This window comes from Colius striatus, chromosome 3, assembly GCF_028858725.1.
Source record: "Colius striatus isolate bColStr4 chromosome 3, bColStr4.1.hap1, whole genome shotgun sequence".
Taxonomy (NCBI): Eukaryota; Metazoa; Chordata; class Aves; order Coliiformes; family Coliidae; genus Colius; species Colius striatus.
Window position 1 is genome coordinate 67,142,921 of NC_084761.1, and position 66,401 is coordinate 67,209,321.

Consider the following 66,401-nt stretch of genomic DNA (forward strand, 5'->3'; position numbering starts at 1 on the left):
CAGAAAGGGCAAAAAGATCATCAAAGAGGTACCCATTGTCATGAGTCCCATAAAAAAATATTTCAAGACATTGTATAAAGTTCTGAATTAATTTTCAAACATCTGTTCAGTAAGGTCTGTATTGTGGAGAGTTTTAGGATAGAAAAATCACTGCTTTCTCCCCAGGACACATCTTCAGAATATACATTAATTACTGGAATATCCTTTGTCCTAAGCTTATACTAAGACCCTTGAATTACGTCCCTGATTTGTATCTATAACTCCCTGTATTTATTTTTATGGTATTATGTAAATTAATAGCATTTGATATGCATTTCCACACATTTTTAGTACTTATTGTATTTAAACGTTATTGTATTTTACTTGTCTTAGCATTTTGCTTACAAAATAAACCTTGCAATCTCATATAAACTATTGGAAGATTCAGACAGCATCAGTCTCACCTTTCTGCTTTTATGTTCTTGGTATCAGACATAAAGAGTACTTTCCCTGGCTAACTCCTTTGGCAAGAGGCAAATACAAGTCTATAGTATTTTTTAAATATTAATTCTATATTACAACTTCAACTGTGTCAACAATTAGCAGTACTTACTCTGCTTTTGACACTGTCTCCCACAACATCCTCATCAGAAAGCTCAAGCAGTGTGGCTTGGACGAGTGGACAGTGAGGTGGATCAAGAGCTGGCTGAATGACAGAGCCCAGAGGGTGGGGATCAATGGCACAGAGTCGAGTTGGAGGCCTGTGGCCAGCGGAGTTCCACAGGGATCGGTTCTGGGGCCAGTCTTGTTCAACATCTTCATCAACAACCTGAATGAGGTGACAGAGTGTACCCTCAGCAAGTTCACTGATGACACCAAACTGGGAGGACTGGTTGATTCCCCAGAAGGCTGTGCTGCCATTCAGCAGGATCTCGACCGGCTTGAGAAGTGGACAAAGAGGAACCTCATGAGGTTCAACAAGGACAAGTGCAGAGTCCTGCACCTGGGAAAGAACAACCCCACACACCAATACAGGCTGGGGACTGGCTTGCTAGAAAGCAGCTCTGCAGAGAGACCTGGGAGTGCTGATTGATAATAAACTAAATATGAGTCAGCAATGTGCCCTCGTGGCCAAGAAGGCCAATGGCATCCTGGGATGCATCAAGAAGAGTGTGGCCAGCAGGTCAAGGGAGGTTCTTCGTCCCTTCTACTCTGCCCTGGTGAGGCCTCCTCTGAAGTTCTGTGTCCATTTCTGGGCTCCCCAGCTCAAGAGGGACAGAGAACTTCTGGAGAGAGTTCAGCGCAGGGCCACCAAGATGATCAGGGGACTGGAACATCTTTCATACAAGGAAAGGCTGCAGGAACTGGGGCTGTTTAGTCTAGAACAGAGGACACTGAGGGGGGATCTTATTAATATTTACAAGTATATAAATGGTGGGTGTCAGGAAGTTGGGACATCCCTTTTTCTGTTGTATCTAGCAACAGGACAAGGGGTAATGGGATGAAGCTGGAACACAAAAACTTCCATTTGAATATAAGAAAAAACTGTTTTACTGTGAGGGTGACAGAGCAGTGGAACAGGCTGCCCAGGGTGGGTGTGGAGTCTCCTTCCTTGGATGTCTTCAAGACCCGCCTGGATACGTTCCTATGCGACCTGATCTAGGTTGACCTGCTTCTGCATTGGGCTTGGACTAGATGATCTCTAAAGGTCCCTTCCAACTGCTACCATTCTATGATTCTATGATTCTGATTCTTTTGTTGATAATGCCAAGTTTCCAGAAGCTCATGAACAATCGTCATCTAGACAATCATTTAAGTATCATTTATGATGAACAGGATATGGGTCAGTGAATTAGCAAGTATTCTTTCACTAAGACATCACTCCACATTTACAACATGGCTTGTCAGGCCAAGTTCAAAATGAATGTATGTGGAATCTCCAATTGCCTCTTGTTCAAAAAGCAAGTTCTTTCATGTTATTTCCACTATTGGCACTACATTCTCCACTTTATGCCTCTAATGTTTGTAATTTTCACAAAATATAGGGAACAAGACTATATAGTATGCATTTATTAACAGGTAGTTTCTGTAGAGAGAGGTATATTTTTCAATACATACATAGGTCTTAGCTGACTGTAATGGTTGAAAACCTTAAAAATAGCTCCTACAAAAGGACAGACTTTTTGTATGTTACTTGCTTTATAATACAAAAGCAGTTCATTAGTACCTAAATAATTACATCTCTGCAGGAGATTAATAACATTCTCTTTCTGCTGTTGGCATGATAATCTTTCCCAGGACTTCAAAGCTCCTCCTATCATTCTGTGGAGGACAAAGCTCATTGTAGGTGAAGGGAACTGAGTGTTTCTACATCATTCTACCATTTCCTTTGTTTGGAAATTTAAAAGACATTGTTGCAGAAAGCTACCTAATAAATCTATCTATTTGTTATATCACGTTCTATATATTTGTAAAACCTGTTTTTCATTATGTAGAGGCCAAAAAGCCAAAAGTACAGATTTGTACATGCCCATCACCACAGAAGAACAGGAAAAAGAAGCACAATGAAGTAATCTCTCCCATGGAAAAGAACATTGTCATCTGTATTAGAAGCACTTCAAATCCATCTCAAATATCAGTTTAGAGTACAGATATCGTAACACTTAACCCAGAGAAACTAATGTTTTCTCTGCAACTTCCTATGTATATCTTATTATTATCTTCTGTATTCTGTATGTAAATATTTGCCACTGCCATTAACATTGTAAAGTTATTTCATCATAACTGAGAAGGCAGATACGTATTCTCTCATTTCAAATTGTTTTCTCTTACGGACTGTATTGATCACAAGAGCTTTAAAGATTTTGAGCTCCAAGAGCTTTAGGGATTTTCAGCTCCAAGATAACACGTAACTTCTTATTGCAACTGCAGTTAGACTGTAAGACAGTGAAGAAATGCTAGGGGAGCCAAGTTACCTCTGTTTGAGAAAAGCTTTTTTCTGTCTCCCACACAACGCAAGACCAGGCATCAATACTTACTCATGGGAGGACGAGGAAGAAGCAAGAGCAACTGCAATCAGGTATCGTGCAGACCACAGATGCTGGGCAAGCTACAAAAGAAAGCCACTGATACAGTGGAAGTAGGCAGCCAGACCTTTGATATCCTCACCATCTAGTATTCAGCCAAGATACCCAACCATGCTGAGCAACATGCTACCTGGAACCAAACTCAGACTGATCCAGTGCAAAGGTGAAAAGATGGTGCAGTGACACTATGCTACTTCACAGTGACATTATGCTACTCATGCTCCCATCTAGTTGAGCTGTTATTTTCTTCACCAAACATCAGTTTGCCATCTCTGCCTCCGCTTATGGATCTACACTGCTGTAGTGTTGATATGGGAGCATTCAAAGTGAAATTAGATACTGAGCTCCTGAACATCCTTCTTGTTTTCCAGTAGTACTAGATGAGCTGCCTACAATACAAATCTAATGTCAAAAGCAGCTACTATTTTCTGGTTTATGTTGCTTTGGTGCTTGTTAGGGAAGAGAGCAAGAAGGTGCTTATAGTTGCTTATATTTTAACTACCTTAAAATACTTGCTAGGAAAATAAGATTAATCACAATTGTCAAAAGTACAATGACAAGAATCTTGCACATATAAGGACACATATCAATACAGAGAACAGAAATTAACATAAATATGCAACTTTCTTCACTATCTATATTTCAGTCTTAAAATCTATTTTGGCATTTGTATTTTAGCCATACAGACGATTTCTGTGATGGTTTAGCCCTGGCTGGGTGCCAGGTGCCCACCAAGTTGATCTATCACTCCCCCTCCTACACTGGACAGGGCAGACAGAAGTATAACAAGAGGTTCATGAGGGAAGATAAGGACAGGGAGATCACTCAGCAATTAGCATCACGGGCAAAACAGACTCAACTTGGGTAGAAATGGCTTGATTTACTAATGAAGAATCACAACAGAGAAGGGGAAAATGAGAAAGAAAACCAAATTTTAAAACACCTCCCTTCACCCCTCCCTCTTCCCAGGACACTCCTTTCTTTCCCCCCAGCAGTGCAGGGGATGGGGGTCGCAGTCAGTTCATTACAGATGGACTTTGCTGCTGCTTCTTCTCAAGGGGAGGCCTCCTCACACTTCCCACTGCTATACTGTGGGGTCTCTCCCCAAGGGAGACAGTCCCTCACAAACTTCTCCAATATGGGTCCTTCTCATGGGCTACAGTTCTTCATGAACTGTTCCAGCATGGGTCCTTCCAACAGGGGCAGCTCCTCAGATGCTGCCCCAACATGGGTCATCTGCTGGGAGAACAGTCCTTCAGGTACTGATTACTCCAATGTGGGTCTCCTACAGGATCACAATTCCTGTGAGCTAAAATGACCTGGCACTGGCTCCTCTCTTCCCACAGATTCCCAGGTCCTGCCCGGAACTTGTTCCAGGTGAGCTTCACAGAGTCACGGCATACTTTGGGCATCCACCTGCTCCAGCGTGGGGTCCTTCACCGGCTGCGAGTGGGTCTCTGCTCCCCGGTGGCCTCCATGGGCTGCAGGGGGACAGCTGCCTCAACATGATCCTCACCACAAGTCACAGGGGAATCTCTTTTCCAGTGCCTGGGAACCTCCTCCTCTTCCACTGACCTTGGTGTTTGCAGAGATGTTGCTTTCACATTTTCACTCCCTTCTACTGCTGCTGCTGTTTAGCAATCGCACAGCAACTTCTTCCCCTTCTCAAATACGTTATTCACAGAGGCGTTACCTCAGTCACTAATTGGCCAGGGTCAGCTACAGGGTCTATCTTAGAAATGACTGGCATTAGTCCTATCAGATACAGGGGAAGCTTCTGGCAACTCTTTGTTTAAAGCAGCCACTCCTGTAGCTCCCCCACTACCAAAAAACCTGGCCCAGGCAAAACCACTACAATTTCATAAATAAATTTGTCCTCGATGTCCAACAAATTAGCATAATTTTAGAGAAAGCTATAATCCATCTGTCCAGGCATAGGATGCAGGATAATCTCAGCATATTAGCTACTGAAATTTTTACCAAAAATTTAACTAACCCCATTTCTATTAGCTCTCATCCAAATCAATGTCTTAATCTTCAACAGAAATGAAAATATTCCATTCTACTTCTACTCTCAGACATACCTGTGGTGTGAGACAAACAGAAGAGAAAAGCAGAGGGTAAGGAAAAATGCTGCAAAACTGAAATGTGGGGAGAAGAAGAGGGAAGAAGGGAGAGGGAAGGGAGTAAATAAAACCCTTTCCCCTCTGAAATTATCTTTTGCTAAAGGAAAACAACCCTTGTTTTGTCAACAAGGGCTGTCAGATAACAGCTTTGGACGTGTTTAAAGTATCATAGATGAGAAATCTAGATGTTTGTATTGTTCTGAGGGAAAAAAAAGCAATAGAGAGAAGTGTTTAAGTGTCCCTGACATATAAAACTAAACTCTGCAGTTTAAAGACGGATTGCTTTGATTTCTAGTGGCATTACCCTGCCACTTTTAAAGATCAGAGGGACTTGTGAAGCTGTGCAATTGTTGGCATATTCACCACATGAAAACTGACTACAAAGCAAAAAAAAAAAGAAAAGAAAAAATATTTTTTGGTTCAATGTAACAAAAATTCTGCCTCTGTCCCTGTTTAGATGGACTGAAGACTCAGAATGGGGAACAGAACAATAAAAAGCTGAGCTATCTCATAATTCACATCTGATTTTTTTTTTCCTACGTGCTGCTGCTGCATGTAGTGGGAAACAGGTGAAAAGAATAATAAAACACGGGACATAATACAAATCAGTCAAGGAGGAGCTAAGAAACCAAACATAAAAACTTCTTTGAAAACTAAGAATACTACAGGGAAATAGAATTTCTTGGATTTTCTTTCTTCTGCAATATCTCATTACCCTCTATTGAAAATAGATCCCGTGTTATATTTTTATTTACTACATCACTGCACTTTTATCATCAGATTTGCTTATATATAACATATGTTGGTCACTGTGCAGCTTCTTACTATCCTTCTGGTTTGTGCTAGCTACAGAGCAAACTAAAATGAATTTATTATTTATTTATTATCTATTACTGCTTTACAGGAAAAAAAAAGTATCTCAAAAACAATTACATAAGTCAGTTTCTCTACATCACAGGTAAATAGGAGGCTCCTTTGGAAATTAACAGCTTTCTCAACATTTGGATGAAGCTTTAAGTCATGGTTAAAGTTACAAAGCCACTGTGACATTTCATAGAATCATTGAATAGTAGGGGTTAAAAGGGACCTTTAGAGATCATCCAGTCCAATCCCCTGATAAAGTAGATCCACATAGATCAGGTCACACAGGAATGTTTCCAGGCGCATTTTGGAGATCTCCAGAGAAAGAGACTCCACAACTTCCCTGGGCAGCCTGTGCCAGAGCTCCCTCACCCTCACAGTAAAATAGTTTTTCCTTAAGTTTAAATGGAACTTTTTCTGTTCTAGCTTCTTTCCATTACCCCTTGTCCTGTTGCTAGATTCAACAGAAAAAAGGGATGTCCCAGCCTCCTGACACCCACCATTTAGATACTTGTAAATACTAATAAGATCCCCCCCTCAGTCTCCTCCAGACTAAAGAGCCCCAATTCCCACAGCCTTTCCTCATAAGAAAGATGCTCCAGCCTCCTGATCATATTGGTGGCCCTGTGCTGAACTCTCTCCAGAATTTCTCTGTCCCTCTTGAGCTGAGTAGCCCAGAACTCAACACAGTACTCCAGATGAGGCCTTACCACAGCAGAGGAGAGGGAGAGGAGAACCTCCCTCGACCTGCCGGCCACACTCTTCTTGATGCATCCCAGGACGCCATTGGCCTCTTGGCCACAAGGGCACATCGCTGGCTCATGGTTAGTTTATTATCAACCAGGACTCCCAGTAAGGATCTTTCCCTCACATTGGCTCTGTAGATAAACAGGCAATCTTCATTCACAGTGCTTTCAGTTTTCAAGTCTTGGGTATTGATGTAGAGTCACAAAGTCTAATATCAATAGTGATGGTAGATTTGACAGAAAAAAGAAAGTCTAAATATTCATGGACATGGAAAAAAAAGGAACTCTTCAAGAATAATACATTTTGAGGATTTTGTATATAGCATTCCTAAAATTTGCAAGAATTCATTAATTTTCAACACACTCCTAATTCAGGGGAAATGTAAAAGAATGTCATATAGCTAGCATAAGCAGGAATGAACTCTTAAAGGAGTTGTACAAATTAAGAAAACAAGCTTCTCTGCCATGCACAGGCTATTTCACACATATCACCACCCTGCTAAAATAGAACATGCACAGCTGAGAAAGCAAGAGGCTACCCATACTTGAAAATGAAATAGTGCCTCAAAAGTACAGAAAACACCTCAACAGAGTCATATGTTTACAATTAGTTTCTATACATGTCAAGATTGACACATGCTATGCTACAAGTACGTATATTCCTAGAACAGTATATTTTTTACTGTGTTTTATTGGAAAAATATCTATGACTGTATTAAGTGTAACTTTATGTACACTGGAAGAGGTGGTTGATGACTGGAGCCTGTCAGTGTTTGAGACACATTTAGACAACGTCCTTAACAACATGCTTAAGGTTTTGGTCAGCTCTGAACTGGTCAGGCAGTTGCATTATATGATCGTTATAGGTCCTTTCCAACTAAAGTCTTATACCCAATTTTCCACTCAAATCCAGCAGGATGATGCAGTACAGTGCTGAGCCCTTTCCTTGGAGTGACAAAAGTCTATGCTGCTTCTTCAAATGGCTTGATTATGTACTTCAAATGGCTTGATTATGTACTCCTGGGAGATTTTAACATCAATTAACTCAAATTGTTCTACAAAAGTAAACAATGGACAAAATCCTGTTTAGAATATTTGTTACTGAGTGAGCAGCAAGAGTATATTTTCCAGGACCTTTTGTGCCTCATTCATACCAAAAGATTACTTGAAATAGGCCTCAGTAGCAGAATGGTATCTTGGTGATCAAGATGCACCAGCTCATGCATTTAACACTGAAAAGCTTTTTATCAATTCCTGTCTGTTAGCCCAGAGCTGATCATCAAACAAAGCAAGCAGGATTTGGCCCACAGTGTGCTCCATTTTGAAAGCACACAGATGGGATTGCCAGCACAAGCAAATATTGGCAACGTTTAACTCTGACAGGGATGCTCTGTTACATATGCTATGGGACTATCCAAATCCCTGGCAGAAAATAAAGTGCCAGTGTTTAAGTAACCAAAGATTTAGAAATTCCACATTTGTTTATTTTAGCAGCTCTAACTGTATTCCCAAGGATAGCTACAGCACTAGAAGAAGGATTCATTGCTAAAAACAAAATCTTTATCAAACAGAAACCAAGAAGAGACAATTTCACAGATTTGCTGCAAGAATTAGCTCTGAACTGAAATATTTAGTCTTTAAAGGAAATATCCTTCCATCCAGAGTTCTGGATCATTTTTATTAAAGACTGAACCTTCCTCAGTTTATCACCTAAGTACTGCTGGTACTGGCTGTAAATCAAGAACTCAGAAGAGAGGCTGAATCTATATCATGTTTACTGTGGCTTGCTTGTCTCCATTTGTTTAAATCACCTCCTGCAACAGATTTGCTGAAATTGGTCCAGGAATGCTGAAGTGTAGCAAATTTATGTATATTTGACAAAGTGGGCTGCAACTGGATGAGTTATGAACAAAAACCCAAACAAATAAAACCTCTTCCTTTATCTTTCACAAGCTCACATAAACACCTGCCCTTTTTTCTGCACCTTATAATGCTCTAGAACAGAAGAAAGTTAAGATTGAACCAGAAGAAAAATGAAAGCCACCAACACTAAAAAAGACATTAGAATCTAAAGTAAATCATAAAATTCTAAAGCAATATCCGCTCAATTTCATTTACAATGCTTCTTAGTGTAACTCATTCATCCTCTGTCTTTATACTGTCTAACTGCAGAGTAAGCATTTAGAAACCTTTTTTTGTCCTTGTTGCTAAAGCACTTCATATAGTGTTGGCTTTCAACTATTAATAACAATAACCTGTAACTAATGTTTACCTAAATGCAAATCCTCAAAAGACTGACTTGGAAATGGATGGTCTATTTATTTAACTTCTGATGAGTGCAAACATTCGATCTATAAAATTGATTTATTTCTAAACACTCATTCTTCCCCATTTAATTTTCTGACAGAAGTTACCCATAGGTTAATAGAAAAGTAAAGCAGTAAAGAACAGTCAGCTGCAGAATACTGAGCTGCAGGATTTTTACTGTAAATGCAATTTCAAAGACAAATCTTTAGCACAAGCTCCCTTTCCATGCTTTTCTAACATTTTCTATTCCTGTCTTGAATTGCTTTCAGCAATATTCCAACATAATGAATTTTTTTCTTGATTTATGCTCAAGATTTAATGCCCACTGAATAAAAAAAATTTCAATAAATCCAAATAATGCACCTTGTCTAGTCCAGAACTCCTGCTCAGGAATCATCATGTGATAGTATGTATAGCTTTAAGGCACATCTGTATTTCCAGCTCATCTTGCATGGGACCAAAGCAACAGATCTTCACAAACCATACCTTGTTTTTATACTTCTTAGCTTCAGTAGTTTTGTTTTCCAAATTGTATAATTTCTAGCTACCTTTCTTTCCAACTTCAATCTCCTAGTTAACCTATTCATAGCAATAATCCCTACTTTTAACTGCTTCTGTGTCGACATGTTTCACTATAGGGTGTGTAGCATTCTATTCCTCACTAACTACTCTCAGTTATCATGTGCATACTCTCATTAATTTATATTCCTACCTCCAAAAATGAAGGAACTTCTGAAATTACAAGTTTTCTTGAAGCTTTCCCTCTTCCCACTGTAATAGAGAGACAAACTCCCATCACTTTTCTGTTAAGTTCCACAAGTGTCTCCTAACACAAGATGAGATGTAACTTTTCCAAAAGTTTGAAGTCTCTGCAAGTTATACTAGAAGAAGTACATTTTTTATTCTATCAAGTGAAAACAACTATTTAGTTACTAGAGACACAGTGTCAAATGGCTTTCCTGTTCTCTCAGGGTTTTGAGGATGGCAGCTTTATCATCGCTCCTGAATATGAAGGGAACTTTTTTAAATGCAAAAATTTATTCAATTGGAAACCACAAACAATTGTTTCAGGCTAAATGAAATACAGTGCTTTGATTGAAACCACTTCCAAAAGTTTGATTTTTTTGAATACAATTATTCAAATTCTAAATTTCAAGACCCAAGTCTTATACCCAGTTTTCCACTCAAGGTCCTTTTCTCTCGCCTCAGCAGATGAGGTAGAACAGTGCTGAGCCCTTTCCTTGGAGTGGCAAAACCAAGTAGCTTACTGCTAAGTAGCTGCAACATATCTCTGCTGCTAAGTCAATTGTAAGATAATATAGATTAGTTGAGAATTGCCCAAGAAATCACAAATATTCTTTTTATAGTACACACACTTAACTTCAGAAGCAATTGAACATATTATGATTCTTTTTTCTTGGCCACATTACTATTTCTGCCCTTTCTACAGAATCACTTTAATTCTGGCTTATTCCTAGCAGTATATGCTCCAAAAAGCTATAATGTTTGTTTACTTTGAATCTCCAGTGCAGACATCACTTACTTCCAGATTTAGCTTATTAAATAATGAGAAAATTCGCATGCATTTCTCTTCACAAATTCAATTGCATCTACATTTGGAGATCATGAAGGTGAAAAAGGTAAGAGAACACAGAACAAATTATAAGCACATATAAAGGTAAACAGTATTTTGCCTCTTTTTTAATCGTCATCAGGTACATCAGCCTGGTAATGACAACTGCAGAAACATTTTCCAAAAAAGCAACATGCATGCATGTCATGAGTTATACTTCTGAGAGCACTTGTAACATCTGATGGCATTAGCATCATAAGTATCACGTTCATTTTCCTGGTGTGGTATAAATTTGTGCATGTCATGTGCACACATGCCTATGTATAACTCAGATGTAAAATGATAAAAAAGCTGTTCCAAATTGTGACATGTTCTTTTGAGTCTTACCAGATTTTAACTTATTTCTATGATACATATCACAAGAAATATTTCCACAGCTTTTATGCAAAATTGCAAACTTTGCACCAAAAAGGAGTAAACAAATATCAGGTTCTGTAGTGATTTAATATTCATATAGACCCACGTCTGTGCTAACCCAAATGGCGACATGTGAACTCCATTTGTTTGAGCTGCAACAGTGATGTGCATGCTGCAACCATCAATACAAGTCAATGCCTCATCTGTTCCCAGATTATCTGTTTCTCATATTGAAATCAAAGTTCTAAAACTATTATTTTCATGTAGTTCTAATTCCATGCAAGAATTTTTTGAAAATGTTTTTTAAAGTATTAAATAAATATATGCAGTAATTAGTATTTAATGCATCTTTTGTAATCATTTGTTGAAAACACTTTCTCATTTTTGTCACAGTTAAAATGCACTCCACACTCATACTTTGCAGCTATTTCACCTGAAGGTTTATAATTTCTTCAAAAAAAACCCTTTTCATCTATAACAAAATCTTCACTTTCAGCAAATCTCTAAGCTGTGTCTCAGAGTGGCCTCAAAATTTGCAACCTCATTTTCAACACAAAAATTTAGCAACAACATGTCGAGATGATGAGAAACAGGCTTAATTTTAAAACCCCTATTAAACTGGCTTCATTTTAAAAATGGTATCAGAAAGGAACTTCAGCACAGCAGTATTTGGCACTGCATCTCACACACAAAAATTTTAACAAAAGGAGTATCTAACTTTCCTTGATTTAACAGGGAGCTACATAAATAAATCAGTTCATTGGGTGGTTGCTAGGTTGCCCATACAACACAAGAAGAGAGATGTCTCAGAATATGATTCCAAAATAAGCAGACTGGTAAGTAAGATATTTCAAGGCAAAAAAAAAAAAAAGTCCAAGAAAAAGAGGATATATATTAAATCATTTTCCTTTCCAGGAATCCCCTGGAGTACTATACAAATAGAGATAGAAGACATGTCAAATTTAAAAGACATTTGAAAAGATGCCCTAGCTATCAGAGATGACTGTTGTCCTCTGATATGGTTGGCAGTAGTCTCAACACATGAAATTAACTTGGGATCAGCTTCCAGAAAACACAACTTTTTTTTAGCAAATAAAGCTAATATTAATTTTCCTTCCTAGGACTAGAAGTCTCACTTAAAATTAAAGCTTGGATTGTAAAAACTCCTCCAGATATGGTAAGCGTTAGAAACATTGTATCAGTCTCAAAAAAACCTTTCTATCTCATCTCTCTGAGCACGTGGGTGGCCTACGGCTGCCTAAAGAGATCAAGGGCTGACCTAGAGTGTGTGCTGACATGACCAACCTATTAGGGACTGAAGATAAAAGTATAATACTAAGAATTGATGCCAGAATTTGCTCTAATCACTTCCACCTACCTTGACAAAAGAGCAAAGGAAATACCTCCGTCTCAACCGTTGAGAAAAAGTGACTTGTTAGGGGAAAAAAGTCTGCAAAATAATGCTTTAAAACATCTGTTCAAAGTCTCTTAATATATCTATCTACATCTTCAGTTATTTCACCCAAAGGTCAGAGAGAGAGGTAACTAGTGTTTTTTGTTGGTTTGATACCTAAGCACAAGAAAAGCATGAAAGATAAAAATTGTATTTGAACTCTATAGTTCAGGTTCACAAATCATTCTAAAAAGTAAACTGTTACCCAAACATTTCCGTTTATTCCCACGACTGAAAAAACAGATGTGTCATAAGATAGCAGAAAGCTTCAAGAGCTTTTGGGGGTAATCCTCCTCAGAATATTAACTATTCCCTTTAAGTCTGAATTTGTATACTTGGTACTGCTGCATGCAAAGCCATTTTTAAACTACAGTTTACTTGACGTAGATAAGAGACCAAAGCCATGTGTTTCAAACTTTTGGGATTCACGATAACTGACTTACCAAACAGAGCTTATCCAAATGACAGTGTGAAACCTTCACTGTTTGCCTGTATTAAAGTGCCTTCTAATAGCAACTGTCTTCAAACCACATATTTCCAAAAAGAAAAAAATCAACTTTGCAATATGATTAGGAAAATACATATTACATACTATGTTTGTGTGTATGTATGCAGTAATCTCAGTTGTTCCTTATCTACAAAACAAGGTACCAGGAGGAGAATGGAACTTTATTTGCAAAGTAATAGCTTTCAGATGAAGAGAACTCGAGCCTTTCATTTTATTATTGCTGTATGTTTATGTGCCACACACTCTAATAGCACCATAGAGAAAAACCTAGACTTGAAGAGACTACAAATTGTGAAGCAATTTCTGAAATTTCTGTTACATAAAATAGCTCTTCACAATTACTCCTGTGTACAAACAAAGACCATTTACAACTTTTGCCGGGAAAGAAAAGAATGGAGACTGATTAATGACAAAACTTGTTTGTAGAAATAAAGACCAGGGAAAGTATTTCATTTTTTTTCTTCTCTAATAATGTTCAGTAATCCAGCGTATTGTCTTTTTAACACCTTTTTCTAGAGCTACACTAATGTGTCACATTTTCTTTGAAGTTAATGGAACCACTTCAATTTCTGACAGATTCTTTTCTATCATATTCTTTTCTATCAACATTTTCTAATGAAGGTATTGTAGCTTCATTGCCAGTACAGAAACAAGGAACAGGTAGCAAAGTTTAAGACAGAGAACCATATTAGCAGCATAATCATTTTAATTCTTGCTTTTCACATATTCACATCAATAAAACTCAGGGAGTTCTAGAAAGGTCACTTACATATTTCTGATGTCTGGTTTGCTTTGGTTTGGTTTGGTTTTCAGGCTATTATTTCAAGTTGTTATGGTTTTATTTCAGGTGTTAGAGGCCTGAGGCGTCGGCCTCTGTGAGGAAAAAATAGAGGCTGCCCTTGTGGACAGAACCCACTCCAAACCAGACTCACCACAGGACATAGCTGAGGACATCAGCCAAGCTGAGAAGACCTCTGTGATAATACACTTCAGAAAGGATAAGAAACATTGCACAGTGGCTGTGAGACAGATGAGTGAGAAAAAAATCCCATAGACACCAAGGTCCGCAGAGAAGGAAGGAGACAAGGTGCTTCAGTGAAGCAGGAATTCACTGCAGCCCGTGAAGAGCATCACAGTGAAGCGGGTGTCCCTTGGAAGATCCCAACATGCAGCAAGTGAATGTGCCCTGAACAAAGCTGCAGCCCACAGAGAGTCCACACTGGAGCAGGTTCCTGGCAGGAACTGCAGCCCATGAGAGACAGGCTGGAGCAATCTCTTCCTGAAGGAATGTTACCCATGGGAGGCGAAAGTGTGGGGAGGAAGGAGTGGCAGAGATAAACTATTGAGATAAGTGCAACCCTGCAATTGCCCATCTCTCTGCATTACTCAGGGTGGTGAGAAGGTAGAAGAGTCAAGAATGAAGAAGTGAAGTTGAGACTGGCAAGGAGAGGTGGATGGGAAGAAAGTGGTTCTAGTTTTGTCTTTCTTTCTTACCATTCCTCTCTTGTTTTTAATTGTCGGTAAATAAAATTAACTCATTCAAAGTCAATTATAGTAATGGGTAAGTTATCTCCCTGGCTTTATCTCGATCCACAAGCTTTTTCATCTTATTTTATTCCCATTCTGATCGAAAATGAAGCGAAAGAGCAGCTGGATGAGAATCCGGCAGTCACCCAAGGTCAACCTGCCACATGTCCTTAAATACTTTTACAGACTGGTTTTCTTGGGACACACTACCATCATGGATCTTTTCCTGTCAATAGAGATTTACCCCAAAAATGGCACTTACTGCACAATCCTTAGACATACCATAGTCTTCTATTCATTAGATACTTCTATTTGAAACACGTTCAGCATTCACCTGATATGCATCATTTGACAAACGTTTCTTCCCAAGTAACATTACCTATAATTATACATACACTATGCACAGCTGCATCATTATTGAACATGTTTGTTACATTTACTGCTTACTTTCATAGGATAGAATAGTTAGCATCTGAAATTTCACCCAAATCTTTAAGTAATTTCTATAATTGGATACAGATGATCGATGGATGTATACCATTTTTCTCATCTGCATCAAAAACTTTAGAAGGTGTTTTATTTGTACCAAATCCCCATTCCAAGTGTTTATGACTTGGTTATAACCAAGAAACAAAATCATAAAGTCTCATCTTCCCATTGTCGATTCAAAATTTATTACACAGTAAGATATGTCATTTTAAATAATAACTATTAGAATTGAGACAATCAAACTTCTGCTAGACCTATTTTATTTTCTGAAGAAGTCAAATGTTATATTCAAAAGCATACAAGTAGATGTTATTGGATCAAAATGATATTTCTGATTAAACTGTGAAAAGGATAGAAAAAACTTGTAATGCGCAGCATAGAATCATAGAATGGTAGGGTTGAAAGGGACATTTCGAGATCATCTAGTCCAAGCCCCCTGCCAAAGCAGGTCCATCTAGATCAGGACACATAGGAACACTTCCAGGTGCATTTTGAAGATCTCCAGAGAAAGAGACTCCACAACTTCCCTGGGCAGCCTGTGCCAGAGCTCCCTCACCCTCACCCAGAGTTTTTTCTTATGTTCAAATGGAACTTCTTGTGTTCCAGCTTCATCCCATTACCCCTTGTCCTGTTGCTAGATACAACAGAAAAAAGGGATGTCCCAACCTCCTGACACCCACCATTTATATACTTGTAAATACTAATAAGATCCCCCCCTCAGTGTCCTCTTTTCTAGACTAAATAGCCCCAGTTCCCACAACCTTTCCTCACAAGGAAGATGTTCCAGTTCCCTGATCATATTGGTGGCCCTGTGCTGGACTCTCTCCAAAAGTTCTCTGTCCCTCTTGAGCTGAGGAGCCCAGAACTGGACATGGGACTCCAGATGAGGCCTCATGACAGCAGAGGAAAGGGAGAGGAGAACCTCCCTCAACCTGCTGGCCACACTCTTCTTGATGCATCCCAGGATGCCATTGGCCTTCTTGGCCATGAGGGCACATTGCTGGATCACGGTTAGTTTATTATCAATCAGGACTCCCAGGTCTCTCTCTGCAGAGCTGCTCTCCAGCAGGTCAATCCTCAACCTGTACGGGTGCATGGGGTGTTCCTCCCAAGATACAGAACTCTGCATTTGTCCTTGTTGAATCTTACGAGGTTCTTTGCCCAACTCTCAAGCCGGTTGAGATCCCACTGAATGGCGGCACAGCCTTTTGGGGAATCAGCCAGTCCTCCCAGTTTGGTGTCATCAGTGAGCTTTCTGACGGTACATTCACTTGTTGAACAAGATTGGCCCCAGAATACCTGTGGCAAGACAGCCAATACCTATGCCAGACAGCTGTCTTCTGGTGCTGATTTGGAAAACATAATGAGATATTTCTGTGGCAAAATTCTCATCGGAATATGTAAACATAAATAGGGGAAAACTTAGGTTCACTCCTTTGATACCATGGTGTCCCACCAGAGATGTCTTTTAGAAAGTTGCCAAAATCCATCCTAAAAGCAGCTAGTTGTTCTAATTTCCACTTACATTTATTACTGTCCACCTTACCACTACCTACTCTAAATAACTTTACCTTTTATTATTGTTCTTCTCTGCTTACCACTTGACATAGAAAACTATAATATCCCCCCCTTCTCAGCCTCATTTTACTAAGCTAAATAAGCTAAGCCCTTTCAGTTTCTTCTTATATGTTTTCCATTTTGCTCATTATTCTAATAGTAACTCTTTGCACTTGTTCACTTTTTATTTTCTCTTTATTGAATACTATTGACCATAACTGACACAGTGTTTCAGAAAAAACACTCTGCAATGCAGGTATTAATAAAAGATACTATAAAACTCATTTTTCTTATTGTTGTTTACTAGTATTAGTCAGAGCTAAGGAAAAAAAAAAGTCTCTAGTCAAACAGCTACTCTATCAAAAGCATTGTGAAAAGCATCTAGAAACTTATGCATATGTCTGGGACTTTGTAAGAGTACAGTCACTGCAAGTCGTATCCTAACTAACTTAAATTATTCTCAAGTTGGGCAACAGAGGATTGCGGAGTAATATGCAAAAGCAGGTAAATACTCAGGCAGTCAACCTGCTAGAAATTGTAGCCACAGCAGTGTCTGATACAGACATAATCAGGATCAACACAGACAATGTAGATTTGATATCCAGTCCTAATGCGTATCTATCTACTGGAGAGTGCAGAACTGATCAGACAGATGATTGCTTCGCAATCTAGCATCACATTTGAAGTCTTAGCTGCTTTTCAGATATGCTTTTAAAAATACACATGCTTCATCTAGTCCTACTGTACAGCAAGTCATACAGACAGGGCTACTTAAGGTCACATGAAAGATGGGTTTTCATTTTTATACTAGTAGTCAGAAATCATGTGAAAAATACCTTTTTTGTGTTAGTGTATTAGTTGTGTAAACCTAAATTAAAATCAAAGTTTCCTTCTATTTGAAAGAGAAGATGCGTTGTACATTCACCTACATGTGTGCTTGTGCACAGATACACACACACACACACACACACACACACACACACACACTCCTTCCCCCCCCTGCGTGCCTAGCATCATACAGAATACATGAGAAACTGGGAGGCAAAAAAACCCAAAACTTTCTCCTGTTGCTGTGCTGGCTTTGAGGGGGTTAAGTTAGCACTCCTCATATGGTACATTTGTACTGCCGGTTCAGATAAATGGGTTTCATTTTATTGTTTACTTGTATTTGATAAGGTTCTTGGATTGATTCCGGTGGCTCACAATGTCTCCCAGGCACAGGATGTTATTCTCACTACTGCATCCAATGCCTTTCACAACACAGTGGTTTTCTCTAAGAAAGGCAGGCATTGTGCAACTAAATTGTCAGCAAAATCAGTTTCTCCAGTTTTGTAAAATGAAGAAAATTCAGTGAAATTTAATCAATGCTGTGCCAGCACAATAACCAGAACAAATACAAATACCAAGAGAGTTGAAAAAAACAATTCTTTTTTTCTCTCTTCTATCAGTGTCGGACAATATGAAGGCACTGTGGAATCCACAATTCACCTTGTTAACCCACATCTAGAAAAATATCTAAACATGATGTTTCAAACTGCAGAAGCTGCTCATACAGAGCAGGCACGTATATTTTTAATTGATCAACTAGCAGCAGCAGCAACTCAAGTTCCTGTAATTGCTAAGTATGTTTCTCTTCTCATTCACATTCATCTCAAATACAGTTAATGCCTAATGAACTCCAAACTTGTATGACTTGGCACTGGGAAATACAGTAAATCTGATTATTTCAACAGAAGACTAAAATCAAGATTTTTTGCATCTCTCCCTCACCTTACTACTGACTTTCAGTCTCAAAATATCTGTGTACCTCTGTATATCTTCATCTTGCATAGCACCTGTAATAAGACGGATACCAACCTCTGATTACCTAACAAACATCAGTAACATTTCTCATTAATAAAAAACTGTTTTAAGAAATGAAATTTTTAACTAATTCAGATAAGCCAGAGAATTGATTTATGATCCACACAGACTGGTGATTGTTTAGAACCTCCAACACTGGAGCACGTGGAGATTCTTACTAGAATAGCAATGCACAGTATTTCTGCTCATGATCTTACCAAGAAAATAAAGTTTGAAGATATTTTCCTGCTTTCAGTGTTAATTTGGAGAATACTTTACCTACATGAGTTTGTCCCTAGGCTTCAGAACTAGTGAAGTAGCTCTGGGTTTTATACATATACCCTGGTCAAAGTCTGCTAGGACTATTTTAAACTTCTCCTGACATTTTCTTGAATCTTATCCAGCTCTTTCCTTCACATTAGCCTGCTGTAAACTGGAGCTGTGGGACTGGCTGCACAAAGAATTCCCACATTGCAATAGCAATTGCATCACACCACCTGTCTCATACAGTACCCTGCTTTCCTAGGGAATCCTGCTCCATGGAAAGCATCCAAGGCCTAACTGCAGAAGCTGTCAACGCTGACAGCAGTATCTGTGAGTGGTAGCCCCTTCATCTGCTACAGCAACATTGACCAGAGCGTACCAACTTTGTAGCACAGGGAGCAGAGCAAATCATAGAATCATAGAATGATAGGGGTTGGAAGAGACCTCTAGAGATCATCTAGTCCAACTCTCTGCCAAAGCAGGTTCATCTAGATCATAGAATCATAGAATGGTAGGGTTGGAAGGGACCTTTAGAGATCACCTAGTCCAATCCCCCTGCAGAAGCAGGTCAACATAGATCAAGTAACATAGGAACATGTCCAGGCGAGTCTTGAACAGGAACGCATTATATGGTAGGTATCTCCTTGGCTTCCACAACCCAGTAGTCTCCATGCTCACATAACATTAATGAGACACAATTTAAGTCAATAATTAATAAGTCAATATTTAAGTCAATTATTTAAGTCAATATTCTCTTTTGTGAGCTATGACTCACAGTAACTTCTGAAGGAGTACTATGGTAATCACAGCAAGTATGATAGGGGTCACAAATCAGAACCTTTACTAATGTAGGAGTAGTATATCCTCGGACTAAACATATTGTCCACTGAGCTCATAATTGGTGAGTAGGAAATGCCAGAAAACATTATTTCAATTCTGCCTTTCTTCAGAAGTTACATTCTTCCTCTCACAAGGTCCATGAAGACAACTAGCCCTGGTGAGGATTCACACCTCTGCATCCCCTATATGTATATACAATGGACAGTAGTAACTGGTCCTCCTCAAATGAAATTGATAATAGTTTCTCTAGGCAAACTGTAACAACATTATATGGAAAAAAGTAAAGCCGTACTTGGAGCACTGTTGTCACTAGGCCTCACATCCTGGAACCAGGAGATACAGATTCAAAACCAGACAGAGCAGAATATCAAATCCTGGTCTCTGACATACTGGATGATCACTTAATTGGTATTATAAAAAGGTGAAGAATGTTTGGGTCAAGGGATTTATGTCAATTGTGCTATTTTAGAAATATATTTTAAAAATCTGTTTGGCTTACTGCAGAGCAATATGTTCAGCACATTCCTCCTAAATTCAGGGCCAGTTCTCTTATACTCATGAGGAATTTCACACCTGTGCCTGAGCTTTCCTTTCAAATTAGCTGTTCATCAACTCTATTGCTAAACAAACATGAAGCAGCTGTAGTGTTCAGACTATGATTAAAATTAAACCCTTCAAATCCAGCCTAGCTTAGAGAACCTCTGTACAGTTGTTCTCAACTGATTGGCTCCAACTGGCTCACTACTAAAACTGACCTATTAATTTAACCATCTGAAAAAAAACTTGAAATAAAGCATTTCACATAAAGGGGATCCAAATGGTATTTCAAGTAAAACACAAAAAGAGAGTGCTGCTAAAATGTTGTAATAAAAATAAATAATGTATAGATTTAAATTGTCTTTTTTTTTTTTTTGCCTTACAGCAGTTTGTAAGGATTATTGTATTGATTCAACATTCATTGTTTTGCCTTGCACAACATTGGAAAAACAGAATGATGCTCTTATTGGTCTTCTAAGGGAGGTAATGGAAGATGCTAGGAATTACAAACCAATCAGCCCACTATCAGCCTCATGCACCACTTGTGGTAAAATCCTGAGTGCTTACCAGAGGGCTACAGAATAGGTTTTCGATCTGAACTTTCCAGAATACATACCCCTTCTGTGCAGTCAATGAAATACAGGAAAAGATAAACAGGGCTGATTCATAGGTCTGCATTACCCTGTTTAATCATGATGTGATGCACAAAATTACAGAGCTAGAAAGTTAACCACACGTGGGCGAATGAGTCTTCTGCATGAACTTTCAAAACATTTCAGGAAACACTTCTTTGCCTCTACAACTTTTTATTTAGAGAAAATACAAATCTACTTGAGGACTTCTTTGCTACTAGCTACAACTCATAAATACGAGCAATGCTAATTCAATCACATACTGTCCTTTTCTTTCTTTCTCTTTCAGGCTGAAAGGTTTTGCCTCAAGATCCACATCATTTTTACTGGTATGACTAAAAGGCTGAATCCAGTCCATGTAATGTTCTAGTTAAATTACCAATATTTCATTGGAGTCTGAACAGCCTCAAACACACCTTTGTTGGTATTCTCATTACTCCATTCTCCACCTGCTCATATACTTCAACATTTAAAGTCTGTCAACATCTTTCCCACAAGATAGATACTGTTTCTATCCGTACCTGTCCATCACATCCTAAGGTACATGCAAAGTACACAATCCCTCAAAAAGAAACTCACAATACCATTTAACAGTTATGAGACAAGAGCCTGAGGCACTGCATGATCCTAGCACTAGGGATCTGTCTCTGAGCCAGACAGACATGTCAAAAAAACTGGCACGTAATTGAGGAAACTGTCTGATTCAGTTTGCAAGGACTGCAACATTTAAAAGCCATGCCAAATTAATGTTAAATAACAAAATAGATAGATGTCTGTAGATCTTTTATGGGAGATGGGAGGAGATAAAAGCCAAAACTTTTGTGACATAAGTAGGCTTCAGGAATTAATGAAGACACCATAACACATGTAGCCCGTGCAGGAAATCTTACTACCCTTTGGGAGGAGGAAGAAATAAGAAATCTCAAGGATCTGGCCCTCCAGATGTCACCCAAGAGGATGGCTACATTGCATTTCTCATGCCAATAGCAGAATACAACTCCAGCAGTAGCCAAAACCATGTCACCAATCCAGCCAGGATTATTCTCTAGCCTCGCTGCAGGGAGATGCTTCATGGAGGCATAAGACATGCATCCAGATAAAACGAGCACTCTATCTCCAATGTGAAAGGAGGCAATTGAAAAAAAAATAGATACCTTCATCTGCTCTTCCTCTTTGCACTAGTAAGGGACTCTGACGTAAACTTTAAGAAACGTTTAAGAAATCACCTTTAAGAAACCTTTAAGATTCCACCTCCAGATGACTTTCCTCTGAATCACACTCCCACACTGACATGCCTCTCTGTAAAGGTATCACTGGTATCAAGGCTTAAACTTAGTTTACCCTGAAGTTCAACAGCTTCCAAGAAGAAAAGAGTAATGTGCAAAAGCTGGTAAACACTCAAGCAGTCAACCTGCTAGAAGAGACCTGGCCCCTTCAGGTCAGACAGGTGAGATGGTCGCTAGGTAAAGCAAGGAAGGGGGTTTCACACAGTATCAGGGAGCTTGACAGCTCTCTTTCCTTTTTTCCTTTTTAGACTTGTCGTCACTTGGTGGATGAATGCTCTGTTTGCATGCATGAGTATACTGGGTCTTCCACTGCTACAAAGCCTTGATTTTTAATAATTATATTGCCTTGGACCCATGTTGATTCCCAGGGTGCTTCTGTTTCTCATTGCTTTTAACAGTTAGGTCACTGTTTATGTTTGTTGTCTTTTTTGAGTAATCTGTCTCAGGTCATAACCCAGGCATGACATAGGAGTACAGTAAGTCTGAACTGATGCTGAAGCTTTCCAGACTGCCGCAGTAAACTACTGTGAATAGTGTTTCAAACAATATTGGAAAATATTATGTGGTCGTGAACCTTGACTATTACACACTGCTACCAAGAAGGGCCACGCACACTCCACCAGCCCCTGAGAAGAAGCCTGAACTACACATAAACATTCCCTCTTCTTTTTACGCTCCAGTGAAGCAAAGGAGTGCTGAAGGACTATTAACAGTGGCCTGGTTTGCATGGCTCACTTCTTGCCTACCTTGCCTAATCATAAGACTACCAAAAATATTTTTACACTAAAAAAACTGCTCTACTTAAACAACATGAGCCTGGACCTTGAGCTTTAGGCCATTTAGGAAAAAAAAAAAAAAAACAACAAACCACAAAACCAACCAACAAACAAACAAAACTGCTTTTTCCTTTTTTTACTCTAACTTCAGAAAGCTGTACTTTACATCCTCTCACATCTCCTCCCTGGGTGAGGGGGCCACTGCACTTGCCTTGCTCAGAACAGAGGCAATCTCTGTCTCCAGGAGAAAATGAGGTGCATAGCTATAGTGCACATAGCCCATATCTGACCATAGATCCTTAGATTGCCCATTTATCATGGTTCAGGCCCAGTCAGCAATGAAGCACCACACAGCCTCTTGCTAACTGCTTCACACACCCACAACTTCCTTAGGATGGCAGAGGCCTCAGTGAGATGGGAGTAAAAAAAGATAAGCAAGGATGTTGTGGATTGAGACAAGGGCAGGGAGGGCTTATTGCCAATTACGATTCCTGGCAAAACCAACTCCAGTACTTGACTTAGAGAGGAAAGTAAGGAAAGTTTATTCTACTACCTACTAGAAACAGAACAGACAGAAAGCAAAAACAGAGCAGAATGCTGAGAAAAATACAACCAGCACTTTAAAATCTCCATTCCCCATCCCTTCTTTCTTCCCAGGCTCATCTCACTGCTCTTGGTATCTCTACTTCCTCCCCTCTCAGCAGCTCAGGGGGGCAGGGAATGGGGGATGTGGTCAGTCTCTCACAGATGGTCTCTGCCCTTTCTTCTCAGAGGAGGACAACTCCTCATATTCTTCCCCTGGTCCAGCATAGGGTCTCTCCCACAGGACACAGTCCTTAACAAACCTCTCTGGTGTTAGTCCTTCCCAAGGACTACAGTCTCTTCTCACAAACTCCTCCAGGGTGCAACTCCTCCATGGCCAGCAGCATTCTGGGCACTTTCTGCTGCAACGCTGCCCTCCCACAAATTAACGGTCTCTTCCAGATACAGTCACAACCCCTGGCATGGGGTCTTCCACAGGCTGCCAACAAATCTTAGCTTCTTCGTTCCTCTCCATGGGTTGCAGGGAGATAACCTGCCATCTCACCACAGGATGCAGTGCAGTCTTTGCTCCGGCACACCTCCTTCCCTCTTCCCCCACTGACCTTGGGGTCTTCATGGTCGCTTCTCTCTCCTCCAACTCCTTCCACCACCATCCAGAAAAGAAGGAAGAACTCTCCTCTTCCGGCTTCTTCTTAAAAAGTAATCACGGAGGTGCCCAATAGGCTCAGCCCCAGAAGCAGGTCTGGCTCAGAGCTGGGGAAAGTTTCGAGCAACTTCTTACAAGAGCCATCTTTACAGCCCCTTCCCCATTACCAGGAATGGCTCTACACAAACCCATTGCTACTGCTGAGGCCCAGGGCAGAATGCTTCCTTTTACTAGACTACTTGCAGTTTTCCACCAGATACTGGAGAAAATTGCATGTCCCCTTCATGGATCTAGCACAGCTAGACACTTTGTACCTCCTAGATATGGCAATCCTGGACACCTCAGGCAGTGATGAAACCTGACTTAGATCTTGGTCATCTGCAACAAAGACAACAACAATGGACCTTACCAATCACAGATTATGTTGAATTATTTTCCTGAAGCCCAGTGTAACCAGATCTGAGAATGATTCCTACTCATTGCAGAACAACACACTTGAATAAGCAGGTCTGGAAGAATTTCAGGTCTGGTACTCTAGAGCAGTTAGAGCAGACCCTTACACACAATTCCCTAGGTGTAGCCAAAAGGAGGCCAAAGAACAGACATGGTTCAGTGCTCTACTAAGAAGTTAATTCTATCAATTACGCCCCATCTATTGCACATGCCAGAAATTCTGCTTGGATTATTCCCTAGGACTCCAGTTGGGATGCACTGAGACACCTTAGCCAGCCTCACAGATTTTACCTTTTAAGATCTAAACTACATCATGTGTCGTCACAACAGTTTTCTGAAGCTGTGACAGCGAAAAGGCCATTTTTATATTTGGCAAATTACAATCAAGATTTTCAGGAGAAAGAGCCGAGTCACCCATTCAGCAAACTAAAACATAACTGGGAAAAAAGAGTTCATGCTGCACCTAGACTGTAGAAAAAGCACTGACACATAGGGTATGCTGTGGGGAAAACAGCTTGAAAGTAGGTGATGCATAGTGAAATGTTCCCTCTCCTTTTCTCTCAGGATCAGAATACAGGAAGATCAGCAGTTTCAGCTCCCACTCATTTACCTGCTGTGACAGGACTCAAGCCAACAGATGTTGCCAACTCAAAGCATTCAACAATCATTAGTCAAGCTAAAAAACTCACAACAATGGCTTTAAAAGCCATACTTTCAAAAACAATAGAAGTAGTCTTCTTTTGTTCTGCCTTTCAAATTTTTAAACCCTTACAATCAGGTTTTATGTCTCCATAACCTCAAGGGACAGGAATTCTGGATTGCATTGTATTTTTTCAGTGGAAGCTAAAATCTGACATCACTCATTCATTCAAGTTATTGAAGCTTTAAAAAAAAAATCAAGCTGCATTAGAATGGTGAATGCTGCCATCTCTGGATGCCATTTTATAAAACAGTTTCCATAAACTGCTACGGGTTAGACTTTATTTCCTACTGTCAAGAAGGGGATGATTGTAAACTCAGAACCTGTTTGGTTATGCTTGTGCTGCATTTCGACAGTATAAAAAAAAAAAGCTAGGCAAACCAGACTTACTAGATATGTGATGGACAAAATTAAAAACAAAAGTACAATGAGATACTGATGATCGTCAGTATCAGGAAAGATCAGGAGGTTCTGTATTTGCCTCTCATCTCTTTAACTGCCTCAGATTCTAACAAATATTGTCATTGTTTGGAGGCTCTCTGGATGAAAAAACAAGTAGGACAGTGAGTCAAGCCCTCACAAATGAGCAGGAGTTACACGTATTTATTTCTCTTTTACATTTGTCCCAGGAAGGGGAAAATATCCCACAAGTGGAACCACAGTCACATTTACAAGGAAGTGAGTGCACAGGGATAATGAAGAGCTCAGAATTCCCCCCAGAGCAAAACAGCTTTTTCTGTTTCTACCTAGACTATACCTACTCTATATGCAATAGTATACAGGTCTCACTTCCAATTCCACAGTTGCTAAGTCTACATAAAAGCATTTTTTTACAAGACACTCACCACCACTGTATTAGGAAAAAATGGCATTTTGTGGAAGAGCATCTGCATTCAGGACAAATTACACAGCATCAGGAGCTATGAAGGATAAGAGAGGAAAATTACTTAGAACAGCTCTTCAAATTCAAATGGGCAATGAAAACAATCATAGCAGGTAAATGCTCCAGTCCTGGCGGTGGGGAGCCGAGAGGAAAAGGCAAAAAGAAATTATATAGCAATCCTGTGGAAGAGGAAACAATTTACAAAGAAAAAGTGTAGAGTTTTATGGCCAGGGGGACAGCAGCACTTAAAACAAGCACCCTGCCACAGATTCATTCTCCTTTTAAGTCCTGCCAATCCATATTCCATTGAAATTATACAGGGCAGCCACTTAGTCTCTCAGGAGGAGTCACTTAGTCTCTCAGGACATGGAGTAAGAAAAATATATAGCCCAAAGGGAAGCCACATACATTGACAAGGGGCGTGGGGGTGCTCACCCTCAGTAAGCCACTTCTCAGAAGGAATACTGTGAAAGTGAGCACACCCTTCCTAGACCATGCAAAACCACCTGTTTACTTCTTACTAAGTCACAGAACACAAAAAGGAAGAAACTTTTTTTGAAACACTCAATTTTAAAGAAGCACTAGTTAGAATCTGTATTTAAATTACACTTGATTATAGGTTAACAAAGAACAACCACAACAGTGCTATGTATACATAAACCAGCAAATTTTTCCCCATGGATCCTGTGGCTTTCCTAATGAGATAAACAAACTCAACCACATTTAACAAGGGAAACGAGGCTCACTGGAGACAAGAAAAAAAATGTGTCCCAGCGAGAGAAAAGTCTGCATGAACACATGGCAACAAGCAAGTAACTTGCCACAAAAATCCTGTCCTGTTTAATTTATAGTTGAGTCCATCTTTGCCATACAGTACCAGTGAATAAAGGAAGAGGTTTTCAAGTACATTTGCATTGAACATGCTAGCTCTTTGTCAGGAAATGTCAAATAACATCAAATACACTCAACTTAGAGAATCAAATTTCCAGCCCATTAAAAAAAATAAAAAAGAAATTAAGGTATATAGCAATACATTGTTTCTTAAGCATTGGAAGTATTGCAGTTTGATTTTTCACTCATTAGTATCCTCTGACTTATGAGGAGTTTTTCCTCACAAAGTCCCTTCTGCATGGGGGTTCTCTCCCATATTGCAACCCTTTCCTCAGGTCTTTTCCCTGCTTACCTAACAACAGTTTCAGAATGCAGCAGAGTTCAGCTCTCATTGTGGCCCCTACCTGTCTGTTAAATTGGAATAAAACTAGCCAGTTAAAAAAATATTGATAAATACATACAGACTAATAGGTTCATACACACACACACAACAAAACCCCTAGTACATCGGGAGCAATTAGTGGAAAATAATAACACAATTTGAAGCAGTAATCATGACAAAGCATTTGGTACATATGATAACTAGAAATCAGAAGGCCCGAGTCCAGGTAGGCACCCTACAGAGCTGGCCTCTTAGTGAGACCACTGTACATTCAAAGTTGCCTTTTCATTTCTTTTGCATTCCCTCAGTGTCCAATAAAAAGGGACTTTGGCATGTGCTCTGTCCTCCATTGCCAAACTGTAGAGTGGGGTCTCAGTACTTGGAGAAACAGATATTGAGGAGGTCTGGCCACTTACAATCACTCACTATAACTTTACAGAACGACAGTGGAGGAAGGTGAAAGAATGATCAGGCAAGGTAGAAGAAGCCGAGAAGTCACAACCAACACAGGGTATCTGAACATCTAGGACTGGGGAGTCTTAAGTTGGGGTTCCATCCTGCCCCTGACAATCTGGGAAAGCCTTCAGATTTTCCAAATACTCTTAACTTCCGTACCATAAGCTCTATAGAAGAAATACTATTTACACAGGTACTTGCTTATCTGTACTAAAAACTGAACACCAACATTTTAGGTTTTGAAGAGGGTAATTTCAGGTCACATTTCAAACTCATCAGATAAAAGTATTTTCAGCATGCAGGATCAAAATGCCAAGAATCAAATTAGCTTTTTATTTACATCTGTCACATCACTGTGGTATGCACCACCATGTCCTGGGGACACTTCAACCCTCGCACACAACTGCCACTGAACGTTATGAGAAACCACCACAACATTCTAGTGTATGTACTTTGTCACACTGGGGAAAAAAATAAATATAGTTGCTCTGGTTCCAACTCACATCAGATTTCACTCCTTCTGTAAATGAGTAAACAAAACCATATCAATCTTGGCTGTTACATCAATCAGCAGCTTAGATATTTCACAAGGGCCTCATGCTTATAAATGAAAGAAAAAACAAAACAAAACAACATATAAACTGTCAGTCAACTCTGCTATCAAGAGGGATAATTCAAGTTTCTCTGGTTTGGGGTGGTATGTCTACATTTCCTAACATAAGTAAGCAAGACAGAAGATGTTTGGTCCAGGCTCTTATGACACTAGGCTGCATTCACAGATGCACAGCCTCAGCTCTCCTCTTTCATCAATCCGAGTGCCTATAGGGAACATTGTTTGTAATGATCTCCTTCAAACTTGAATAATGAAAGTGCACATTTTGCAAATGACACCTCAGCCAATCTGCCCCATCTGCATGAGAGACAGCAAATGATTTCACTCTTTAGGCATTCAAAATAAAATGCACATGCGGCAAATTCCAAGCTGGCAGGAAAATCCAGTCATTAAAAAAGTGATTTGTTTTCTACATTTACAAACACAAAGGCTCGATTTATTTCCACTGCCATAAAGAAAATGAACTGTTCTATTTTTTTAAAACAATCATAGCCAGCACATTTTGGAAATGTTTTAATTTCAAAAATACTAACTAGCAAATTAGAGTTTCAATAGCTTTTCTAAAGTAGTACCATTTGAGATACAGTGTTCTGATTGATGTCATCGCTCTGCCCTGCAGGAAAAGATTTTACTGTCTTCTGTATATACTGTAGTGATGGCTGTTTGTTGATGGAGTCACTAAATTAAAGAAGAAACCCAAGCTATGTGCATTTTAAATAAAATTATATTCATTAACATGAATATATCTCTTACATTAAGGAAGCCTGAAAAAAAGTCTACATTTCTCTTAAAATTAGAAATTTATGATCTCTGTCCTCCAAGCTTTCTCTCTTTCTCTTCATAACAGGGAAAAGAAAAAAAAGCAAATAAAGTATCAGTTGATATAGCCCCATCCTAAGAAAGCTTATAAGATGCTCAAATTTACACAGAACCAGCTGCTTCACTGAACTCACTGAGACTATTTCCAATGCAAAAATGTAAGTGTGTGTGTAATTCAAGTTAAAATTGAAGATTCAAGATTCTTTCAGTTCTTTCATGATATGTAATGAAAATGTAACAATAATGTAATGAAAATAAGACTACTCTTTTTTTTTTCCAAATTTCTTAATTTGCATTTATTTTTGTGGCTATAGCAGCATCTGGTGGACAAACAGCAAAATATAAAGCCTGTGCACTTCCATCACATGATATAAACATGTATTTTAAAATACAATTTTTTTTTACTTGCTTTTGTTTTACTTGCTTTTTGTTGTTAACAAAAAGTCAACAGGAAAAAGCAATAATTTAACTTGGATGATTCTTAATAACTTTAAAGTTATTACTTCTCTTAGAAAATGCTCTATATTCTTAACCAAAAGTGGCCAAGGCATCTTTGTTTCATAGCATACTAAAATATTAGCTTTTCCTTTCCCATTGTCACTCTCAGGCAAATGCTTGTATACTTTGAAGTGCTGATGTATCAATATACACTGGCCCACTTTGACAAGAGTATACAAATAGTCCACAAATACTCAGGTTGCACAGTTAAGCAGCCAAAAGATAAGATCACAAAGTTCTAAAACTAGAGTTAAAAAAAAAAAAAAAAGAAAGAAAGAACACCCATAGGTTTGCTCCACATGGAATCAAAGCCTAAAAAGAAACTAAAATTAAACCCCAAAATAACCAAAAAAACCACTGGAGGTCAACTTAGCATGCAACGGGGAAGCTAAGTGATCAGCATGCAGATGTTATTTTTCCTTCACTCATTTCCTCTCTGCTTTTGTCTAATTCCTTTGCAACTGTTCTCTCATTTTCATATTCCCTTTAATAAAATTTCTGGAATACATATAGGCATATATTTAGAACCAGACAAAAAAGTAATGATAAAATACTATTATATTTGCTAAAATTTCTTGATGTTAATTTTAGTTTGAATTCATTTCCAAAGAGGTGGAGACACGAGAATGCAGAATGAAATACCAATATATTGACTAAAAGGTTTTCATAGAGAACAAGCCCTTTTATTTACCATTGAAAAACAAGGAAGCAAATCAAAGATCAACCATTCTACTGTCAGTTGGAAAATTCTAAAACAGTATGAAAAGGTCCTAGAAGAAGTCTAACAATAATCCCTAGATATGTGAAAACAGAATGTACTCAAGAGTGAGATTGAAATCACTGGATGGATTGCTAGTAGACTGACTAGGTATCTTGATCATGTAATCAGACATATGGATCTTCTCTGGTCCTTCACAGTAAGTTGTGTGAGACCCTCACAACTTGACTGGATGCAAGACTTTGCTAATGCAATACGTGCCTGATTGCAGCTCCACGCAGAGATCAGAAGTGGTCAGCAAGCTGCCCATCATTGCCTGCAGCTTTTTGTACTGCCTATTTTTTTCAGCTTTTACTGAAAGAATTAATTGCAAAATGCAAGTTCCTGGGACTCGTAAGTCAATAAAGCAATACAATCACATACTATCTACTGTAGCAAAAGGCTGCTTCAAGTTAACCTCTTCCTAAACACTGATCAAGCAGATGACTGTCTTTCACTGCCAAAACTGCAACACATGAAGACACTGGCAGGAAAGCAGCACGCCAGCGACATCAAAAAAAAAAAGTACTCTGAATTTGCATGCACCAACATTTTGATTTAAGTATTGCTTTTGATGTCAAGTCCATGCCTCCTTCCTCAAAACCCTAAAATGGAGGACCTGCCAAAACTGCCAGAAGTCCATGACTGCTGCTTTTGTTTTATACAGCAGGTGTAAACACTTCAGCTTCATGAATAAAAATATGGGGTTAGTCACATAAGGCATGTAAACAGAAATTGACAGCATTTGGGGGAGAAGTGTCAGGGTCCTGGATCCAATCAAAGTATCTGTGCAGTCATCCACAAATTCCAGAGTCATTCACTGAGACATTATACATGCGGAGTTTTATCACATGACCATGGTTTCAGTGATTTTAATGGCCTTAACATAACCATTAATAAGCACGAGAGTCAATAAGACTTCTCATTTCTTACTTGTAGAAGATACCTTTGAGGTGCTGAGAGCTTGCAAACATAGCTAAGTAATAAAATCAGAAAAAAAGCAATCCAATGCAAGCATCTCTGTGCACGTACACGTAAGACAATATTTCATAGGGATGGGATCTTTCACTTGACCAGGTAATACAATCATCAGGCAACCTTTTGGGTACAAAATCCCTTTGTTAATGTGAAGTAGAAACAACAGGTTGTAACACTAAGCACAAATTACTGCTCTAACTGGGAGTCTAATCACACATGTGCTAGTAAGGCTATTCCCCAAAGGAGTAGTAGTACCTGATGAGAAGGTAGTAAGTTAACCACATGAGAAAAAAAAAGTGGTTATATTCCATGGGGCAACCCTGGGATAACTTTTACTCTGTGGAACACCAGCTGGCTAACTGGATGGGGAAAACTGTCATTTTGCCCCTAGTTTGGCACACTTGGTTGACTTACAAGCTTTACTTCCTCAACTTGTCTTCACCGGTTCTTCTGGAAGCTTTAGTTCCTGCCCTCAGCACAGCCTGGTGACCAGGCCTTGCATAATTCTGCCCATGCCATCACCGCTGCCACATGGTCACTCACAGAATCACAGAAAGGTAGGAGCTGGGAGAGACTTACAGAAATCAGCTAGTCCAACTCCCCTGCTAAAGCAGGTTCACCTCTGTCACGTCACACAGATGGGTTTTGAATACCTCCACAAGAAACTCCACAATCTCCCTGGCTGTGCTCTGCCACCTTTACAGTAAACAAGTTTTTCCTTGTTTAAGTGAAACTTTCCATGTTCCAGCTTATGTCCATTACTCTGTTCCAAGACACTACAGAAAAAAAGTGTCTCCCCATCCTCTACACATTCGCTCTTTAGGTACTTAAGTGTTGATGAGGTTCTTCTTCAGTCTTCTCTTTTCTAGGCTAAACACTTCCAGGTCTCTCACCCAAGCGTGGGCACAGGCACGAGGGCTCTGCCGTATGTCTATTACATATGCTCTGCAATACATTCATCAACAAGTTGCTACGACAGCCCAGAGAGGGAGATGTAGGTTCATTCCTTAGGGTCTGCGGCCCCGAAAGGCGCTGGGGTGGAGCCAAGCCAGACTTGGAATGGAAAAGTGCAGGAAGACATGGTCTTAATTTTAAACTTTTCTCTTTTAATTTTTCCCCTCAAACTCCGCTGAGGACCCGCAGCAGGCTGTCAGTGACTTGCTCCTGCCCACAGTGCCTGCGCCGCAAACAGCGGAGCGCCTGCGGAGGAATGTTGTCGCTCCGGGGCTCCCGTCCGCTGGCCGGGGCGGGGCGGGGCCATTGTGGCGGTTGGCGGCTACCGTAGCGGAAGATGGCGGAGTATTCCTGCGTTAAATCCACCAAGCTCGTCCTCAAAGGGGCTAAAGAGAAAAGGTGAGGAGGAGGTTGTGTGCTGCCGTAGTGCGGTGCCCGGGGCCGGGAACTCGGGCCGGGCTGTGTTGGGTTCGCGTCGGAAGCGGGACTGGGCAGAGGCCAGCCCGGCCCATTCCGTCCCGTCCTCCCCAGGCACCCTGGCCAGGGCAGGGGGGTTCGGACTGTCAGCCCCTTACCTCGGCTGCTGTCAGTGACCTGCTCCCGCAGCGCTTGGTAGCGAGGCCATCTGAGAGAGCTCGCTGGGGGCAGGCCGGGTCAGAAACATGGGCTGATTTTTTTTGTATTTCGCTTCCCAGCAAGAAAAAGCACAAGGAGAAGAAAAGGAAAAGAGAAGAAGATGCAGCAGAGCAACTTGATATTGTTGGTGAGCTGCTTTGCAGGAATTATTTGACAGTGTGGAAACTGGCCGGGGGGATGGCAGGGAGGAGGGGTAACAGAAGCAGAAGAGATAGTCGCAGAACTGTGTAAGCCAAGTGCAGTATCTGTAGAAATTTATAGTTATTTCTCACAATATATTTATTATTTGTATGTTGGGATCTTCCTAGACTTCAAATAGTACTTCTGACAGCAATGGGATGGATTTTCCACTTGGTTTTAGTTTTTGGTTTTTTTAGCTAAAGTATGTTTTTATAAAATGTCAAGCTAATTATCAGCTTGTATCTCTTTTTTTTTTTCCTCTCTGGTGGTGTTTGCTTCAGGAAGAGAGATTTGTTTAACACTGTAATGCTGTTGTTTAATGAGTGTGTTTCTATGTAAATAAGTCTTTTGTTATTATAACTTTAAAAATTAGGGGTTGGATCATCTGTGCTTTCTGTTTTTACTCTGCCATCAATTACTTTCTGACTAGGTTCTTCAGTTAAACCTTTGATTCCTTCAAAGGAAAAGAGTCTTGGTTAGTTGGTTTATTTGGTTTTAACTTGACATAATTGTTTGACTACTGTGCCGTGTTCATATAAATTTGCTACTGTTATTTGAAATGGAAGACACAAACCTGAACCATTGGCTAAATACTTCATTTTTGCCTTTTTCATAAAACAGAAGGATCACAGTATGTGTGGTTGTGACTGGTAACTTCACAGGCTGTTACCCTTCAGTCCTTGATCAATCACAGTTCACAGAAAAAAAACCAGCTAAAAAATAACAACAAAGTCATGAGAGGTGCAGATGTATATGGTAGCTCAGTGCCTATTACCAGACAAATGTCATTTTCTATTATGTGTATATAGGTAGAAGCCAAATCAGTGCAAGGGGAAGGCATCCTTGTTCCTGTGTTAAAACAATTTAAAAGAGAAAAAGCGCTATTGTGTCTTACAGTAGAAGAATGTTGCAGATGCTTTTTATTCTTTAGTTTAGACAGATTTCAGAAAAGTAGGAGAGACTTTGAAAATTCATACGTGAATCTCTGCGCCATGACTGCAAAGGACAACACAGTTAGTTCCATATCTTGTATAAAGATAGGGGGATATTTTTTTCTGCTCAAGGCAGATTGACTTGCCAAATTTACCACATGCAAAAAAAGACATTGTATTCAGATTAATTAAAAATAGTTGTTATCCTAATCAACTAGAAAATATTTGTAAGATGGTATACTGGGAGAAAATTTTACTGTTTAAAAAAATATTAACATCATAATTCTAATTCGTGCACATGAGTAGGGCTACTTTTAACTTTGATAGACTTCTGTGGGACTCATTTTCAAACACATACTGGTTTGAACACTGAATTCTAAGGACTACAGCTCAGGTGAAGAAATTTAACAGTAAGATGAGATAATTTGTGTCCATTGTGTAGGAGAATTTCATAATTGGATATGACCTGAAAACTGCAGGAGGCTTAGAGGTGATGGGGGTAAAAATTCAAACTAACAAAACAAAACCCTTCCCTGCCAGGTGTATTTTAGCTGTATGAGCTGAATGGGTGAGCTTACTCTGTGGACTAACACAAAGAAGGGATGATCTGTTGGAATCTGTAACTGGGGATGGCAGGGTGGGTCAAATGGCAGGACTTTCTGATTGGGCAGCACTGTTACATTGGCCTTATGCTATAAGGTAGTGCACAAAGATCTTGAGACAGCATTAGCAATTGTAATGTTTAAAATTTCGAATCTCTGAGAAGACAAAGAAATATCATCTCTTGAACTACTGTAATTGCAATTAACTGTTGTGTTTTTGTGTTTTAGGAAATTGGTGGGCTGTCAGTAATTTCGGTGAAATTACAGGCACTATAGCTATAGAAATGGATAAAGGAGCTTACATCCACGCCCTTGACAATGGCTTGTTTACGCTTGGAGCACCACATAAAGGTTTGTTTCAGGAAATCATAATATGCAGTTTTAGTAATGAAAGGCATAAAAATAGCATCACTTACAGGCAAGCAGTTTACAGCTAAAAGTAGTTTATTACAAATAATGCAATAGTCCTAGACGTAGTGTGCAGATGACATAAACCTAATGACTGCCAATCATTTTCACTTACTGGGTTTGCTGCTGGTTTATGTGTACAATAAATTGAGCTGCATTGCAGATGATCACCTGTTAAAGGCCGTACCATTTACTGGATAAAAAGAAGTATAGCTTTTATTTAATCCTATGAAATCTTTACGGTGTCAGTTGAAAAGCAAAACTCAAAGCAGATGAGTTTCAAGGCTTATTGCAGCATCCTCATCTTAATGTACTTGTTTTGTTGTTGCACAAGTGGGCTATTCACCTGGTGGGATAATTAGTTTGTCCTTACTTTAAATTCGTAAGCCATCATTCAGACAAGGACTATTCCAGAACCTTGACAGACTGTTTCACCTCTAGGGTGAGATCAAGAGCAATGATGGTGACATTATATCTTCTTGGTTTTGAGGGATGGAGAGGCAAACAGCTTTTAGGATACTGAGTTGTGTTACCATAGCTGAACCGTAATACATTTTTGTATGGAAAAATTAGCGTTACAAGGCGAATAAGGTTTTCAAAGCCATCTGAAGAATTACAAACCATTTCCAACTATAAATTTCTCAGGCAAGGATTTTTTTTTATTTTATTTTGTGTCTTATTCTGAACACTCTAAAGCTGTTATCATAAATTAGCAGCCCCGTTATTTTTAGGTTTTTTAAGAGTGAACATTCAAAAATTATTTTTAAAAGAAATAAAGTAGTGCAGCTTTCTGTAGTATTTTCCAGTTGCCACTGTTAAATCCTTCAGCCTGTTAGAAACCGCAGTATTAACAGGTTAAAATACTCAGTGTTTAGTACTACATACTGAACTAACGGAAAACTCATTCCACAGATGATGAAGGCCCTAGTCCTCCTGAACAGTTTACAGCAGTAAAGTTGTCTGATACAAGGTAATTACTGTAACAATGTTACAGGTTTCGATACTTGTTGTCTTTGTTTCTGGTGCAAACTTGTTTTAATATTCTCTTGAAATATATGGTCTACCAATATTGTGTTTGTCGTGTGTGAATCGCTTGAATTAAAAACATTCTTTATTATTTTCTTGCACTTTATCTTTGAGGATTGCTCTGAAGTCTGGTTATGGCAAATACCTTGGTATAAATTCAGATGGACTTGTTGTTGGTCGTTCTGATGCCATAGGATCAAGAGAGCAATGGGAACCTGTCTTCCAAGATGTAAGCTGTTTGGAGTAGTTCATATGATGTTGCTAGTGTGTGACTGTATTTGATTTGTATTGATGTTCTTTGTCTAGGCAGTAAAAGCCTTTTGCAATCTCTTCCATATTATAACTTTTGGTCTTCTGTTTTCCCAACTGCAATGCATTCACTATAAGTTCTTAAAATACTTCAAGTTACTGCATTTTGCCAGCTATAAGCATTCTAAGAATGAGGGAGCCAGCAAGTCAGCTGGCTAGCTTTTGAAGTGTCATATATAAAAGAATACAATGCATTCACAGGGTTTTCCTGATGTAGAGAATAAATGCTATGAATCAAGGATTCTTATACTAACAGTGTGTGATATTATATCTGCAGAAGAAAATGGCATTACTAGCAGCAAATAGCCGTTTTGTTAGATGTAATGAAGAAGGAGACATAGAAGCCAAAAGCAAAACTGCAGGAGAAGAAGAAATGATAAAGGTAATCTGGAACTTCTACAGCTACTAAAGTTTTGGCATGGATATTCAAACAAGGAGGGTGTCTGTGTGCTAGAATGTACTGTTAACATAGTCACAATTTTTTTCTATGAGCTGTCAAGTGATTTGGCTACAAGAAAGGTAAATGAGCTCCAGGGCTGCAAAAACTGAAATACTTCCAGTAGAGACGGGAAGAGATTTTACCACTACAGAAAGGCAAGATATTGAGGGGCAGGACAGTCTAGGTGATATCCAGATAGTTCTGAGCAGCTTGGTATGAGAGAAATGAATTGCGACTGAAGCTGGGACAGTGAAGGGTTTACCAGAATGATGCAGAAAGGGAGATCTTTAAAGTAAAAGAATGTACAAATACTATCGTGACTTAATCTGAACATGGAACATATACGTGTTTCTCCAGACTGAGATGGGTTTCTACTAGTCAGAGCAGTAATATTAGTCAGTCTCTGAAAAGGGCATTTTACTTCATCTAAAACTAAGAACTGTAATGGTCTTACAGTAATATCAAAAATTTCACTTAATTTTTCACATATTTCAGGCAGCTCTTCTATTGCAGCTGTCTCTAGGTGCAAATTAACCAGTCTGACAGCTCTGAACTTAAAAAGTCACTGTGACTCTTACTCTATTATCAAGGATACGTCGTCATCTTTAATCGGTAACTTCTGGTTTTAAAAATACAAGTTTTGCCTGGATTTTTTTTTTTTCTCTCAATGACTAGATTCGTTCTTGTGCTGAAAGAGAAGCTAAGAAGAAAGATGATGTTCCACAAGAAGACAAGGGAAATGTGAAACAGTGTGAAATCAATTATGTGTACGTAGTCTAGAGCTGTTAACAGGCTCAAGTACACTTTTCCCTTCTCTTTGGGTGTGCCTTTGGTGAAAGGGTGAAGCTCCCATGTAGTCTTTCCCTTGCTTTCCCCTCAGCAGGACAAGAGTGAAAAACAGGATGAGAAAGCTGCTTATGGGTTAGCATAATGACAGGGAGATTACATACCAGTTACCACACAGGCAAAACTCCCAAGCTCAACTTTGCTCCAAACTCCTCTATCTGTTTGCCCAAGCAGGGTGGATATATGGGCCAATACGTAGCAGTTTCTCTCTGCCACTCCTTTCCTCTCCCACTTTTCCCCTACTCTGGCATCATCATGCTCTGGAAGGGAATATCTCTTCTCCTCTGCCTGTGTGGCATTTTGCCCTTTCTTAAATATGTTTTCACAGAGGTGCCACCAGCTTTGCTGATGAACTGGGCCATGCCCTGTGGTGGGTCCGTTGTGGAGCCAGCTGTGTCCTGCACAAGGCATCCCCAGGCCTTTTCTCACAGCTGCCACCCCTGTAGCTCGCCCACTACCAGCACCTTGCCACTTGCACCCAGGACACTTTTGCTCCTTGACTTGTCATACTAGTAGTTAAAGAAGGGAGTCTTCAGAACTTGTAGCCACGTCATACTAATCATGTAGGGCTCATTTTTTTCCACCCCCTTACAGAAAGAAATTCCAAAGTTTTCAAGACAAAAAGCTTAAAATAAGCAAAGAAGATACAAAAGCCCTCCGAAAAGCCAGGAAAGAAGGCACTTTTCATGAAATGCTGCTCGACAGGTACTCCAATGTATAAGAAATAATGTACTGACTAGGAGATAGAATTACAATAGACCTGGGGTACAAAAGAAAGCTAGATTCCAGGGGTAGGGCATGTTGAGAATTTCCTCTCTGGTCAGTGTTCTGCCTGAGTTCTAGGGCTGGGTATTTTTGTTGTTCTGAATTTTCATTAGTTTAGCTAAAGTTTGCAGGTTTGGATTTATCCAGAAATGATTTTTTTAATATATATTTATATTTAACTAAGTTATTAATTTTGTTTAGTACAGAGAAGTTGAATCTCATTTAATCACAAAAATTAAGCTAATTTTTAAACATTTTTTTTCAATACCAGAACTTTTTGTTGAGGGGAAAGATGCATTTTAATGAGAAACAGCATATATTAAGAGTAGCCTTTGTGTTATCTAGTGGCAACATCTTTTTTTTTTTTTTTTTGTCCTGAGCTGAGGTTATAGAAACTGTCTTGAATTTCTAAACCATTTTATAGTGTACTTACTGATACTATATAAAGTATAAATGCTTGAATTAATTCAGTGGGTGGAATGCAGAAGACTATTTGATAATTGCAAATGATGTGAGAACACTCCTGAGCCATCACAGGTTGAGTGTCAGTTTCAAATCATACTGACCCTGAATTCCATTCCTCAGAGTGGACAAAACACAAGTCATGATGATGTGAAGGGAAAGATGAAGTTAACTTTAGGCATTACAGTTCTAGCTCCCTAACTAAACAAAGATAATTAACAAATCCCAAGTGGTGTTAGGCTTTTGTATGTGCTTTGAAGTTTAAGAAAAATTGTCTTCAGTGCTTCTTTAACACTTTCAGTCAGATGTAACACCCAGATGTAATGCCACTTGGTCTTAATCTGAATCTTGTTTCATTACTCTTTCCATATAGGAGAGCAAAAGTGAAAGCGGATAGATACTGCAAGTGACAACCAGCTGGTCCACTTCTTTCTGCATCTTTGGTCATAGTCAAACTGAAAATAAAAGTAAAGTGTTTTATAATTTTTACTGAAGGCTGTTTACTGATTATTTTTTGTTATTTTTTAAAGGATCACCTGAGAGCTATAATTAAGCATCAAACTAATGTCACCTTTCAGTAATGAAAACTGTTAAATTTGCTGTAAAATAACATGCTATTGAAATGAGATAATTCTTTAATGGAAAAGAAACTGACCCACCAAATCCTTGGAGGCTGATGAAAGGAACCTGAAGTTGGAAAAAGTGCAGAAGACAGAGTAGAAGGGAACGATGATGAATTTCAGAAGTAAATATGGTTAAAACATTGAACCATTAATAAATATGTAACCATATTGAACAAGAAGAAATAATTGAAAATACATGTCTTGGAATACATCATACCAGGTCCTGAGTAGAACAAGTGTGGAGCCATTGTACATGTACATTGTACATCAGGTGAGGACTGAGACAGAGTGTTCAGGCTATGAAACCATGTTCAAAACAGACTCACATTGTTGATAAATGGCATAAGCCATATGCTGGAAGAAGTGTTTACAAGTCAGAAGAACCCTATTACAAGTGAAAATGCAGGTGCTTTGTAAAACAAGAGGATGGCTCTTTGTGTTTGCAAGCTGCTTATTTTACAAGAGAAAATCTGATATTGCAAACTTGAAGGTTTATGTTGTGGACTTCCATTTTTTCAATAAAACAGCAGCGACTTGTCTCTGAGAACCAAGAAGCTTTTCAGTAACATCTCCATGGGAACTACCTCAGTTGCTATCTCTCTGCAGCTTCTCTAATCTACATCATAAAGATGACTTGGTAACAATATTGTAGATTTTTATGGTAATAATTTGGATTGTTCCCATGCAGCTTCTCCTAGCTGTCCATTTGAACTGCACATGTAATACAACACAGTAAGCTTATGCAAGATAATTATGTGTCTGAAGGAGCCCAAGAATGGACCAATACGTTCTAGTCAGTAGCGACAGTTTAAATCAGTCTGATTTCATGGGCAGTTGATCTTGAGGATGAAACACAAAGAATTTAAGTACATCATCATTGCTTAAGCCCTCTAGTGACTTTTCAGTATGAAAAGTGATTACAGCTGATTAGGGAAAGCTTGCTGAGGTTTGCAGTGAAAGCATTTCTTTTTCAAAGAATTTGTAGAAATAAGGATGTAGCCTATACAGATTTCATAGAACCAAAGGAAGCAAAACAGAGGCTGGGCTCCTTCATGATATAACACAGGGATTCTTTAAAAACCTGTTTCTTTCTAGGAAAGCAAACAAAAATCGATATGTTTCTGTGGCATTTTGAAGTTTCCATGTCCAGCTCTCTCCAGCAGAGTACTGAGAGACTTTTCCAATGGCTGTTTTCCCTCTAAGGCAGTAGAACTTATTCAGTGTATACCTGTTAAACCTGCTGTTTAGTGAGTGCCTTTTTTTCCCCACTGTAGCATTTAGATACTAAATGAGAAATCAAAATGCTCCCTCTGGATGGGGTTTGTGTATCTATATTGGGATAGATACACTTGTAACTTTCTTCTTTGTCAAAATGGAGACCTTCCTGTTGTTCCAGCTGCTTCTTAGAAATCCATATTTTAATGCTGATAGAAGTTATACCAGAATACAGAGAAATTAAAGTAAGGTCTATGCTGAATGGAAAAAAGTGACTAAAATTATCAAATGAGATTTTTTTTTTTTCCTTTTTCCCCTCCACTTTTAGAGGTACAAAAGATCCTTCCATAGCTAGGGGCAGGGATAGTATTAAATGATCTCAAATTAGTGTTGTATTTTGCCCCATATCTGTCACTTTTGCCATTATTACACTTCAGGACATATTGTTAAAAAAAAAAAAGTAGTAGTATCAGATGGCCATGGAAACTGGTCAAATGCTTGTCCTTTTTTACCAGCATAAAGTTCAATACCTACATTTTAAAGTCTTCACAGATTTTATTTCTAGTTTTAGTACAAAAGTTTGAGTTTACTCATTAAGCTCACCACATAGCAAGAAGGAAGCTGAAATAAAGGTAATTTTCAATTACCTACATACTCTTTCAAAATAGGCAGTTGCTGGGAATAACAGCATGTTTGTAGTGAGACCACATTTGCAAAAAGAAACTGTAATTGGCAGAACTAATATTTGATTGCAATTTTTCTAATATCTCCAGAATTACCATAAAATTGCCTCACATATAACCCAGTTATAAAATCTTATTAAGTGTATTACTTAGGAATATTTGGCTTATATTAAGGGCAGTGCTTGAACAAAAAATAAAGCTATACGAATTATCAAAGGCAAGGTGGTGCCATATAGCTTAAGCCCTGGGAGACAGACTAGACAGTCCAGAGAGAAAGCTCTCTGGCTTTTAGTTAAGGTCTTGAGGGAGAGTAGTTGGCCTTTTCAGGGGACTGTATGTATAACGTTTTTGCTCCCAAATTGATTGACAGGATGTCTCAGACAGCCAGGTAGCCACTAACACTTCACCAGGAGCAGAAATGGTCAAGCAGATGAAACTTGATTTGTGTACGTGGCTTAGAGGCTTTTGAGTTGCAGGGTGTGTGCATATGCTCTGTGACTCATTTTTTGTAAAGAAAAGGGCAATGCTGCCTTTTCAATACAGAGTAAAGGCTGTATTTTGAGTTCCTATATTGTTGGAAAAGATGCATTGCACGGGGCGAGGAGGTCTGACAGAAGTGTAAGCGCTGAATTTGCAGGTAAAAGGCCAAAAGCTAGAAATAAATAGCTGACTGTTGGCAAATGTTGCTGCCCAGAGTCCGAAGAATTCTTGATTGAAAATGCAGCACAGCTGTGGATTGTGCCATGACAGGAAAAAAATGCATTCATTTTTCAACAGGGCTCATCTGTTTGGTCTCAGACTGGGGATTAGGGCTCATTAAGTACTTCTGGTTTTAGGTACCAAGCTAAATGTCCCTCCCTAGAAACATAACCTGATATAAAACCATTGCAACATCATGGATCTGGAAGTGGCCTACTGCCAAAACATCTCCCATAATACTGGAAAAGAGGCAGCACCAGAAGGAGCAGGCCGCAGGCCAGAGTAATTACTTATTGGGCAGTTCATTGCAGGTGCCATGGATTCACGGATCACTGAAGTGAAAGCTGATGGTTGAAGCAGACTGATACTACAGCATCTGGTTTTCCTTTTTGTAATATATTATTTAAAGTCTTTTCTGGTAGAACTCAAAAATTATTACTTACACAGACACAGCTGGAAGCAGAAATCTTCTACGCTGGTGGAAAGAGTGCTGAAAGAGTATAGAGAGCCTGAGAATTACCCATGGAAAGGACTTCTGTGTTTCATATTTATCAATGTAAGGAGGAGACTGCAGGGTGTAAGCATTGTAAGTAGCTGTAAGTGATGGTAAAGGAAAAATGGAACTGAGAGGCATGTTTGTTATAGAGCTAGGAGTAAGAGAAGAAAAAAGAAATGTCAGCGCAAATGGAATGAGACTGTCCCAGGTAGAAGAGGAGGTACTGGATTTGTCAAAGCATAAGCAGCCCTGTGGGGAATAAGGATATTGTAGTAGCAGTGGGGTTGCCCTCTGTGTTGTGACTAGTCATACATTAGATTCTTGCTAAAAACTCTCTTGATGTAACACAGAAGCAGAAGTATGGGGAATTCATGGGAATTTTAGTCCTGAGAAAAGGAAATTAAGGATGTGACAAAATGGTGACTATCACTATGTACATTAAACTGTTGCTGTAAGGAGTCCATTAGGATATTTTCCTGTTGGAGGTATTCGTGGAGTCTTCTTGATGACGGTATGTCCTGGCAGTATTAGCACTAAGAGCTTTCATTTCACTGAAACAGAAAAAGGGAAGTAATTTGTGCAGCCTCTGCTTCTGGAGGAAGAGACAAATCTGGAAAGTGGCAATACAGTACTGGATAGATGAGTATGAGAAAGCAGAAGTACATCTTTAAGGAGCATTTTTCTTTTAACTCAACTTAGATTTTTGAAAACTGACAGAAGAAACCTAGACAACAAAATGTCAGACCTGAAGTATCAGTGTGGACCCTGAAACAAGACGTTCTGATAGAACCACAGGTACTGGAGGATGTTAACTGTTCCTTAAACTGAGAGTTTCTTTACTGGTCTAAGAACTAAACCAGAAGTATGGAGAGGCTTCAAAAAAGTACGTTGTGGATGTGTAACATGATGGGATAATTTTGTCTTCAAAGCATTCAAAAAGAATTTTTAATTTTCCAAAGTAATCATTTTTTTTACTGTTAAAAATGTCCTAAAGATAGTAAAGTATCTAGATAAAGATAGTAAAACACCTAAAAGCTGTTTGCTCTAGAAATAAAAGCTGATCAAAAAGTCCTTCAGATGTTTAGAAAATAACAGGCCCAACTTAATCTACCTATTTCTTACTGTAGACTGTAAAATACTCAGATACCTACACGTAACTACAGAACTATTGTGTTACAAGTATTTGTTTTCAAACAAACAAAAAATAAAAAGGTCTGCCCCTTGTAGAAACTGCCCAATTTCCTATTTGTGAAAGTCACTCCCATGAAAATCTTTTCTCTTGATAGCTGCCATTTTCCTCATTTACTAAATCCCCTGATTGGTTCTGTATCTTCATCCACCAGTGCTTAATGCTTTTCTGCCTTGCTCTGTGCAATTCCAAGCTTATGTTCTGAGCTGATTTCCTTCCTACATGGTGCTGCACACCCTCCCTTTGCCCAAGGCTTTCACACATCTTACAATGCATTTCTTTTATCCTTTCCTGTTCTTTTTTTCTTGCCGCCTCCACTTTGTTTTGCAAGAGAGTTAATTGGCTGTGTAATTAAGTCATGATATTAAAGCCTATATTGCTTCTTTTCAGTGTGCCTAAAAACACATGACATGTCTCAGGTTCTGCATAAAGCAAGAGACATAAGCTAAAACAGAGCCCCCTTCAGTTTTTAATATTAATTCTTTGTGCTTCCAACCCTTGCTAACCATATATGTCCTCATGTTCATTTGCCTACAATGAAATTGCACCTTTTTAGTGTAAGCTCTTTGGAGTATGCACTTTATTCTGCTGCTGGTTTTCGCTTGATACTAGCACAAGAGGGACATTGAGATGCTAGAGCGTATCCAGAGATGGACAACAAAGCTGATGAAGGGTCTGAGGATTAAGTCTTATGAGGAGCAACTGAAGGAACTGGGGTTGTTTAGCCTCGTGGAGGCTGGGAGGAGACACGATCACTCTCAACATCTACCTGAAATGGGATTGTAGCAAGGTGGGGGTCGGTCTTTTCTCCAGTAATAAATGATAACACGAGAGAAAATAGGCTCAAGTCGTGCCAGGGGAGGTCTAGTGTGGACATGAGGAAAAACTTTTCACCAAGAGGGTTGTCAGTGGCATGGGCTGCCCAAGGAGGTGGTGGAGTCACCATCCCTAGAGATAATCAGAAGACCCGTAGGTGAGGTCCTGTGACCGAAAACCAAATTCCTCTACAGGGCCTGCGCGACGGCGGAAAGAGCCGGGGCGCTGGCGGGAGCGCTGGGCACAGCCACCGCCTCGGCCCCTTCCGCCGCCTCCTCCCTGCTCTGACAAGCGGGGCGGGGCGGCGTCATGTGGGCCGCCAGACCGGGAAGCGCCGAGTCGAGCGGAGCCGGGAAGGAGGATGGTCGGCTGGAGCTGGGGCCGGGCGCTGCTGTCGCCCGCCGCGCTGCTCGTCGTGACGCAGCTCGTGTGGGCGCCGGACCCGGTGAGCATTGGCGACCCCTCGCCGCCCCGCCTCCCCCCGCGGCTCTCTCTGAGGGGGAAAGTGGCGAGGTTGGGATGTGGCCCGCCCCGCCTGAGGGGCTGGCGGGGCTCCGCAGCATGTGAGGGGAGCAGGTTGCTGCCGTTCTTCCCCACCGAAGGGGCCGTGGGTGCCTTTAAATTCACGCGTGTGAATCGAAGGTAGCGCCTCACAGCTCTTCACGGGCTTCGTCACTTTTAAATTACTTTCCTGGGCAACCGACGCGACCGTGGCCACGGTCACAAGTCTTGGCGTTTATCGGGGGTGATTTACAAGCACTTGCTCGTTTCTGCGTTCAGTTTCAGCTACGCCTACAACATAAATATTGTAATGTTTCACCAGAGCAATGACTTTCGAAAGGAAAGTTAAGAAGGGTTTGCTAAAAGTATGTACGCCTTTGAATCCGCATAATGTTTTGGCTGTAGCTTCACCCAACGGGAGAAGTGTAGATTCGAGGTGTCTTTTATCCGTCATTTTTTAACTGTGGTTTTGCTGGGGTTTTTTTTCAGCTGACTAAGTGAAATATGTAACTTTGGGGGGAATCGTGGGGAGCTACTTGGAACAGGTTGGCCTCCATCTCCTGGGCTAGTAAACAGCTGTTCTTGCTTCCTAATGCATTTTTTATTCCTGACACAGCAAAGCACTCTTTCATCTCTTCAGTTTTTTAATCTCCTTATCCTCTCTGAAGAGGACAGGTTTTTAAATATCTATGGATTTAAAACTATTCTTCTGCAATATATTTTTCAATATTTTGGGAACGTACTGCTTCCTGCATTCTTTTGTGTTTGCTCCAAGGCTTTTCTTAGCAAATTATATTGATTTCAAGAAAATGAGTATGGCTTTTGGAGAGGGGAGAACTGCAGGGAAGGCTTTGAAGAGCAAGGGACATCTGGATGACCCATGTTCGCTCGACATCCTGACTACACAGAATTAGACCCTCTTCTGTGCACCTCCCTATCCAAGAGCAGCTTCCCAATACTATAAGCCAGCTCCAGCTTAAAACACCTTCAGAATTGAGCCAAAAGCTTCCTGAGGTGTGGAGTTGGGGAGAAGGTGCCAGCTGTCAGCAGAGTCTATCACTAGAGTTTGATTTTGCATTTGATTGCCCTTGAGACATCTTTGCATGGTATCAACAGGTTGTCCAGGTTGTTCTGCCATGCAGGCAGATACCAGGCTTGGATATTACATGTTCAGTTGAGATGCTGGGATGCAAGATTTGCTGAAGAGTGAACACAGATTGTTGTCTTCTTACGTACAGCTGATTGGGTTCTTTTCATAACAATGGACGTGGAAGCTATGTGCATGGATTATATCTCTGTGGTGCAGACTGCCAGTTCCTTTAGGTTTTAGCTAGCACCCCTCAACCATACTGAACCCCATATTTCAGGTCCAGCTTGCAGTTTGGACCAATTTATATTGGCTTGGTCCCCATTTCTTCAGTGTGGCAAGAGTGCTGTTAACTTCTGTGTTGGGAAAGGTAAGGAGTATTGGGACTGCTGCAGCACAACAGAGCGTTACATTGGCATCTATAAGCAGAGAGAAAAATGTTTTGGATCACAGAGTTCATAGACCAAAAGATACTGAATGTAACAGATCACTTTGTCTGAAAGAGATTGAATGCCTAAACTATGGAATTTTATTTCATAGCTCAAAGAGGATGCCAGAGATGGTACACCTCAAAAGCATTTTTGAGGGTAATAAAAAAAGTGCTGGCATTCCTTAGACTGGACAAGCTGCATTCAGCCTGTTTAATATTAATGAAATCAGACAAGGTTTTAAAATGTTTACTCAGCAATCATTATTCCATGCATTGATTTTCCTTACTGCAGTGAGTAGTAACTGTTACCATTTGTGTATTTTTTTCCAGGTCGTAAATCATCTTGACAGTTTGCCTGCTGTTTGGTTCTTGTTCTGCTGTACTTTTTTTTTCATACAGTCTGTCACAATACAAATCTTTCATGCTACTTCAGTTTTTTTCTATTGATTTCCATCTTTCCCCATACCATGTTATCTTTCTTCTCCACTGTGTTCTCTTTTAGTGTTTTAATCCTGTGCTGCCCTGCATCCATTTGTGTATCATTGACATACATGCAAATTCAAAAGTCAGCAGTATATCAAATAATCAAAATATGTAACCTACTAGTAATAAGCGAGTTAATTAAAATAAAGGAGAGCATTTAATAACCGTTTCAGAACAGATGTGTTCCTCCTAGGGGGTTCAGTGTGTGCGAAAAGCAAGTGTATAATGATGACCTCCTGCTGGGACCCAGCTTCAGATGGTTCTTTCTAGTAGAGCACCTCTGGCTTGTCACATTGGGAACTCAAGGCAATTCTCTCATGCTGGAAGGCTGCTCCTGCTTCTCTCTGACAGCATTTATTGTTCCTCTTCCAGTATCAAGCCTCTGCACAGAGGAGGATCTCGCTGACCACAGCAGTAACTTCATAGCTGCTTATTTAAGCCTGGTGACAGAGAGTGCCAGGTGTTCTTGCTGTTGCTGTAAGAAAATTCTTTGAGTGTCTTTTTTTTTCTTTATATGTTGTCAGAGAAGTTTGCAGTTAGTCTTTAGCTGATTGCAAAAGGTAACAATTTGTAATCATTAGAACTTTGTGTAAAAACAAAAAACCCAACTGTTTCTAGTTTTCTGCTTGTCCTGACATATTTTTAACTTCATATAATAGTTTACCTGAAGAAACTCTTCATAATCTTGGCTTTATTCAGATATTACCATCAATGCTAGCAGACTTGGAAGATGTATGGGCTCGGGATTATTGGTTTCTTTAAAATGCTTTATGCATAGACAGGTGAGAAGTCTAAAATCACTGACCTGTAAGGAGGGAACAGTTTCCCTGTATCTTCCTGAACTTCTTTTAACTGTCTCTTTCCCCACCTCTTTTGTGGCTTAAGCTGCAATGGGCTGGGAAGATAAAAATAGCTTCAAATACAAGATTAAAATGTCAGGAGGCAGCATTGGTAGTGACATAATGTTTAGCACCTGGAACATCAGTGAAAATCCTCTGAAATCAGTTTGTATGGTCACCACGGTTTCATGTCCGCACACATGGGCTATACTAACAGATCAGTGAATCATTCCGGAGATTTCTTTTGTTACAGATTTTATCTGTCAAGAAGTATATTTTGACAGCAGGTATTTCCTAAAGGTCCGAATCTGTGCATCCATTGCAGTAGGGTGTCTATGTAACGTGATTGATTTTAACATTGCAGGACAGAAGATTTCACAAGACAATTGCATTAATGCTGTTAAGTATTTGCTTGGCTTTTTGTGAAACCTCTGACTTTTGTTGCCTAATTAGTCGCCTGATGTCCTCCCCCTACTTTCTTTGTTTTGAAACTTCCTCATATTGAAGATTAAATGGTCTCTTGTGCTTGACCTTTGTGTTCCAGCTGTGCAAAGGGTATAGCTGACCCGCAGTGAAATCTAGGGAACGTGTAGCTACTGGTCCTATACCTTTGTCTCCCGTGGTTTTCGGAAACCAGATTTCATCTCGTGCTTTTTCCCAGCTACTGGAAACAAAACAAAAAGAAAATCTGTGATAACACACAGAATCCAATCTCCCTTGAAAATTCCTACTTCCAGTTGTTACAGGTCATTACAGTGTTTAAATGCGGTGGCATTTGTGTTAGCCATTGTGTTTTCTAGATTAACGTGTTAAAAACAGATAATGTGATTATCCCAAAGAGAAAACGACATTAGTTTGCTTCTTCCCAAGTATATGGCTGCTAGGGAACTCATCTCAGTTTTCACTGGAGGCAGAATGCGTTGTAAGGACATACAGCTAAAGTAATCTAATTAGTACAGGCAAATAAATATTGGAAATTGAGGAGAGAAGTGGTAGAAGGATCCCTACATACTTTGATTTCCCTTCTGTCTCTCAAACACTTGTGCTTCAGGAGCCTTCGTGTGATCTTCTGGAATAGGATGTGTACCTTTCCCTTTTCCTAGCGGCACATGCCGTGCCCTTAGGTGCTCACTGATGTGCTCAGATAGCTCCGGGCCCCAGTCCGGCCTGCTCTCAGCCTGCTCGAAGCACAAGTGTGACTGGTAGGCGTTTGCTTGTCTTTCGCTGGCTAAAACATCCACTTACAATTGTGGCATGTAGATGCATATGTTTCTCTATGTATATGCATACTTCATATAATTGATGGGGAAAACACCCTTGCGTTCACTTCGAGTAAGCCTAAATATAGTTCTCAGGCTTTCATTTGTAACTAGCCATGCTCACAGGAACAAAGGGAACTAGTTTTTAGTTATATTCCTGAAATGCACCTCTGATAATAGAAGGTTCTTGTGCTTCCTCTGCGCCAGCTGTGAAGCTCGACACTACAGCGTCCATATGAGTGATGCTATAAAATGTTATTATTAATTCAGTGAACAGAACAAAATGGTCCATGCAGAGATTTAAGATTTCTGAACTCGTCTAAAGAACATGCATTTCAAGTGCTTTTCATTGAATCATGCTGAGTAAAAATGGGTTTGTGTTTTTACCATCAACTTGTGCTTGCCTCAGGCTGCATTAGGCAGGTTGTCCAAAGGTCTGTCAGACAGTACGAGGAGGTTCTTGTTGTCCCCTACTGCTTGTGTTCTCCTCTGCACCCTTTCCAGAGTCCCAAGACTTCCTTTATTGTCAGATTGCCATGTATTGAATTAGCTGACTAGTCCTAAAGGTTTAATTCAAGACTAAATCTTCTAGAGTAGTGAAGCCTTTTAACAAAGAAGCTAAATGATAATGTTTTGCTGTCTTTACAGTATGGAGAAGAGTGCAGGAGTAAAACATACCCTCCTTCAGGACCAACGTAAGTAATCTGATTCAACTTGTCTAACAAATTACAGAAAAGCAGTGATTTGCAAGCCTGAACAGGTTTTCTTTGCAACTTGTTCCTGTTGCAGACCTAGAAAATGCTAGTTACTGGTAGAAAGCACCTGTTTTCACAAATATGTTGTCAAAGTCTCCTTTAAATTTGAACTATGATGCTTATTTTTCAGGTTCAAAGGGAATGTACCCACTTATGTCATAAATCTTGATCTACCTCCCAGCAAAAGATGGGATAACTTGATGCGTGACAAAAAGACAGAGGTATGAAATGCAGAGCTTGCTTTGAAGCTTAGCAGGTACAAAACTAGCACGTGGCCTTTTATTTTGAAAAAAAGGTTTGGCACGGAAAACCTGTGCAAAAATTCTCAGAAAGGAATAGTATTTCTAGTCGACTTCTTCAATAGGACTCCAGAGCAAAAGAATCGCTTGGGTAAAGCTTTTTTCTGTTCAACACTTGAGCCAGCAGCATCAAGTAAAGGGCACTGATGTTTGAGATGTAAAGGGAAAAAAACCTGATGTGTCACAAAGCTTTATCAAAGCTCTTCAGTCATGAAATAGTGCAGAATGGAGGGGGAGGAGTAGACCAAAGGGACAGCCTCAGTAAACTGAAGCAAAACTGAGGCAGCAGCCCTTCTCCTCTGCACATCCCTGCTTCTCTCAGAACACTGTGTGGGATGATGAAATGGCAACGGGGAAATGAAGAACTTCCTGCGCTTTCCAGGGATGCTGGTTGCTGGTTATACAGCAGGAACGATCTTTAAAACACTCAAGCCTATTTCAGACTACTTAGAGCAGCTCTTTAGTAATTCAATTCAGTAATGCTTAACTCCTGGAAACAGGCCAGGGATTTTTGCTGTTTCCCTGCTGCCTTTGACCTTTCAACTCTGAAAGCCAGACAAATTCTACTTATACCATAATATTTGTTTTAAAAGTCTCATTTAAGCCAGTGGGTTCTGGAAGCTTCAGATTGCACCTTAAATTCTGAAAGGTTTTGTCTCTCATGTCCTTTGGAGTTAGGTCACATGGAGTGGAACTCTATTTGTGGCCATTAGCATGTCACAAATGGAAAGCATGTACTTTAGTAAGAAATATATTAAGTCCTTTTGGCTTCAAGAACATCAGTGCTGAAGGAAAGAAATTTAATTAACGTTTTTAAAGAGAGAAGAGTGCAGAGCAGTAAAATGTGATGAAAGTTGCAGCAGATGAGGATGGCTTTTTCCTGTAAGTCATTGTCTCTGGTACAGGGACGTGTCGGAGCTAACCTGGAAAGTTATTTGACTAAAGCTTGAAGAGTGCATCTTTAATGGGGAGTTAAGGGTGTTTTTCCAACTAAGAACAACACATTTAACACTTCCTTTAAATATGGGTTTTTTTCAACAAAATGACTTCTTGAGAAGCGTGTGAAGGAGTTCTGGTAATGTTATAGCAATTCTTCTGCTCAAGATCTTCTGCTTAATAAAAGCTCTTGTTCTTTTAGTTGAAGACTGTGATCCAGAATATAAAAAGTATAGTAAATACCTTCTTCCCCAGCGGCAAAGTTGTCGACATAGTGGATAAGAAAGTAGTAAGTATTTTCAGCTTAATTATTTTATTACTGTATGCTCTGACTACCAGAATTAAACTGCCACTAAATCTGGAGATTAAGAATGTTACAACTGATAATTCTTACAGAACAAAAGATGTTCTTTTCAAGAGTTACTCTGAAATTTTGCCTGTTTGGTGACGTTTTGCCTTGTCACCTACTCTGAATTACTGTGAAACCTCAGATGCAAATGTGTCTTCCTCATCTCATTTTTTTCAAAAGTCTTTCCAAGTTTGGATTAGTCATGATAGACCTATATGGCATTGTGGCAAAATCACTGAAAAATCATGGCAAAGAGAAGCCATGCTCAACTCCTTTTAATCAGTAGAATAGAATCATAGAATGATGGGTGTTTGAAGGGACCTTTAGAGATCATCTAGTCCAACTCCACTGCAGAAGCAGGGTCACCTAGATCAGGTCACATAGGAACGTGTCCAGGTGGGTCTTGAAGGCCTCCAAGGAAGGAGACTCCACAACCCCTCTGGGCAGCCTGTGCCACTGCTCCGTCACCCTCACAGTGAAATAGTTTTTTCTTAAGTTTAAATGGAACTTTTGTGTTCCAGCCTCATCCCTTTACCCCTTGTCCTGTTGCTAGATACAATAGGAAAAAGGGATGTCCCAACCTCCTGACACTCACCATTTAGATATTTGTAAATGTTAATGAGATCTCCCCTCAGTCTCTTCTTTTCTAGACTAAACAGCCCCAGTTCCCGCAGCCTTTCCTTGTATGAAAGATGTTCCAGTCACCTAAAATAAGAATAAAGTCAGGTATTTAAAATGGTAATAAATGTCTGATGACAGGGGCAACTTTGACCAGGCCTCATCTTAAAAAATAATTTGCAGGCAATTAAAATAGGCTTTGGAATAGAATCAGGAGAGGGGAAAACAGTGTAGTGCTAGAGACAGCATCATGTCAAATCTGCCCTCCATGTTTATTTACACTGGCCTTAGGTCATGTTGGCCAGACTTCATTTGTGTCCCTACGTGCCTGAGTGGGGTTGACATAAAGGTAGCATGTACAGGTAGTCATACCACTGTGTGAAACTTAGAGATTCTTCTAAACACTGATGTCAGACTCTATTCCAGTTGAGTTCTTAACACATTAGAAGTCCTGTATCACTTTGTCTCTTGCTGCTAATGATAATTCAGATACTGTGCTTATCTCCACTGCTTACCTGTCAATATTTTGATAAGTAATAGGTTTTACTTTCCCTAAGTATGTATTCATCTTCCAAGCACTCTACAAACATCCTCAAGTTCTACATGCTGCAGAGGAATTAAATACTCAGTTTAATAGTTGTGAGAAGGGTGTGCCTGTTGGGGAGAGATTGGTTTTAAAGTAGCAAAATAGCACTTATTTACACAAACAACACACAAAACTTTTCCTTTCAGGCTCATCTGACTGCCACGCTTCCTTATCCTTTCAATGAAGAACTCCAAGGGATTGCAAATTCCTCTGGGATTCCTTTGGGTAATCATCTCCAACACTTTATTAACGTAGTGGAAAACCAGGGGTCCAGACTCATTTGAAATTAACATGCGCACCAATGTGCAGCGTAGTAGTAGTTGTCGGTGACTTCAACAAATAAATTATCAAGTAGCTAAAACAATGAATGTCATCTCACGCTAAATGAACACAGTATTTTAGAGGAGGATGACAATAGGTCATGTAAGCCTTTCATCAGGCTGGGACTTTCCTGTAGAGCTGTGTCTTCTTGCTCCTGAGTTTTGGTAACTACAGCGAGTCTCGGCTCCTGTGCTCTAAAATTTGATTGTTACAGGTTTCCCTTTCAGGAAGCTCTTGATTTTGCAAGACGACAAATACTATAAAATGATGAACTTTGCAGTGTGCTTTTTTCTGACCATTTTTTTTTCTGTTCATGGCAAAAGTTTCAAACCACTGAACTTTTCTTTTCTTTTTGTTCTAGGGGAAATTGTTATTTTTAACATCTTCTATGAAATTTTTACTGTATGTACATCCATAGTTGCAGAAGATAAAACAGGTAATGCAATCCTGGATAGTGTTAACAGTTTTATGTAGGAGAGCATCCACCACAGTTATACAAACATAGTCCTCAACTGCAGGCAAGAAGATCTAGTGGAAGAGACTAAAAAAGTGGGAAAAATACTTTCAAAGACGGCTTGGTTCTGCATTTGAGTCTTTTGGGGGTTGGCTTTTTGTTGGATTTTGGCCTTTTTTTTTAATAGGCGGCATTTGCTTTTTGAGGGGAAAGAAACACCATCCAGACAGCTGCTGCTTTCTCAGTGCCATGAGGGATTCTAGTGCAACCTACTTTCTGGCTATCACATACATATAGTGCTAGAGAAAATGGATGGTCTGTTGTTAGAAAAGTTACTCAGTTCTGCAGCCCTTGTCTGCACCTGTTCCAGCTTAGGAAATTTCTGAGGGATTCTCACGGGGCTTACAAATATCTCACTTTTAGAGGAAGCTCAACATATTAGTGTTGCAGTAAGATAATGTGAAAAGCATCTGAGGCTGAGACGGGCAGCAGTTTAGAAGATTACATCATTTCAGTTATGACAAAACACTTCTCTGGTCAAAAAAAACCCACCATATTTCTTTGCTTACCAAAAGGGCAACTAGACAAAGATATTCTCTCTGCTTACTTTCCCAGATAATTTTGCTGCTTGCTTATTTCCTGGTTTTCTAAGCTGAAGTTTATGTCTCTTTAGAAATTTGTGTTTATTCATGTATTTGTTGCTATGTAGGGAAGCTGTATCATGCCAGAAACTTGGATTTTGGACTCTTTCTTGGGTAAGTACCTAAACTCGGGCCTTCTATTTTTGCTTTTTTCTTTAAACTCAAAGAAAAAGGCGCCTGAATGTGAAATTTCTACATACATTCTTTGAGTGTAAGTGATGAATGTTGTTAAGACTGTGACAAGTAATTCTGCACTGCATGTTGTGAAGGAAGGCTAAAACAAACAATAGGACTGTTCTGCTAATCTCATGTGAAACTGGAATGACTTTGTAAAACAGTCCAGTGTTTTTGCTTAGTGTTTCCTCAGCTCCAGCTGAAAGGGTCTCAAACCAAAGAACAGTCCATGTAACCTGACCTCTGGGGCACAGTGCATTCTGGTTTTTTACATGATGGGATGGAAGCATCGAATTTAGAGCATACACTGAAATGGGGGTTGGATGAGGGTTTGTTTTCAAGGTTGTTTTTTTTTCCCCGAATTATCCCCGTAGTTACTGTCTGTGCTCTACTGGCACTTCCCCTCATTCATCATTTCTATGCAGAAGCCAGTGATTTGTATTCCTCTGATGTAACATTGTCATTCATTTGGATATAAACTCTAGTTTGTTGCCCAGCACTGGATTCTCTTTTAGTTCTCCTCTCATACCTCATGATCAGGTAGTTCAGTGTTTTTGCTTTCATTATGCCAGCATGTTTTGTAACATCACTCACTCAGATAACTCTCAATGCCCAGATGGAATTAGAATGTCCATCTTCATTAGAACTCACAACTGCATATCAAAGACTCAAATGTCAACTGGCTGCACCTGTCCCTTGCTTCGGTTTGTGTTAAACTTCACCCACTTGTCAGAAATACTGGCAACATGCTCCCTGAAAATTAAGGCAGAACTTGGATTGTTTCCAGAGAATTTAATGGTCTGGTAAGTGTTCTTTAGCACCCTTTCTCCTACAAATTCTTCTAGCTTATCTCACAAACTAGAGTTGGGACTTCCCTTCCTCTAGAGCAATTCCAGTACATGGTTTATTTTCTCCCTTGGAAAAGTAACAATTGGAGGGAACTATCTCTGCTGCAGAACAAGCTACACCTGCTTTCAGGATGCAGCAGTTTTGGTGTCTTGGCCCTGCCCATAGCAGCCTCCCTTTGCTCAAAACAAACAGCTGCAGTGGCAGTGCTGTGTCATGTTAAGCAGGGGATATACTTTTGGTTCCAACAAGCCCTGGTCCTTTCTCTGCCTGTGTGTTTAGAATTCCTTGTGACCTTGTGCTGCTGCTGCTCAGGTAAGTACCGAGCAGTGGTGCTGGCTGACAGGAGTAAGGTGAGAGAACGGGCATCACACAGAGGAAATCTGCATGCCGTGAGAGGAAGTTTTAAAAGCTACTGAGAAAGGGAAGTTTCAAATGCTGTACCGTTGTCTGCAGGTGGGATGTCAAAAATAATTCCTGGACTATAACTCGGGAATTGAAGCCTATAGTGGTAAGCCTGGACTTCCAGAGAAACAACAAGACAGTATTCAGGTCCACCAATTTTGCAGGATACATAGGCATGGTGTCTGGAGTCAAACCGGTAAGTGTGGGGAATGGGGATTGCCAGTTTGTTAATAATCCTTCATGCCTAAATAAAATGTTTATGTTTGGACAACTCTTAAACAACAATGTGGAATTCTGAACATGGAGTGGATATAAAGTGCTCATTGGGTCAGAGTTTCTTGCTAGCAAGTAGATGCTGCTGTGATCCCAGAAGTGAAACGATGTACAAAAAAAATGTATTTTAATTCTTTTTCCAGTCCTTCTTGGAAAAAGAGGCCTATGCTGCAAGATTTTCCTGGATTTTTTGTTAAGAGGCACCCAGCATCTGGGGTTTATCTACATGTAAAAACCAGCAATACAGACCTATACCAGGGCCTCCAGTTTGACACAACTCCTCCTTTTCTACATGCTCTACCTTTATCCTCTATTATAGGCAGTCCTTTCCATAGTAGAGCATTTCTGGCATAAATCCCTGCATTATATCCTTTTGGTTTTGCGTTCTGGTCAAATACATTGGGAAGAGTCCATTCGGAAAATGACGCAGTCTACCTGAATTCCACTTTCCTCGGAAAGAAACACTATCTGGAGAAGACTGGGATTTGAGTTGGAATTGCCTGTTACAGGTAGCCCAGATTGAATCCCCTGCAGCTGCATGCCCATGTGAATGGCAGTAATGTACCAGCATGTACTTAGCACTGAGGCTTAAACATCTACCTTCAAACTGGAGTAGTATTCGGGGGTCTGAGGAGAAGGTTACATAGAGCAGAGGAAGGAAAACTGATCATTCAATGATGCAACAAGGGCCAAGGGAAAAATGGCCACAGGCTGGACTTGCTTAGCTTAAAAGCAAGGCTTACTGTATTGGTATACCAGGTCAGCAGACTATGAATTATCACTTCTACTGACTCGAGCAGTGATAAATTAGGTTCTTCTCTGCGTGGGCTTGATTTTGCAGCCCATTATTCCAGGGGAGGAGCCTAACGAAGCAGCAGCTCAATCAGCATGTAGGTTGCAATGCCATGTCTTGTTTATTATTGGTACGAATGGGTGGCAGTGGGTGAAAGTTGACTCGTTTAATGCTTTTCAGGACTTGTTCACGCTGACAATGAACGAGCGTTTTAGTCTTGATGGCGGTTATATTGGTGAGTCTTGCTCGTTTCTTTTGTTATTTCTGTAGAAGTTTTTCAGACCTTGGGCATACCAAGGTTAATACCTACTAATAAACAGGCATACAAATGCTGAAAAGATTCCAGATGACTAAGACACAACACAATTCATTTTAAGGCTGTGAAAGTTGGAATGGCATGAGTGAAGGTTCCAAAAACAAGTCACAGTAACAAGTGGTATTTTGCAGGAATCTTCGAGTGGTTTCTTGGTAGAAGAGATGGGATGTGGATGGGCTTTCTTACAAGAACAGTATTAGAGAATGCAACAAGGTATTCCTCTGCCCCTCTGAATATTCTGCTGCTTTAATCTGCTTTGCTTTCGGTTGGCATGAATACTGCAGATGTATGCTTAGTACCTATCGATACAGATACCGTTCTTAGTTCTGGGTTTGCTGGTACTCTGGAGTGGGAGGAGGCAGCATACATCATCTCTTAAAACTCCTCAAATTGTTTTCTCAGATTATTTTTTTTTCCCTAATGAACCTGTTGGTATCTAAATGTGTAACAGCATTCTGCATCAAAACACATCCAACATTATTAACTTGTATGTTAGTATCTATATGTATATATATTAACATATTATAAGAAGTAAACAGAAACAAAGCTCTCATGCAGCAAATGAATTAGAGGGAATGTGACACAGCATGTCACCATTTTATTCCTGTTTTAAATGTAGAAAAAGTGCAGAGAGCACCTCTCTACTACCTTAAGTACAAAGTGAGTGGAGGAGCTTTGTTTAAATGTGTTCCTTCATTCTGATACAATCTCCTCCTACGTGCATGAAAGGGAAAGAAAAGTGTAACTACCTAAAGTTTTCCTGGGCCTGTAAAAGTTATTCTTTGGTACTTGAACCATTTGTAGCGTTTAATAGTCCAACACTACTTTGCTATCTACAGTTACCAGGATGCAAAAGAGAGACTGACAAATACAAGACTGCTGGCTCCAGCTTACTTTATACTGGGTGGAAAAAATTCTGGAGAAGGATGTGTGATCACTCGTTCCAGGACAGCTGCTCTGGATATTTGGGAGTGAGTATGCTTGACCTGACACCTGACTCAGCCTTCCAGAAGAGCACAGGTTCCACCAATAACTGTCTTGTGTTTCTTGTGACTTCCCTTGTGCAAGTACTTGCTTCATCAGCATCATTGAAAAATACTCCAGCTGGCCTAAAAAAAGTAGTAAAAATTATACCATATATGTAGTTACACAAGAACCTCGAGGGAGGTTCTGCTCCCCCTCTCCTCTGCCCTGGTGAGGCCTCATCTGGAGTCCTGTGTCCAGTTCTGGGCTCCTCAGCTCAAGAGGGACAGAGAACTTCTGGAGAGAGTCCAGCGCAGGGCCATCAAGATGATCAGGGGACTGGAGCAACTTCCTTATGAGGAAAGGCTGTGGGAACTGGGGCTGTTTAGTCTGGAGAAGAGGAGACTCGGGGGAGATCTTATTTACAAGTATATAAATGGTGGGTGTCAGGAGGTTGGGACATCCCTTTTTTCTGTTGTATCTAGCAACAGGACAAGGGGTAATGGGATGAAGCTGGAACACAAAAAGTTCCACTTAAACATAAGAAAAAACTATTTCACTGTGAGGGTGAGGGAGCCCTGGCACAGGCTGCCCAGAGGGGTTGTGGAGTCTCCTTCCTTAGAAGTCTTCAAGACCTGCCTGGATGCATTCCTGTGTGACCTGATCTAGGTGGACTTGCTTGTTCAGGGAGGTTGGACTAGATGATCTCTAAAGGTCCCTTCCAGCCCCTGCAATTCTATGATTCTACTGTTATACTCAGACAAGCAAAACACAAACGTGTTCCTCTCTCTTAGACTTGATATCAAGAAAGGCACATGGTATGTGTTGGAAACAAACTACGATCGCTGGAAGCCTCCGCTGGTCTTGGATAATCGCAGAACACCTGCAATGAAATGCCTGAACCAGACAATGCAAGAGGTAAAGCGTCTTCCCATCTCAAGTAGTGTGGGTGTTGTGTACTCTTAAAGCTTTATGTTACTATCTAATTGAGCAGTAAAAAAAAAAAGTTCTCAGCCGCTTACACTAACAGGTTAATGTCCCTTAACATCAGTGTATTACTTTCTTTCAGAACATCTCCTCGCCAGCAATTTACGATGTTCTCTCCACAAAGCCTGTCCTCAACAAGGTAAGGCTTCTGGTTTTGCAAAAGATTGAGAGTGAGGGAGTGGGGGGCAGAGCACTAACTACTGTTTGCCTAAGGAGGAGGTCACAGTGGTACATTTAGGGGGTCTTTAGGTGAAAACATGCATGCAAAAACTAAACAAATTCCACGTTACTTTGTAAAAGCAAAGTGTAATTGCTGGCATGGCTGTTTTCCAAAGGCCCTTCAGCTTCAGAACTCCAAATAGCCTGAGCCATTTTCTGGTCACTGGCTCTGGCAGCATTTGCACTACAGACATCTTCTGACCTGAGATAAACACTTTTATAAGGAGCATGAAACAAGTTAGTGCACTCCATGGTTTAGGCCTACTACAGACACACGCTTCTTGCAACAGAAAATGTTTTAGTCTGAACTTGAGGTTTTGGTGTCCAGAAAAAATAAAGACTAAAGGGGCAAGAAGAGTTTTTGAATGATTAAAGTTCAGTTACTGTACTAGGTGAAGGCAGCATTCTTGGCTGAGGACACAGGCTATTCATGCTTGCATGTTGTTGACTAAAGAAGATAAATGCTTGTTTTAGTCAAACTGTTCAGCTAGTGTGAGAGACAATTCTTCACTGATCATTGTAATGATTTGTTGTTGTTTTTCTTTCTTCCTCCTCCCACCTGCCTGTTAGCTGACTGTGTGCACAACGCTGATGGAGGTGGACAAAGGTCACACAGAGACTTACCTGCGGGAGTGCCCAGATCCCTGTAGCCCTTGGTAGTCCTGCACCTTTCCTGTGTTGGAAGCTGCTTGTCCAAACTGCAGGTCCTCCAAGAAAAAAATACTTGTGGAAAAAACGATTCCTCAGACTAACTCCTTTCTTCAGAAATCTAATGGCTATATAGAAATGTCAATGAGCTTCTAACCACGGAGGACCTTATCTCACACTGGACTTTTTTGCTTTCTGCTCAGCAGTTCTGCTGATGAGAAATGTGTACTAATGAATGCGTGGTTTGATTTCAGCCGTTTCTGACCAATGAGTTCAGCAGTTAGCTCGAGATCGCGTCAGTCTTGACAGTGTTCTTGATTTGGTTGTTGGTTTCTGGGTTTGTTACTTTTTTGTTGTTTGGTTGGGGTTTTTTACCTTAAAATACTTCTAAAGCACACGAGTTAAAATGGCACCTACCAAGCTTGAAAAAGAACTGGGTACAAGAAGGCCATCTGGGACAGTAGCGTTCTGTTAGTCTTTGCTGAGCACTTCAGATGAGTTGCTAGTGTTCCGGTCCAATATGCTCTAATATGTTATAAAGTAACCTGCCAAGCATCATCTCTAGTCTTGGGGAATATCGACAAAGTCTTGGGGAAATAGCAATAAACAGGGTCTCGAGGAAATACCAACAAATCAGAGCCATTTTTCACTGGCTTACAGATCTCTTGCTAAAGCTCTTTCCTGGCCTGTTAACAAATTTAATACAGATTTTTCTGTCTCAAAAAAATAAAGAGTAATATAATAAATATTCTTAATAACTACTTTCTCTGACCAAAGTACATGTGCACTGATTTCATACCCCTGTGGAATTCACCGTGTGTGTGTTACATACAACATGGCAGAGGGGGGGTTCATTTCCAAATAAACTGATTTTAAAAGTGTCTGAAAAATAGATTTTCTTCTTAAACTGACAGTTAAAGCTATTACTGCAATGAGAGGTAGCCAACCCCTAGTAGGCAACCCCTAGTAATGGTTGAGCTGTGTGTGAGGATTTGGCCTGGCTGGTTGGCGTTTGGAAAGCAGGGGGAGGGAAGCCAGGTGGCACTACACCATTGGCTGGAATTCGAATTAAGAAAGTGAAGGTCCTGTGGAAAGGGAGAGCTGTGGTGGGAAGCAGCTGCTGCAGAAGGCAGTAGTGGTTCTGTCAGTATCACTGGCTGCATGGCTGGGACACAGCTCCTGTGTTTTATAAGGTTCAAGGGGAAGGCACTGGAGAGTAGCTTAGGGCTTGAATACTGCTGCCTCACTCATCATCGAGGCTTAACTGCCCCAAGGGAAGGGCTGCAGTGTGTGTTCCCATGGAGCCAAGTATTTCAGGTTGCCACCGGTGTAAGGGAAGCATTTGCTTTCTCTGGTGCCTGCAGAGATGGGATGGCCCCAGGCACTCTAATTGACACCTGAGAGTCATGACATCCAGCCCCAGCTGGATTCTGGATAGCCAGGACATAACGTATCAGTGCAGTGCAGAAGTTGAGGTCAGAGCAGAGACTACAGGCACGAGGACCATACAGCCACTCCCTCTGCACCCACCCTCCCCCACCTGTGGTGGGACAGGGAAAAGTACTGAAGGCCTTTGGAACCCTCTCAGGACAGGGAGGGCTCACTTTCCACTCAGCTGGAACAATCTCCCCAGGGAAGTGGTGGATTCCCCACATTGGACACTTAACATTCGTCTGGACAGGGTGCTGGGCCATCTTGTCTAGACAGTGCTTTTGCCAAGGAAGGTTGGACCAGATGATCTTTGAGGTCTCTTCCAGCTTGGTACTCTATAATTAAAAGATAACCTTCAATCATCTCTTGTTTCAGTAACTAGGTTACTAGCTTACGGCACACTGTTCTTATTAGAGGCTTCCCCTCCATCAGCACTGGAACAAGCCGGGGCAAAAGGAATACTATTTCTCAAATAACTTACACAGTTGGTAAAGAAGCGTGGCTTTTGATTGAAGAACATGAAACTTTAATCTTGTAGGCCTTGGAACAATGCCTGCAGTAGCACAGCAAGAAGCAATTCAGTGGGGTGTAAAGCCCTGACAGGTTGGCGGCACACAGAAATCAGCACTCCTCTACTGAAAGGGATGTTTTAAAAAGGGCTAGTCTAGTTGTACATCTGGTTATTTTCTTTAACTGAAGTATGCAAGCAGAAGTTAGCTTGAGAGTAATACCAGAGTCCACTTTCAATCTCAGTCAAGAATATTAAACCTGTGTAAACCAAAATAAACAGAGCAGCATGATTTTCCCTAATGGGAAGAATGCACGTGTGTTGGGAAACGCAGCTTCTGGGGCTTTTGATTCAGACAGAGCGGTTAAACCAAGTCGGATGTGCCCTTCACGGTGCAGACTGTGACATCGGTACTTCCGAGTTTGCACCTTAATCTGGTAGGGGGTTGTTGGGATTTGTTTGGAATTAGTTGTGTAACAGCTGTAATCAAATTACTTTGTCATTTAAGAATAAGTAAGTTTGCTTACTTAATTAGTCCTGTCCCACTTTAGCATATGTGGGAGCAAGGCAGTGCAGAGTATTTACAGTCATTAAGCAATGAGCTTTTGGTATGGCCCTTGTGCAAGATAATCCACATTTCCACACTGGAAATTGCTTTACAGTTGCAAAAGCGCAGCTAAATCTGCCCATGTCTGTCCAGAGCCTGGATGCCTGTGCCCGCTCTTGGCAAAAACAAAGTATTTAAAAACAAAAACCCCAACGACTACACCTTACTGTCTGCCTTAATACAGAAAGAAGTGATGATTGTGATTGATTGCTTATTGATTTAACTTTCATCTGTCGACTCTGAAAGCACTTGATCTGAAGGGCTTCCTCAAGCCTGACTCAAAATCTAATTTGCTTTTGCTGCAGAGAGAGGCATCTGTTTCTAACATCAGTTTACGGTCTCCCCCCTGCTCCTGCTGCCCTTGGCGTTGTAACGGCAGCTCAGACCATTCCACTGAAGAAGTGTGTACTTGCAACTTTGGGGTTTAATTTAGCCTCATTAAAAAAAAAAAAAAAACATTCAAAAAAAACCAAAGCCAGACACACCAGACAACAGAACACCTAAGCAAACAGCTGATGAAGGGCAAGTGGGTATGTCTCCATTTCCTGGAAAGTAGCTGCAAGGAAAGCAGCAAGAGTAAAGAGAAGACTTGAGCTGGAGCAAGCAGGCATGATGAGGAGTGGACTGGCAGGGAACAGCTCAGAGCTTTAGGCAGACAGCACAGCTAACAACAAAATACTCTTTCCTCCCAGCATAAATGCTTTCCCACCTTCTCACAGCCAGTTCTTTGGGCTAAAGGTGGAAGGAAGAAAGAAAAGCAAACAAAAGCTCAAAACCTTGGATTCCACCTTAGTGGTAACAGCAGGCAAGTGACCTGCTTATGCCACAGATCATCTGGTGGACTCTTCTGCTTTTGGAAGACCAGAAGTGCTGGTGACAAAGGCACACCCAAGCTCTTCAAGCAGCAAAACCTCTCCTCCTTTGTAGCAGAAGAACAAGGTGAGCCTGAAAAAGGTAATGCTCAATTAAAGCAGTGTCAGAAACCACAGTTTGCTTTGGGAAGAAAACTCTAGATATTAACACATTTTATAAGAAGCTGACTTTGCCTGTCAAAAGAGTCTGGAAACACCCCATACTCATTGGCCAAACTCTGGGATCAAGAGGAAAGCAGACCATGTATCTGTTCCTCTAAGTCTGCCTACCAGTTTTTCATAGCATCATCACTTGCTATGTCAAAGATTTTAAAGGTCTTTTGTAGCTAAGTCTGCTCCTACACTCTGTTACTTTGAAGAGAGGATAATAATTATAAAGGATTTAGTCTGTTTACATACTGAGAAGCACCATACTCAGGACCTTCTCGGATCTAGAGTGAATCAGCTCTGAATTATATTAATTGCAGATGTCTAATTTGTTTTGCAAAGTTTGTTCTCCTAGCTCAAGGGTTATGCATGAGGAATAGAAGAGTGCCAGTAGTGAAGCTGCCTCTGTGGACTGTTCTGTGTTTAAGGTAACTCCAGGCTTGCTTAAGCTTTTCCATTATTACTTTTCATCGTTCTGAGGGTTCTTTATGAGTCAGATACCCAGTGTAGGAAAAAAATCATCTCTAGACTTTTTCTTATTGTTCAGTTAAAAATGTTTCCTCTCATTAAGAAAGGTAAACAAAAAAGCCCCTCCTTTTTTGTTTGTACTAAAAAAAATGTAGATCACCAGCACTGAGTTGTAGCAAAGTACTGAAGTGCCATCTTGTTTTTGAAATGGAACTCGACTTCAAGTACCTGGAGGGGTTTGGATTAGATAAAGCCTTTTCTCAGGCTCCACCCGCTGTTTGAATTACACCAGTATTTCAGCCTTTGAGTGGTGACATATACTTTGCATCAAATTAATTCCCAAAATGCTACATCTGCATTCCTGCAAGAGGTGTAAATGCACCATCCTCTGAGAGCTGGAAACAGCTCTCCTAAAGTAGCTGCATCCAGCTGCAGAAGGTACACCTTCTGCAAGAACCAGGTGGGAAAAAGAAGCGATTGGATGGAGAGGGGAAAAAAACCCCGAGAAACCAACAGAGAGGAGCAGGAGCCAGTGTCAGGAGATGTCAGAGGAAAGAAGTAAAACAGAACAGGAAGACAGGCAAGATTGGCAGGCTGTGAAGATCCAGCAGCCACAGTATACTCCTCTACTGACCGCATTACTCCCCGAGTTAATCATTCCGTTGCTGTCATCTGAAACCCCAACCATAACGTGCCTCCCTACCCTCAGCAGCCTATTTGGTTAGTAACTGCTGTTACCGTAGTTTTTCCAGTTATGCTGAGAGACAGTAGATCTAAACCGATCCTCTAAGAAAAGACTATTGAAACTAAAAATACATATTATCCCAAGGAACTAATATTTAGCTTTAAAAACAAATCAAGTTACATTTCAAGTATACTAAGTCGTGAAGCATCCAGAGCCAACGTGCATAGCAGCCCCTCATTCCCCTTCCATTTTGGATGGGATATGGTCTCTTTGTATGATCCCAAAACACCTTTTACAGAGATCGCTTGTTTCTCTCACTGCACAGGACAGGCTGCATACTTGTGATCAATAAGGATGGCAAAATAAAGGAGAAAGGCTTCTGCTTTGTTCCAGCTTTCAAGACAGTAAATAACATGATACCTCACAGGAGAAAGGATGCTGTCTCAGACTGGGCAGGTCTAAGTACCTACTAGGACAACTGAATCCTCACCTCGTATCTGCTGGACACTGCCCAGGCAAACCAGTAGGTTGTGGTGTTCGGCCAGTACCCAGCCCGTGACGCCAGTGACTGTATTTTGGAAGTACCGATCACAACTGCAATCAAGACAGAGGGAGCTGTGGTGAAATCAGGCAAAGCACTGTAAAATGTATCCTGATCTTTTACATCTCAGTTCAGGCCCTCAAAATTATCTAGCAATCTTGGTTTCAAATTCCCTACCTCAGAGCTCTGTACATAACACGGGCACAAAATCCTTCATCCTTCTAGCTATTGGGAAGATTCCAACATAGACTAATTCAAAAAGAGATCCGGAGCTCTCAAACAAGGTTGATTCAGTTTGATGCCTGCAAGCCTTCAAGGACCATGGAAATAAGTAACACAGGGAAAGCACCACAAGAATCATGCTAAGAAAATGAATCGTCTCAGTGCAAGCTTTGGATGGTTCACAAAAAAAGCAGGGCCCAGGACTGCACACTGAGTGCTGAACGTTAACAGCCCACGTGTTGGCTGAGGCAGAGTTTTTGTGATAGGGCCAGCATGGGGAAAAACAGGAGAAGAGTGATTGTGTGATTAAGAGCCCTGTGTGTACAAGGGCAGCAGGTTACACACAGGCATTGTCTATAATGCTGATGTTTTCTTACTTGTACTGCTTGAGTGCACGAGCTAGATAGTAGAGACATCTTTTTTTGAACTGAGGGATGAGTGTTAGTTGGTGTGTAGAATATAAGATACAGCAGAATGTGGCTCCCCTGTGCCTGTCTGGGGAAAGGCAGAACAGCAGCTATTCAGCCTGGAGAGGACAATAAAGCAACTTGTAACAGCTGCCATTTACCTAAGGTGCACATCACAACCAGGAGATCTACACCAACCTCTCCTCTGCTAATAGGTAAAACATACTGTAGTGCCCTGCAAGGATCTTGATTATACCTTTGTCCCCCAACACAGCAACCCACTAATTTTCTTCTTCAACCTCTGACCAGACTCTGTGTTTATTTTTCCCACCTGAGACTGCTGAGTTGATTATCTGCTTCCTTTTCATCAAGCAGCCTGTGAGTGCAGGTCCTGCCTGTACCATTCAAGACAAACATCCCAGGCACCCTACATAGGTTTGAAAAGCAGCCAGGTGACTGTGCCTGTCCCCACCTCAAGCTCCCACTTTCGATAATGTCTCTGTTACACAACATCCCACTGGCACCAATCCTGCTTCCCACAGCCCTCGCACTCAGAAATACCTGTTCAAACCACACTTCATTTTTCTGGGGTTTTGCCTTGTGTTTTTCACTCCTTTTCTGAGCGTGCAGGAAGAAGGCAGCACAGCATAAACTCATGCAGAATTGCCTTCCAGCTGTGAAACATA

The 66,401-nt window shown here is 40.3% G+C and overlaps 2 protein-coding genes across 2 annotated transcripts; both read left to right on the forward strand.

Annotated features, from left to right (window-relative positions):
• The first annotated feature begins 32,616 nt into the window (after positions 1-32,616).
• Positions 32,617-39,418, forward strand: FRG1 (FSHD region gene 1). Its single transcript, XM_010201189.2, has 9 exons — positions 32,617-32,718; positions 33,015-33,082; positions 34,898-35,020; positions 35,990-36,047; positions 36,218-36,332; positions 36,690-36,794; positions 37,527-37,618; positions 38,292-38,402; positions 39,298-39,418. The coding sequence occupies exons 1-9, from the start codon at positions 32,657-32,659 to the stop codon at positions 39,332-39,334; spliced, it is 771 nt and encodes a 256-aa protein (XP_010199491.1). The 5' UTR covers positions 32,617-32,656; the 3' UTR covers positions 39,335-39,418.
• Positions 39,419-44,908: 5,490 nt separating this feature from the next.
• ASAH1 (N-acylsphingosine amidohydrolase 1) lies at positions 44,909-60,717 on the forward strand. Its single transcript, XM_061993622.1, has 14 exons — positions 44,909-45,090; positions 49,893-49,939; positions 50,130-50,220; positions 51,437-51,523; positions 52,934-53,012; positions 53,470-53,544; positions 54,272-54,317; positions 55,680-55,824; positions 56,875-56,929; positions 57,142-57,223; positions 57,850-57,981; positions 58,768-58,891; positions 59,043-59,099; positions 59,750-60,717. The coding sequence occupies exons 1-14, from the start codon at positions 45,007-45,009 to the stop codon at positions 59,837-59,839; spliced, it is 1,194 nt and encodes a 397-aa protein (XP_061849606.1). The 5' UTR covers positions 44,909-45,006; the 3' UTR covers positions 59,840-60,717.
• The last annotated feature ends 5,684 nt before the right edge of the window (positions 60,718-66,401 follow it).

What these genes read in the sequence shown, in the direction of transcription:
- ASAH1 (XM_061993622.1), top strand. Translation starts at nt 45,007, where the DNA reads ATGGTCGGCTGGAGCTGGGGCCGGGCGCTGCTGTCGCCCGCCGCGCTG. An exon ending in TCTTGATGGCGGTTATATTG is followed by an intron (nt 56,930 to 57,141) that starts GTGAGTCTTGCT and finishes GGTATTTTGCAG; the next exon opens with GAATCTTCGAGTGGTTTCTT. An exon ending in GTATTAGAGAATGCAACAAG is followed by an intron (nt 57,224 to 57,849) that starts GTATTCCTCTGC and finishes TGCTATCTACAG; the next exon opens with TTACCAGGATGCAAAAGAGA.
- FRG1 (XM_010201189.2), top strand. Translation starts at nt 32,657, where the DNA reads ATGGCGGAGTATTCCTGCGTTAAATCCACCAAGCTCGTCCTCAAAGGG. An exon ending in GGGAACCTGTCTTCCAAGAT is followed by an intron (nt 36,333 to 36,689) that starts GTAAGCTGTTTG and finishes TTATATCTGCAG; the next exon opens with AAGAAAATGGCATTACTAGC. An exon ending in GAGAAGAAGAAATGATAAAG is followed by an intron (nt 36,795 to 37,526) that starts GTAATCTGGAAC and finishes CTCAATGACTAG; the next exon opens with ATTCGTTCTTGTGCTGAAAG.